A 72,089-nucleotide genomic window follows, 5' to 3' on the forward strand; every position below is an offset into this window, starting at 1 on the left:
CTTTCTTCTTGTCTGGCGGGGTTGAATATTTTCAGGGCATACTCGGATTCAGGTAAGAGTTCTTGTTTCCCCTGTGCTATCATTCTCTCCAGCTGGTCAACATTTTCTTTTAGCTCTTGATAGAGAGTGGCTTGTCTTTCTTTTTCCTTCCTTTCTTTAGCACATTCTCTCAGGATATCATTGATAAGTTGTGCTTGCTCCTTCAGTTCAAGCTTCTTCTTTTTGCTCTCTTGTTTGTACTCTTCCATGAGTATCTCCTGGTATTCCATTTTCTCTTGAAGCTTGCCATTCTGTATTTCTGCTTCTTTTATTGTGGCTTGGAGAGAGATCTTTTCCTTTTTCCACCGCATTTCTTGTTCCTCAAACTCTGTCTTTTCAGCCATTGCTTCTTCCCTTAAATGGTTTTACTTCTCTTCTGAGGATGTGCTGTTGGTCCTCCAACTGTCTTATTCATTCTTATAATTGCCGATTTTGGGCACCAGCTTTTGTAGAGAGTCGGCCAAACGAGCACTAGCTTCTTCTGAAAGGATGTTTTGACGGGGGTCGCTACCTTCAAATTTGGTTGGATCTGCAGTTAGGTGTCCTTACTCCCTGCCAGCCCTCCATTTAAGATAATCGCTCGTGGCACTCAGACCTTTAGGTGACCTTTCCATCATAGTGACGTTTTCCCATGATTTGCGAGCTATTTTCAATTCTTCTTCATTATCGAGCTCATGATAGAAATGACCTCGGTGGTATTCTTCAATACTGATTGCAGATTAGGTTGAGCCGAACTGTCTCATTACCAATGCTGGGATGTAACTCGTGTGTTCGGTCACTCCAATTAGAGACACTGAACAGTTACCCCCGGTGCTGAACAAAATGGGTTGACTCGACGTCCACAATTTCTTCCAACAGTAGTTATGGCTGTCGAAGCTCAGAATCCGTTCTTGCCACTGCAGCTTGTCCTTTGGGTTAATTACTAATCTGGTCATCTTCTAGATAAGAGGCTGGTCAAGATACCAAGTTAACCTCTTTGTCTCTACAGGACACATGTGACTGATGATCCAGAGGTGCAACAATTGAGAACAGCACTTAATGGATCCCCTGCCTTGTTGTCTGTAGTAAGTAAGAGTCAATAAAGTTTCTGCAAGAATTGCCGGTATTGGGTTGACCTTCTGTTTCGCTACTGCCTAGAACATTTCTGCTACACTGCAGGTTATAATTCCCGAAGGTCCAGGGAACAAGATCAGGCCATAGATCCCCAAAGCAAGCGCCAATGAAGCTTGCTCCCATTGTTCATCCTGGATGTATCGATCCAACCACTTCTTGAGGTAAGTCCAATACCATTCATACGTGTTTCCTTTGACAGTTTCTCTCGCCTTTACTTCTTTCGGGGGAATCCCCAACATATGTGCGAACCGTTTCCAAGTCTGCCTATGCTCAAGGTGTAGGTAGATCCGATTCTGCACCGCATAAGGAATTTCTAGCAATGCCTGATATTCTTCCATAGTGGGGGTAGTATCGATATCGTTGAAGGAGAACAACACATACTTGGGATTCCAAACCGACAGCATGGCCTGTAACACTGGGACTTGGACTTTGACCCGTATCAAGGTCGCAATCCTTCCATATTTTTCCTCAAATTGTGCCTTGACGTGATCGGGAAGTGACCTCCAACTATTGGATAAACCCTCAAGGTCGGTCATTCTGACCTCAACTTTGCTTAGGTCCAATGGAGGTAACAAGCTGGTATGTGCCCTGGTGACATCACTTCGTGGGGGCACTGAATTATGAGGTGGTTTGGACCACGGTTTAGCATCCTGTTCCGATCTAAGAACTTCTTCTGCCGACTGATTCGAGGATGCCATGTTAAAAATGATGCTTATTCTTTTACAGAGCTTAATTCGGTGATGCCTGTAGGGAAAACTTGTTAGCAGGATAAATTCAGGTAATTTTGAATTACACTATTGGCAGGGTGACACCTACACATTTATCAAAGTAGGAAAGTGTATAGGTCCTCCTAACAGTATGATCCAAGATTACCCTAAAAAATAAGAACATAAGAAAACACAAACAGAATAGGGTGAGAGCAAGTATGTCCCTTTTGTCCTATAACAGGGAGAATCCTAGTACCGGATAGGTGCTACCTAATTGGATAGTTCTATCTTATGAGGTAGCTTGCTACGGCTTCCAGCTATCATGATAGTTTAGCTCAAGGTCTAATTTTCTAAAAGCCACAGGTTCCCAAATTGCCTCTACTGTAAACAGTAGAGCCCCATTCCATCACCACGATACTAACGAGAGAATTCCACGGGTATCACAGTAAATAGAACGAGTTTCAATTTAAGCAGAAGCCTTCACGGATACTGACGGGGTAAAACCCATGGGTACCGCTACATGACTCCCTCCTACCTTCCTAGAGGGTGAGAAAGCCCGGGTATAGGGCTGAAGTGTGTGAGGACATTGTGTGAGTGTTCAGTGTGTGAAGGGACACCTTTACCTCTTCCTAGTACGGGGGAATTTTTCTTCCCTTTTTTTTAGATGAAAAGTGCTGTGGGGAAATAAGACAAAAATAAACAAAGCGGTCAGCGGAAATAACAATAATCAATAGATTAAGGTTTTCGAATTTTGTAAATTGAACCCACCTAACTACAGTTCTAGTTTATAGGAGCATAAAATTAAATCTGCTTTTAGACCTCTAAACCGGGGTTAAGGTGAAGTCAAGTCCCCAGCAGAGTCGCCAAGCTGTCACAAGGTATATTGCGGTCGCCTGGACGAACACTCACCGAAGTGGGAAAGAGTGAGGAGTCGCCACTTTAATTTTGAGGGAAATTAAAGAAAACTATTTGTGAAAATAAATTAAAATGAAACCACTTCGAAAACAGAGATTCTAGGTTCGGGGTCCATATACGGGCAGGGAAAGTGTTAGGCACCCCGCCTCGTCCCTCTATGAGGGCAAACAGATTAATCATTATGCTCTTTATAAATTAAAGTCGATAGTTAGGGGGGGTTAGAATAAAGATGTTAATCCCTTTGATACAAGGGAATATTTAATTTTTCACTGTTTCAGGTTACCCAAATACATAAGTACGTGAGACGACCCTTAGTGAGTTGGCGTTATGCAGCGGTTTTTGGTTTAAGGGATTACTTTGCGTATCGTGTTGTTTGAATTTAAGAGAGTCCAGGTAAAAACCTCTCCCGATCTCTAGGGGTGATCTGTTTAAAGTTTGAGTAAGGGATCTCGGATAAGAGCTCTCCTCCTATCTCCACATATTTATTTTGGTTGAGAATCGGATAAGAACTCTCTTCCGATCTCTTTAAATAATTATTAAAATTTTTGATTGAGGACCGGATAAGAACTCTCCTCTGATCTCTCTAATTATTTATAATTTGATTGAGGACCGGATAAGAACTCTCCTCCGATCTCTTTAAATATTTATTGAAATTTTTTATTGAGAATCGGATAAGAACTCTCCTCCGACCTCTTTTAATATGCAATTTTAGAATTTTGATAAAGGATCTTGGATAAGAACTCTCCTCCGATCTCCTATTTTGTTTTTTTTTTGTTTGGATGAGGATCGGATAAGAACTCTCCTTCGACCTCTTTTAATATGCAATTTTAGAGTTTTAATAAAGGATCTCAGATAAGAACTCTCCTCCGATCTCCTATTTTTGTTTTTTTTTTTTTTTGTTTGGATGAGGATCGGATAAGAACTCTCTCCCGACCTCTTGGGATTTAATTACGATCGTATATCGTAAGGACCTTAGACTAAGGGTTCTGGCATCCGAAGACGCTGAGAACCCAAATAAGGCTTCTTTTAACTCATTGGTACCTTATAACTAGGTAGGGGATACCATACTGAATTTTTACGATCTCCTATGTGATCGCCTTACTAGTACCTTTCGGCAGGCAATATTCGATCTCTTTCATTTGCTAGTCTGGGATCCGATCTTACCCCGACCCCCCACTATACCCAGTTATCTTCTGAGCTGGCCTAGTGGTTCGACTTCATAATTTTCCTCCGATTTATTATCCAAACTTTATTATTTTAAAGAGACTCTAGTGTTAAGATGCAGCTACCAACGTTTTATCAAACTACCCATACCAAAACACCTACATCTGAAATTAATAAAGGCTAAAATAAATAACATAAACTGATGAACAAAAAGGTAAACTCAAGAGAATAACCACCCTCGTGGAACTCTTTAACATGACATAAGCTTGACAAAAATTACGAGCATGAAAACAAAGAAAAATAAAAAAAAACTTGATAAAACAACGGTTCAGACGATCACCTGTGGGGAACTGAATCTATTGAGCTAACTATGGAGTCACAAATATGGTAGAGCTGCACGCTAATAGTTTGGGGACTAATGCTTACCTTGAAACAAAGAATACCAAGTTAAAATGCAGTCCAACCAAAATGACAGTAACCGGGTTGGAATGAGACTGAGCTTGAGAAATAAAAAGTGGATATAGAGATGATGAAGATAAAACTGAAACTGAGAGATGGTATCATAGAGTAATGAACAAACTGAAAATTAAGAGTTTCAGTATCCAACACCCCTTCAATGGAAATACTTTAGAATACTAGTTTCTGAAGTTTTTCTATTTTGAAAACTTAAAAATAGCAGAGTAGCAAGACTGAATCAAGTTTCAGAGCCTTTCCACTATAATCACCACCCCCTTTTTTTTCTTTCTCTTCAATAGTTTTCATGCAGGTATTTATAGGGAACGGGTGCTCCCAATGAAGGGTCAGGATTTCTTTAAGGGAGATGGAAGGTTTGGATTTTAAAGGACATGATCTGATGCCTGAGAATTGAAGAGAATCAAAATGAATGGCAGAGATCTTATTCAGAATATTTGTCCTTTCTCTTTTCTAATCCAACGGCTCAAAATCTTCTTATCAAGGGAGATCTGAGGGCCAGGAATAAAAGGCGCCAGTCTTGTTGTCTTCTCATTGATCCAAGGGCTCTGGGCTTGTCCTTACAAGTAAGATCAACGGTGGAGATCGAGATGTACAGGACTGTCATGACATATCCTGGCACCTGTCAGCAATGTGGGCGGTGCCTACAAATGAGGCGTGCGGTAGAGATTTGATCTCATCTGCAACGCTTTAACTGCCTCGGCTCTGATTATGACGACAGTTATTGGAAGTTGTCTTATCCTCTCTTTGCTTTCCGATCTCCCATTCCTTCCGATCTTTCTAATACGATCCTTTTTCGATCCCTCATGCCGAGCCCCTCTCCCGATCTCTCCCATTCCATAATCTTCTCCTCTATCCGGGTTAATTCAGTCAAAGCATTTATTCCTTCGGTTACCGAGGCATCTGCTTCGTTTTCTGCTAGCAATAAATGCTCAGACCCTCCCCTATATATGTATCCCTCAATCGGGGAATTTCTCCCACATTTCATTCTTTCCTCCTTCCATTTCTCTCTTCTTCCGTTCAAATTTCTCCGGTAACATTCTGGCCATGGCGACTGCTTTTGACCTTTTTCTGACTATTCTCTTAACTCCTCGGCTGAAAATTTACAACCCGGGTGATCAGAAAATCATGATAACCGCATCTGATGACAGTGAGAGAACCAGACTAATTCACTAATCCAGATCAAGAACATCAATCGTATCAATCTCAAGTCGGTCAACCGACCTAATCCGCGAACCGATTTCGGGCGAGAACACTGCTAATTTCCCTCTTAACATTGGTGACTGCCCTTTGAAATTCACTTGGCTCCTCACCACATCGGGCGTCCCGACCGCGGCTCGATTCCGAGCGATAACATTGACGATGACCTCTCCTATCACCATGAGAGTCATAGTCACCCCATCTGAGCTGTAAAATCTATCCGATGTCGATGGCTAATTTCCTGATCAAACACATCTTTTGATTCAGCCACGAGACTAGGCTTTAACATAGGTCTTTACTAGGTAGGATGTACTACCGATCTCTAGAGATCGCCCAAATGATGTAATCTGACCTTTAATGTAATCCGACCTCTTGAGATCACCCAAATGATGTAATCTGACCTTTAATGTAATCCGATCTCTTGAGATCACCCAAATAATGTAATCTAACCTTTTGGAAATGAAATCTTATTTTGACAATTATCATTTTATTATTATTGCATTGGTTATTTTCCGATCTCTAATGTGTTTATCCGATCCGATTCCTAGCTGAATAGCCTTTAGCCGATCTGTAATTATAAAAATCTACCTTAATTTGTCGATCTTTAACCAGCCGATCTCCCCTTATTTATTTATGGAGTTTCTGGAATGTTCTTGCGACGTGTCAGAAAAGCCAACGAATCCCGCTAACCGATGCACCGCTTGGGACACTATGAGCATTAAATGCTCAGACGAGTATAAATAGGGGATGGGTCAGCCAGTTGCTCCCTTATGTCATTTTCAGCATCTCGCGAGCGATTTCAAAATTCTCTCGTTTTTCAAGTTCTTCCGACACCGATCACACTCCGGTAAGGGTTTTGATCTTTCTTTTAGTTAAATTTTCTCTTTTCTTTGAAAATGAGTGACGCCGAGGGTCAAAGAACGACGAGTCCCCCTTTCATTCATGTCTCGTGGTCGTCAGATGAAGTTGAAGTGGTCAGACCAAGCGGGCGATCTGAACCTCTTACGACCTTCGTTTCAGCTCGTGGTCAAGCGGCACCCTCAAGACGAACGCATTCCTCAGGGAGAGAAAGCCTTCCCGTGGATGAGCTGCTGTCAATCCTTCAAGAAACCAATCTACAGACGATTAGCCAAGAATACAACCTTCGGACTGACTCATACGAGCTTATCACATGCCATGGCGATCTCCGAGTCGATCATTTCTTCGGAAAAAAATGATATGATCATAATATACGAAGAGTAATTAAAAGACGGGCTGCGATTCCCTCTTGATGACTTCTTGAAGGACGTTCTGAAATTCCACTAAGTATGTATAGCTCAAGTACATCCAAACTCATGGCGGATCCTGGTAGCCTTCAGAGGCCTCTGCCGAGCTAAGAGACTCAGTCCTACAGCGAAGGTGTTCACTGAGCTACATAGGCTAACTCGTCGAAAGGATGACGAGTACTGGTTCTTTCAGGTGAAGCCGCATTGCGGGCTCTTTACCGATCTGCCCTCCTCACTGAAGAATTGGAAGAATCGCTTCTTTATTCTGAGGAGCAAGATTCCGAACGATTTTGAGGGTTTCCTACGTAGCTGGCTGCATCTGGGCCCATCACTTCAAAAGCACATCGCCCTGAGTAGGGAAGAGGCCGCAATGGTAATGGAGCTAAAGGATCAGGCGGCCAATCAGAAGTTCTCCTGTTTAGATGCGGTGACGGCCGAACTGCATCATTGGATAATGCGGCTGGTTACCGGCGAGGAACGCAGGCTTCAGCTCTCTGACCTCGGCCTCGGTACTTTCTATATCTCTGATATTTGGGCCTTAGCGAACTCACTGACTGTTTCTTTGTGCAGGTATGGCGAGCAGCGAGGCTTCCAAGGAGAGCCGAAAGCGGAAGAGAGAGGTCTCTGAGAAAGTGCGGGAGATGAAACGCACCGAGGCTTCACAGACGCCAAGGCATGCATCAGGAGAGATGCAAGGAGGCTCGTCCCGACCCTCGGGACCACCGATCCCTTAAACAGAAGTGGTTCGGTCTCCTCCTCAACATGAAGAGCCGCTACCACCTCTACCAGTTGCTTCGAGCGCGGAAGGGGGTCCTTCTCAACCCACTTTGAGGACCTTTTCTTGCTGCGCTCAGGTCCTGATTCACTCCCTAAAGAAGAACCGATCTGTTAAGGAGAATCCGGCTTTAGCAAAGGTTCTGGGAGCTTCCATATGTCTCCAGGAGGATCGGCACAGGCTGACCCAGGGCAACATCGACGATCTCCTGACCCAGACGATGAGCTTGAGCGTGGAGAGCTTAGTGAATCAGCACATCATCAGGGAAAAGGCTCATCATTTGAGGCAGGAGATCCAGAAGGTAGGTTAGGAAGCAGCTTCCACCCGAGCTCAACTTTCATCCGCCCAAGAATATATAGCTGAAATTGTGGGGCATATGAAATTCCATGAGGATAAATTGGCCGAGCAGGCTCATGCTCTTGAAGAAGCTCAAGCGCTCAGAGCTGCTAATGTCACTCGCCTCACTGAAGAACTTAGAGCGAAAGAAGAAGAGGCAGTGACGAGGGAGGCCGGTGCTTATGTGAACGCCCATGGGGACCTTTTGGCCGAGCTCAAGAAGCATTATCCCGAGGAGGATTTTTCCTGGATGGTAGACTTGGCTCCCCAAGATGAAGAGGATAGCGAGGAAGAGGCTAAGGGTGATAGAGAGGGTGAGCAAAATGTAGAACAGGCTGGGGGTGATCCTCCAGCCGAATGACTTGTATATATTTTTTACTTTGAAATGAAATGAAGTTCTTTCTTTTATTCAATGACTTGATGAGATCGGATAGTATCTAAGTTGTATAAGAGCCTAATTGTCTGAACATATTAGAACACCAACTTGAAAGCGATTATTAATCTATGTATGAGAGATCGGTAAAACACTGTAAGCATGAGATCGGCCTAAACCGAGAACAAACACCGAGCGAAACTTAAGATTATTAAAATTGGAAACCTGATTTGAACACTTAAGATCGGAAGCACCATTAAGCTGGATTGAAACCTTAACTTTATTAAATGATTACCCATAATGGAGATTGGACCGGATTGAAACCTTTACTTTATTTAACGATTATCCACAATATTTATAAAATGGAGGATGGGAATAAGACTGGATGGCATGAGGACTTAATGTCGGTTGGATTTCGTTTGACGGGAGATCAAAAATGTGATCGGCTGGCAAGGCAACTCGATAATCGGTTCGAGAGATCGGTAATGAAGACTTGGTGTTGGTTTGATTCCTATGAAGAAAGATCGGTAATGAATTGAATGACATGGAGACTTGGTGCTGGGGATCGATTTCAAATTCTATTGATTTCAGGGATTGGCTAAAATATGGTGTCGACATAGGAACTTGTACTTTGACCCATGTTAAAGTGGTAACTTTTCCATACTTTTCTTCAAACTTTGCTTGGGCATGGATGGGCAGCGATTTCCAACTATTCAACAGACCATCGAAACTGGCCATTCTAATTTCAATCTTGTCAGGATCGAATGGGGGCAATGGGTGGACCTCTACTTCTATATCCACTTCTCTCATCTGTAAAGATTCTGAGTTATGAATCAATCTAGACCACTGTTGAGCATTTTATTCTTGTTTTGAAATTTCTTCAGCCGACTGACTCGAAGATGCCATTTAGAGTTTTCGATGTTTACCCTCTGCAACACCCGATTTATGGCACCCGAAAGAAAACAGATCAGAAAAATAGATGCATAATTTAGGTAATTTTGAATTATACTATTAGGGGCAATAATGTCTATACACCTGTCAAAGTAGGAAGGTGTTTAGACTATCCTGATGGTATGATTCAAAATTACCCTCATATTATGAAAGAAAAACTAAAAGATATAGACAGAGTAAGGTGAAAGGAAATACATCCCTTTTGTCCTAAAATAGGGAAGCCTTAACACAGAGCAAGTGCTATCTAGTTGGATGGTTCTACCCTTAAGGATGGCCTACTATGGCTTTTGAATAAAGTGATGATTTAGCTCGAGGTCTAATTTTCTAAAGTTTAAAGGTCCCCAAATTGTCCCTACTATAAACAATAGAGCCTCATTCTATTATTATGATACTAACGGGAAAGATCCACAAGTATCACAATAAGTGGAACAAGTTCCAATCTAAGTAGAAGCCTTCACGGATACTAACAGGGTAGGACCATGGGTACCGCTACATGACTCCCTCTTACTTCCTAAGTGTAAGAAAGCCTGGATATATGGCTGAAGTGTGTGAGGACATTGTGTAAGTGTCCAGTGTGTGAAGGGACATATCTACCTCTTCCTTATTTAGGAGAATTTAAATGATGCTTACTGCAACACATAACAAGTCAAATAATTAAAACAATCAAAAGTTAAAAGGAATAGTAATAATCTAAATGTTAAGGCCTTCAATTTCGCAAATTAAACCCCATAACTATCGATTTTAATTTACAAGAGCACAAGATTAAATATGCTTTTGGACCTCTAAACCAGGGTTAATATAGTATTCCTAGTGGAGTCGCCAAGCTATCGCAAGGATTTTGTGGTCACCAGATAATTCTTACCGAAGTGGAAAAGTGAGGAGTTGCCACTTTAATTTTGAGAGAAATTAAAGAAAACCATTTGTAAAAATAAAGATTTATAAGGACCACTTCTAAAAAAGAGATTCTAGGTTCGGGGTCCATGTACGGGTGAGGAAGGTGTTAGGCACCCCACCTCGTCCCTCAATGAGGGTAAGCAGATTTAGTGATGTGTTTTTCATAATTTAAGATTGATAACTTTGGGGTTAGAATGATGTTAGTCGCTATTATTGATAAAGGAATGTTTAATATTTTACTATTTTGGGTTTCCCAAGAACACGAGTATATGAGATAACCTTACAGTGAATTGATATTGTGTATGTTTAATTTATTAAGTGTTTGTTAAGTTCCTCCCCCCCCTCAAATTAGGACTCTAATTCTGAAGGGGTGTTGTTCGGTCCCTAAAGATTCATAACGAGTGAGGAGGACTCTTGGCTCACACATTATGTACCTCGTCAGTGGCATTCGAACAACTGAGGGTGCAGTGTGTGTAACGGATATACAAGAGCAATGTGGGTATAGATTTTCATTCCTTTTAATTAGGATTATAATTCAAAAGGGTTGTGTTAATTAAAGCCTAGAGAATTCCCTTCATTAATGAGGACTCTCAATTAATGAAGGGGGTCTCATCATCGGTATAATTACCGGTAAAACCTTGACCTGTATCATTTCATCTTAAAATGATTTAATGTTTTGGAACTACAATATTTGTTGATTAAGCCAAACTGAAGGAAATGCTCTCCCTTAATAATATAAGTATGAGGACCTCAAAAGGGACTCTCCATTGGGTCCCAATATAAAATTCGGGGTTCTTGGACGGACTCTCCCACGAATCGATTACTGGAATGTGTGATAAATTTTGTTTGTAATATTCTATAGAAAAAAAAAAAAAAGTGTCAGGGTTATCAAGGAAAGGACTCTCTCCTGCTCTCCCTATTTTATGCCGAACAGGTTTATAAAATTCCAGACTATAGGAGTTCAAGAAAAGGACTCTCTTTCGATCTCCCAATTCAATACCGAACAATTTTATAAAATATAAAACTATGAGAATTCCAAGAAAAGACTCTCTTCCAATCCTTCTATTTTACATAGAATAACTTTATAAAATGTATAACTATGGGAATCCAAGAAATGATTCTCTCCCAATCCCTCTAATTTAATAACGAATAATTTTTATAAAATATAAAACTATGGAATTCCAGGAAAGGACTCTCTCCTGATCCCTTTTATTTTGAAAAGTGAGTTTTAAATATCACGGATGTTGAGCCGAACTCTTTATCGATCCCCTTATAGAAGATCGAATAACATAAAGAATGTGATTACACGTGTCATTCCCCGATCTCTGTATTAGCCAAACTTTCTTGGTTTTCGATCTCATAACTTATTGTCCGAGCTCTTCTCGGTTTCCAATCTCATAACTTATTGTTCGAGCTCATCTCGGTTTCCAATCTCATAACTTATTGTCCGAGCTCGTCTCAGTTTCTAATCTCCTGTTAATTACCCGAACCTTTTTACATCTACTCAAACTACATCTCTTTGTCCTAATTATTTTCCCTTTAATAAGATCAGAACTCTCCATGTCATTAACTTATTTCCATCTGAACTCTTTATAGAACTTTCTAGATTCTAGTAACTTTTATATCACCTGAACTTTTATTCTCGTACTAATAAAAATAAGAATAAAAATAAAATTCTTTTGAGATGACGTAGACGTCACAATAAAAAGCCAAAGGTAATATTTGTGAGATAAGTCAATCTGATATTTTCCTATCCTAAAAGTTCGGTATGACATGATATCTTAAGAGTTCTTACATCATGAACACAGATTAGTAATATTCAATTAAAGAGTGATAGGTTAAAAATGCTTAGCTGTGGAAAGCTGAAGTGATGGAAAAGCTGATACCGATATCCCACAAAGCTGGAATTGCTAATGCTAAGGTGACAATGTGACTTGAGCTCCCACAGGTGACTAGAATAAGATTTTGGAGACGAATTGAGATTGGACCACCGAGCTAGTGTGCGAGTCTACCGAAGATATGGATTGCTGTATTAGTAGCTCTGGTAATAAGGTCCTTTAGAAAACTTGTTTCTAGAGTCCCTTAGAAATTTAAAGAAACTCATAATGAGAACGATGAAGCTACAACAAGATTAAAATTCAGAGACTAGTGTTTTTCCTCCCTTTTTACAGTATTGCGTGCAGGTATTTATAGGAAACAGGGGCTCCAAATGGAGGGTTAGGATTTTAGTAGGAAGAGATGAAGAGTCTGGATTTAAAAGGACACGATCCGACGTCTTGGAATTAAAGAGAATCAAATTTGAAGGTTGGGATTTAGTTTAGAATTTTTATCCTTCATCCTTTAATCCAATGTTCAAGGGTCTTGCCTTACAGAATAGATCCTAGGGTTGGGAATGAAAAGTGCTAAATTAGTTATATACTTTTAGTTTGAAGGTCCCAAAACCATCCTTACAATTGAGATCAACGGTGTGAATTGAGGTGTACTGGGATGCTTTAACCACTTGAGATCCGATGGTTTAGGTTCATCCTTACAAATGGGATGGATGGTGGGGATTAGATCGTACCCCAAATGCTTTAACCAACTCAAATACGATGGTGGGGGAATTAATCTTTATGGATTAAGGGTCATGATTGAAAGTGACTCGATTCCCTAAGCCTTCCAATCTTTATTGGTCATTTCTCGATCTACCTGATCTCTTTTTATGGTTTGTGGATCTAAGACTTCTTATTCCGATTCCTTAATCTGACCCTTTCAGTGTCTGATCTCTTATTGCTTCCTGATCTCTTTCCTATCTCTTCTCTATATCTGACCTATATCGACAAACCTTGAATAACGATGAAGCATTAAATTCTTCAATTATTGATGAGCTGCTTCGAGTTCTGCAAGCATTAAATGCCAAGGCCTATATATACGAGGGAGGTAACCCTATCATTTTCACATTCCACCTTTCCTTTTTCGATAAATTTATGATGTGCTTTCTTTCTAAACCTTTTTTTTCCAATGCAAATTCTCATCAAGACAGTCGTCTAGATCTTTTTCCGGTAGCCTTCTTTGCCGATCACCTGAAAATGGACGATTCCGATGATCATAGAATTATGAGAATGTCATCCGATGACGACGAGGGAACTAGACTAATTGGCCCATTAGGGTCCAAAATGACTACCCAGTCGATCTCTAATCGGCTTACTGGTCTGACCCACGGACCGATCTTGGGCAAAGAGACTGCTAATTTCAATTTTGATGTCAGTGACTGCCTCTTGAAGTTCATGTGGCTCCTAACCATCTCAGGGGTCCCGATTATAGCTCAGTTCTGATTGATGACATCGACAATGACACTGAGCTTTCCATAGTCTTTACCATAGTTAATGAGAGTTACCTTTTCGATCTCTATGTATCTCTCAAACGACATCTTGGGATAGGGAGAAGTCCGAACTGTGGGAGCAAGATAGGTAGAATGTAGGGTAGAGTAAGGGATATTTGTAATTACTGATCTGGAAAGATTGCCCAAATGATGTAATCTGATCTTTTGGAAATGAAATGGACTTTTATTTATTTAAAATTGATTTTATTTATTTTGTTTTTTTATTTTATCTTATTTTTGCATTACATTAGTCGTCTTTCCGATCTAATAATCTTGTCCGATCTGATCCCTAATTGAACACTTATTCAATCGATCTCTTCAGTCCGAAACTAATTGCTATCTGATTTATGGTCAATGCCCATAACCGATCTCACTCATCCAATCTCCTCCCCATTCTTCTGGAAATTTTCTCTTAAATACAGAACTAAAATGACTGGATTTCTCGCTTACCGATGCGGCAACTAGGGCCTCTCAAGCATTTAATGCTCGGACGAGTATACATAGGAGGGCGAGGGTAGTCATTCTCACACTTTCGTTTTCTCAGTTTCTCCAAGCAACCCGCCGCTCTCTCTCTATTTCTAAATTTTTTGGTGCTGATTTACACTTTGGTAAGGGTTTTAATCTTTTTTCAAGTCAAATTTATCTTTGTTCTTCGAAAATGAGCAATATCGAAAGTCAGAGAGTTGCAAGCCCTCCTTCCGTTCACATTTCATGGACCTCGGAAGAAAGTGATGCAACTAGGTTGAGTGGGCGATCTGAACCTACTATAGCCATCATTTCGATCTCTAGTCAGCCAGCTAGGTTAAAACAAGTACAATCTTCGGCCACAAGGAAAGAGAATCTACTCATGGACAAACTGCCATCGGTCTTCGAGGAAGCCGAACTCCAATCTATTAGCCAAGAATATAATCTCTCGATCAACTCTTTCAAGCTTATTAGATGCCATGGAGATCTTCGAGCCGATCACTTCTTTGACGAAACCGACTTGATCATGGTATATGAAGAACAATTAAAAGCTGGGCTACGGTTCCCTTTGGATGAATTTTATAGAGAAGTTCTAAAATATCATCGAGTCAACATAGCTCAAGTGCATTCGAACTCTTGGCGGACTCTGGTGGCCTTCAGAGGTCTTTGCTGAGCTAAAGGACTCAAGCCCACAGTGAAGGTTTTTGCCAAACTACATCGGCTTGCTGGACGAAAAGATGATGAATATTGATTTTTCCAAGTAAAGCCGAACTGTGGGCTCTTCACTGATCTCCCTTCCTCGCTAAAGAATTGGAAAGATTGGTTTTTTATACTAAGTAGTAAAGATCCTAATGGTTTCGTGGGCATTCCATGTAGCTAGAATAATTTGGTCCCCAAACCAAACCAGAGAAGAAGATCACTTTGAATGCAGTCGAGGATGCCATGGTGAAGGAATTGAAAAACTAGGCGATCACTCATAGATATTCATGTTCAGACGTGATTATGGCTGAACTAAAATGGTGGATGATGAGAGTGATGGCCCACGAAAACTACGAACTGCAACTTTCTGACCTCGGTCCCAGGACCCGTGAAATCTGAACCTTAAGTCTTCTGGCCTTAGCGAACTCACTAACTTGCTTTTGTGCAGGTATGGCAAGGGGAGGTTGCTCGAAAAGTGTTAGAGATGAAAGAAGCTGCTGCTGCTGCCCAAGCACAGAGACAGGCTTTGGTGGAGGTACCAAGCTCTCCATTCTGACCTCAAGAGCAGCCGGCCTCGGAAGTGGAGGTCATCACCTCGAAGCCTCCCATTGGACATGTTGAACCTCCTTCTCCACCTCCGGTCTACTTGGGTGCCGAGTGTGGCTCTTCTGGACTAGCCGTGCCAGTCGACCGCTTTCCCGAGGCTCTCAGGTTCTACTTTAATTATATGAGAGGAACCACTCAGTTTGGGGAAATCTCGATCTAGCTAAAGTCTTGGGCACTTCAATCTATTTTCTAGAAGATCGAACTCAGATGGCCTAGGAGAGCATCAAAGATCTACTGACTCAGACAATGAGTTTGGGCTTAGAGGCTGTTGCGAACCAGTACTTGATCAGAAAGAAGGCCCATCTCTTAAGGAGGGAGATCCTCAAAGTGGTCTAGGATACAGTAGCTGCAAAGACCCAACTCTCGGCTGCTAATGATCGGATCGCTGACTTAGAGGGCCAGGTGAGGTCTTATGAGGAAAGAACGACTCAGCTGGAGAGGGAGCTTGAAGATGCTCGGGCCAGCTGGGCTGCCTATTTGGCCCAATTCTCTAAAGAAATAAGGGCTAAGGAGGATGAAGCTCTAGTGAAAGAGGCCAGTGCTTATGTGAACGCCCATAGCGATCTTCTAGCCGAGCTAGTGAAGCGCTACCCTGAAGAAGACTTCACCTGGTTGGAGAAGCTCGCCTTGGGTGTTGAGGCTGAGAGTGAAGAGGAGAAAGAGAGAGAGGAGGGAGAGAATATCAAAAATGTACTTAAAGAGCAGGCTAGGGAAGACCCTCCTACTGAATGATTTCGTATTTTTCTCTTAAAATGAATTAAGTTTTTTTTTTGTGATCAATTCTTTATAAGATCGGAAAATATCAAATAAAGTTTGCATGAGTATTGAATTAACTCTTAATTGGTTGAATAAAATCGTACATAGAACCTGAGATCGATTATTGATCATAGCACATAAGACTGCTTAAAGAGACCGGAAAAACATTACTCGTGAACATGAGATCGAAGACCTTGTGACCGAATATCGATTGAAACTTTGAAACATTTGAGGAATGAATTGTAAAATTGTAAAGACAAGAAATGACTTGAGATTGGGTCCAAGTCCAAATTTGTTAGGATCGAGACCACTATTTTAGAGATCGGATAAAACATTAACTTGGTTAAGAAATATTTGACCAATTCGAGTGAGATACCTGTTTAAAAAATTATCATCAATTTGAAATTTTGAACATAGAGAGATCGAAAAACAACAAAATATAAGATTAGGTGATTCGAAGATCCAACATCAATCTGAACAGGTTGAGAAGAGACGGAGAGATCAGAATACATGAGGTCGAATAAACTTGGATTTTATTATTTATCTGGGAGATAACTTATATTATTACCAGTTCAGAGAAAATGACCTGTGGTCAGATAACTGGTTGAGATCGGATAAAACATTAAGATGGAAGATCTATTGAAACCCTCTCTAGAAAAAAAAGAAAATTTGAATATTAATTACACAAGCTTTGTATTTGAGAATTGACCAAAATATGATGGCTACAAGCAACATACAACAAGATCAAATGCAAAGATAACAAAAATCCAAAATCAGCCCCAAAAATAAACCCAAAAGCCCTTTACATTAACCCAAACCCATAGGAACTAAGCCTTAGGAAAACTACCCGTAAACCAACAAAAGCGTCAGCAACCCTTAAGCATTCAGAAACCAAACCCGTTAGCGACGTTCAACAGCTTTGCTGGACCATTCAAGGCCAGAGCTGGACGAAGATTGAGCATGCAAAACGAAGCATAAAAGCAAAGGCAAATGATCCCCTGACCCTCCAATGCCTAGAAAAGACCATCTAGTCATCATCGAACCCAAGTCACCAGAGCCAACCAACCATGGCAATCATGGAGGGAAAGTGGGTAGAAAATGCATAGATCCAAAGCGTTTCATTTTAGCTTGGTTTTAGGTCAGCCATTGCATATCTAATTGGCTAATTCAGTGGTTAGATTACCATTTAATAATTGAATTACTAAATTTTAGATGCCTAGTAAGTTAATTTTAAAAGTAACGTTTCAATCAAGAGTGAGTATTTAGTTAACCAAACCAAACTAAATCGAATTGAATTAAATTTTCAATTAAACGAATTGTTAACCGATTCTAAAATTATTAACCAAATTGAAATGAAATTGAGAGTAAATTGAAATTAATTAAAGTCGAAAATATTTGATCTGTTATCAGTTATAACCGAATTAATATAAAAAATAAAATATATATTTTATATTATTAATTAATTAATTAATTATTAATAAAAATATATTTATCATTTTTTTATTTATAGAAAAAATAAATATGATTTAATATTAATAAGAGAATAATTATGAGTTAAATATTATTATAAAATCATAAAATAATAATTATAAATAATATATTATTAATAAAATTATAATTAATATATTAATTAATATAAATTCAATTATTTCGATTATAAATCAAAGATAACTGAATAGAAAATCGAAAATTTTTATTATTATTAATCGAATACTAAATCAAATTGAACTTATTTTTACTAAAATAATTAAATTTTATCAATTCGATTCGATTATTTGATTATAATCAAATAATATAAATCTCTAATTTCAATATTTAATTATTGACAACTCTTGTGGAACTTAAATAGTCTTAAGATCATCGAAGTCAGAATAGTGGTGACAATGCTTAAGTCAATACAAGTCCCACAACAAAAGTCAGCTAAGAGCCGACAATGCATAAGGCTCTTAAACATAGGGGTGTTCGGTTTTAGTTCGGTTTTAGTTCAGTTCGGGATTTGCCTAGAAACTGGAACCGAATCAGAATTTTTAAATTTTGGTATGATTCTGGTTCGGTTCTTCATTATTTCGGTTTTAGTTCGGTACAATTCTTGGTTCTTTGGTTTTGGTTTGGTTCGGTACGATTCTCGTTCGGTTCTCATTCTTAAAATAATTTTATGTAATTATTTCCTTAAAAAGTCATACTTAAATTAGCATTTAAATTTTGAATTGAGTTATTAATATATATTATATCTTTTAGTTATACCTAAATTATATAATCTTTAATTATAAGGTACATATATAACTTAGAATTAAATATATTATATAATATAATAGTTTATCATATAATATACATTTTAACTATTTATTAATCATATAATATTTAACTATAAGACACAAATAGAATTAAAAATTAATATATATATATATATATATAATTAAGAATGATAAAATAATTTAATGTATTTATAACTAAAATTATTAAGAAAATATAAAAAAATAAAATGTAATATTAAGTTACATTAATTCATAATTATATATACATACATAAGTATATATAAATATATTAAAAATATATAATATATTTAAAAAAAATAAAAAAACATATATATATATATATATATATATATATATATATAAATTCAGTTCTTGATACGATTATAATTTAATTTTGATATAATTTTAATTCAATTTTTAATAAAAAATTAAAATCAAAATAAAATATTTAAAAAAATCCAATTCTATACAATTCTTCAACTCGATTCAGTTTCTCCAATAGCCGTGCACGCCCTACTTAAACATTAAATGGTGAAAAAGCTCAAACCACTTTTATTTTCACAACTCTTTTACACGCTTAACAGGAAAAATACTTGCGTGATATCTACGGAGAATCTATCAGTGCATTTTACGCTTACTTCAATTTAGTTAGTTTGTTTAATGGACCCAAACCTTCTGGCCCGTGGGGCGGTCAGCTCCGCCCATTAACTAAAAACACAAACAAGAAACGCCCCAAATCTAAAACCCTACACAAAATCAAGTGCCATCATGAGACGATCTCTGCTAAAAAATCTCTCTGTTTACACTCGAAATGTTCTTCATTCCTCTTCAAATGCCGGCCCCAAAATCCCTAATCCTTCTCTCCCCAATTTTACTCGGTCCGCGCTCAGGCTTTACTCGTCCGGTGAAAACCCGACATCACCATCCCCTGAATCAACGCTGCTAGCACAACTCAAAAAGAAGGATGATTCTGTCGAGGTTGAGGATGTCAGTAACAAAGGTAAGAAAATTGATGGATTTTTTTTTCTTTTTCCTCAATTTAGTTGTTATATGTTTGCTTGCTGAGAAAAATGCAAGAAATGATCAGAAAATGAGGAAAAGTTTTTAGTATTTTTCTATTAGTTTTTGGATTTTAGCTAGTTGGGAACTTAAATAAGAGACGTTCTTGGTCGTTTCAAAATGGTGAAAATCGAATTTTAGTTTTAAAAGTTAACCTCTTTTATTTTATTGCTCGTTTTCTGATGAGCCAAATGAGTTGCTTTTGTTTTTTACTAGTTAATGTGTAATGATACTACTGCTGGATTAAGAGAGAAATTCTTCTAGTATTGGCAAACTTTTGACACCGTTCTGAATTTATTTTATTCATGGGTTTCTGCTTCTGAATCATCTGTATTTAAATCTGCAGTTTTTATCGTATGATTTTGGTAAAATCTGATTTGGTTTCATGTGAAGGTGATAATTAAGCTAGTATTGGGAGCAAACAAAATAATTTTTGAACATGCTTGAACCATGTGCAATTTACTTGGTTGCTTGCTTGGTGGCAGAGCTGAAAGAGCTAATGGATAAGTACTTCAAGGGGGATGAGGAGGTGCTTCCTTCAATTATGGAAAAAATTTTACACAGGAGGTTGTCCGGAAAGCATGAGGAGACAGATGATGAGTTGATGGAAGAATTTCGTATGAAGCCACTGGATGATGTGAAGGACAAAGAGTTTGAGTCAGATTTTGAGGAGCTGTATCAGACGGATGAGGAGATTGATGATTTGTATAATGCCAAGGAACATGTGACGAAGAAAATGGTGAAGGATGAGTACTTTAACATGGATGACAAGAAATGGGACGAGATGATTAAGGAGGCAATGCAACATGGATTTTTAAAGAACACAAGGAAATGTGAGGAAATTCTGCAGGATATGCTTAGCTGGGATAAGCTTCTTCCAGGTATAATGGTGTGACCTCTCTCTCTCTCTCTCTCTCTCTCTCTCTCTCTCACACACACACACACACACACACACACACACACACATACGCACACACATGCGCGCGCGCGCTCACATGCTTAGTTGGGATAAGCTTCTTTAAGGTATAATGGTGTAACCTTTTTATGACACATACACACATATTCTTTTTGCTATGTCTTGTTATTTCTCTATTGGACTTTTCATGTTTCAAGTATAATGTAGTTTTTTGCTAACATGTTCTTTATAAATTTGTTTTTAACTTGTTATAGTGGTTTCTAGATCTGACATTAATTTCTTTGTTTGTTGAATGGAATAAAAATCTGTACTATAATGATCTTTAGATTATCGGAAGTGCTGTGGATGTGTCGTGTAGAATTGGTGTACCATTAAATTTTCTCTTCTTTAGCAAGCTTCAAGAATTTTTAAGTTTTGCTTAGTGTTTTTACTTTTTGCAACTACAACCTGATTGATAATCCCATAGCTGACAAAATGGCATGGTGAAGTTTTTGTTGATCTAGTTGATTATTTCTCTTGCGAACTATCTTAGCTGTGCATGCTAATACTTTGTACAAATAAAATGCACAGCCGCACACACATAAAGAAAAAAGAGAAGGCATGATCAAGCATTAATTTCACTGTATTTTTCAATTATTCTCGTTGATCATGCCTTCTTTTTCTGAATATGAATGCGAAATTTGTTTTAACTGGGCTAAATGGTGAAAAAAGACCCATATAATTGACCCCAACTAATTTGGAATTCAGGCTTAATTTTTAACTTGTTATCGTTGCTATTGTTTTAATTATTCAAGAAGCTGTAGGAATGGGAATTTCTCTTAACTATGGTAATAGTGGTCTAATTTCTCGAGTAGATGGGAAACTTATAAGAATTTGGTAAATCTACTCAACCAATATTGTTATAAGTTAGAGAAATTAAACTTTTTATGTTTTACTGCCTTGTTTGGTGAGTATAGATCACTCACTCATCTGCTTTACCATTGAAAATTATTGTCATTGAAGGGTTACACTTATGGGTCCTTTAGTGCTACTCTTGAACAGTTGAACCAATGTATCTTTTGCCCTTCCTGACATAGATTCCTTTCCAGTCCCACAACTGTCATTTCACCCTTTTGACTAACCCCCCATCAGAAGGGGTGAATCTGTCCTTTTACTAACCTAATCTTTCATCTCAGGATGTTTCAAGAGCTGAGCTTATTAAGAAAAATAATCCTATGTTCTGCTGATCAATGAATGCATATTGTTTGTGTCCCAAGGTGTACCTTAAAAAATTCTTTTGAGCATTTCATCCTAACATGTGAAGTGAACTTGGACTCAAGAAAAATTTCCCAATCTTGTATCATAATGAATGACATGTGGTGGATTTTTCTTCTAGGAACAATTCTTTTGTAGTATGTGCATGGTGGCCTTTTCTTCTAGGAACAATTCTCTTGTAGTATGTGAACCGTATGATATGCTTTCAAGTTTCAAGTGATATTTCCGAACTTAGATGTTGTAAGGCTAATGGCATAGAGTTATATTAATGTACCAGGGATAACAAATATTTGCAATATTGGTGTTTATAAAGTTTCATTGAACATATGGTTTTTGCTATAGAGTGTCTTCTTCTTGGTTGCTATTACTAAAACTGATTTGTTAAAGGTCTGTTTCCCAAAATTTTCTAATATACCAGTGGAAACATGAAGAATATGCCCATCCTTTTTTTTTTTGTTATGAGTATGTGGCTTTCAAGTAGAAAACTAGCTAGTCTACTATGGTTTTATGAATGGTTTTCGTATGAGGGATGATAAGATCATGGCTTTGCATTCTGAAATTGCCAGGCATTACCTTGCTTCTCTTTACTGGCAAATAATTTGCTTTTACAATCATTGAGATGTTTTATTATAAAATCATATTTTGGTGAAAGTGCTAGTCAATGCGGGTTCTAAGATTGTTGTGGAGATTCCTTTTCTGGGTGATGATTCTCGTAGCCCTCATATGCCTTCAATCTCCAACTTAATGCAAATGCTTGATCTGGAGTGGCATATCCAGCTTGCCCATTTCTACTGGGAGTTGAGTGTTTATGTGAGTGGCCGGTGAACTATGCCATTCTTCTTAATATGGAAGCCTGTTTCTTCCTGTGTACCCCAAGTGATCTCCTTAGTTTGATTTTGGATGATGCTTGTGGTGATATTACTTCTCATATGTGCAGCTTGTAGTTTTTATTCCTGGGCTTAGGCTCCATTATGTAACCAAAGAGAATTAATGCTTCTTAAGTAGTTGAGAGTATGGATAAGGATGGGTTTTGGAGGGAAATATTGTTAAAGAAGCTGTTATCATAACTGAATTAGTAAGTAGTTGGCATCAGCTTAGGATCAATCTCTGGATGCAGGGATTGAGACAGAATTCCGAGTATAAGAATTAGATGAGAAGAAAAGGAAGACTTGGATGAGAAGAGAAGAGAATAGAATCTTAAGGAAGAAGAATATTTTTTATTGATAGATCAACAGAATCAGTTGATACAAGCAGTATTCCTACTTATAACAGAGTAGTTTACCAACTACTTACTAATTCAGTTATGATAACTGTTTCCTTAACAATATTTTCCTCCAAAACCCATCCTTGTCCACACTCTCAACTACTTATTCCTCCTCCTCCTATAATGTGTAACAGTTGCATGTTTTGCAGATTGGCTGTCAGTATCTCTGCCTACAGCTTTATAATATGTTCCATAGCCTATATGAAAATGGTGTTTGCATTGAGCTTTTTATCAATTTAAATGATTATTAGAATCATGAACTTATAGTGGCCATACATTTGTTTTTTTCTAACACAAGGGTTCCTGAGATATAATTCAGGGCTTGCTAACTGTTTTGTATATCCTTGGCATGGTAGTTGTGTAGTTTGAATTTTGTTGGTAGCTGTGGATGTTTATCTAATTTCATTATTTTCATCAGATGGCATCAAGGAAAAGGTGGAAAAGAAGTACAATGAGCTGGGGGATATGTGTGAAAGAGGCGAGGTTGAAGCTGGAGAAGCATATAAGCTGTTCAAGCAATTTGAGGATGAGATAGTCATGGAATATGAAAAGAGAATGGAAGCCAAGGGCCCCCCACAATTTGATGAAACTATGATGCCAGACAAGAAAGAAGACTTGGATGACCCACAAGCTGAGGGACCAATTCTTAGGTGGCAAACACGAGTAGTCTTAGCTCCAGGAGGTGATGCATGGCATCCCAAAAACAGAAAAGTGAAAATGGCCATTACTGTCAAAGAGCTTGGTCTTTCAAAACATCAATTTAGACGGTTGAGGGAACTGGTTGGTAAACGATACCATCCAGGTAGAGATGAACTTACAATCACAAGTGAGAGGTAAGTCCGGCAAGCAATTACCTGTCTCAGTTTTCTATATATATGAAGATGCTTAATATTATAGTGTCAAATGTCCTGTTAACTCAATGCTTTCTATGGGTCAAGTATAACTGTTAGTTATTAAAAAAAAAGTTGTTTAAGTGGTGAAATTTTGGTGCTTCATTAAATGAACAGAGAAAGTTTGGTCCTAGGTAGAGCTGAATGGAATAAAAGGATCGATATAGCCTTAGCCCAATCCGTTTGGGTAAATATGTAGTTGAGCTTGGGTTTCAATAATCATGTGACCGCACTCTTTCCTGCTATGGTCATTCCTCCCAGTAGCGTTGAGAGGCAGATTCTTTCAGTTGTGTTACCTAAGCCTGGCCACAGTCCAGTTCGGGCCCGGAACTGGACCAAAATTGTCCTGACAGAAACCATCCTTGAACCAGACCAGAACTGGCTGGTCTGGTCGTGAGTCAAAACCAGGTTGTTTCCTTTTAAAAAACTATAATTTTTTTTTTTCAATTCTTAGATTTGATCAAAACCGACCGGCGCTGGGGGACCCTGCGGTCCGGTCCTGGTCCCTTTGAATCAATGAACCAGAACTGGCTCAGATCAAACCGACGCCCAGGCCTAGTGTTACCTCTCTCCAGTTGTAATTTACTAAGGTTCGCATATTTTTCATTAACTGGTGCTGCAAGTTTGTGAATAACCAAATTATGTTTGCTAACATCTTCATGCATGTTAAGATTATATTATACTTCATTATGTGCACTGTATATGACAAGAAAATTTGCAATATTTTTTTTTTAAAGGTTTGAACATAGGGAGGAAAACAGAAAAGATTGCCTTAGGACTCTGTTTTCGCTCATTGAGGAAGCTGGGAAAGCTAACAAGTTGGCAGAGGACGCTCGAGCCTCATATGTGAAGCAAAGACTTAAAGCTAATCCAGCTTTTATGGAGAGGTTGCAGGCAAAGATAAGGAAACAAGTATCTAACACCATCTCTGCATGAGCAATTTAGATTCAGGAGATTCCTGATATTCATCTGATCTAGTTGTTGGTATTTTGCATTATTGTCCCTTATCAAAATTTTGGTGGCAAAACTATTATTATTTTTGCATGCTGTTGATGTAGTTAATCAATTGACAAATGCTTGCTGGGAGAATTCACTCGTTGGCCTTTCTTTTCCCTTTTTTAATTAAACTTTTTATTTTCTTTATTTCTTGGAAGGCAATCTCTCGACATATATATATATATATATATATATATATATATATATATATATATATATATATATATATATATAAACTTTTTGAATAGGTTATTCGTTATACCTTAGCGTACTATAACCTGTGCAATTTTTTTTTAATTATCTGATAACCTGTGCCGTTTCGTTTCAATGGGTAATGATCCGGTTCATATAATTAATTTTATTGCGCTGGTTCTGTAAATATCATTTAAATTTAAAGTTTTTAACTTTCATGGAGTAAATATCACACGAGGGTATCTAACTTTTCAAGTTTTTTTTTTTTTTTTTATAAAAGTAATTAAATTTTAATTTTTTTAATAAAATTAATTAAATTTTAGTTTAATTTTATATAAATTATTGTGATAAAAAATTAAAAATCTTTAAGTTAATTTATTGGTCTGATAAATATTATATAAATAAAATTATTTATTTTATTAACTTAAAAAAAATTATGCGGAAAATGTATTCAATTGCCTTCTTGTTATCAAATTTTTTATTTCTCTATTTTTTTCTTTATTAATAATGGTTAATTAAGTAATTATTAATTTTATTTAATTAATAATTTTATTTATAAAATAATTAAAAAATTAATATATTAATATAAAACTTTTTAATTTTTGATTATAGTGAATAATAATTTAATGAGTTTTATAAAAAAAATTAAAATTTAATAATTTTATAAAAATATTTTATAAATTTAAATAATTGTGTGTGATAATTATCTAACTTTTATATATTCTTAACAATTTATTAATTTTAATAATCTATAAATTTATTTATAAATAAAATTTTAATTTAGTTTGAGATTTCATAAAAACTTATCTATAATAAAAAAAATATCAATTTATAAACCTTTAAAATAGAAGATAATATCTTTTTAATTTAAGAAAATTCTTATAAACTCTAAAGAATAAATATATTCTTAATTATTATGATTACACAAGTGACTTTTATATTTCAAATTTTCATAACTCATAATGATTATAATGGATTTTTCATAATTTTTTTAATAAATTATCAATGCTAATATTTACCATTAGATTGAACCTAATTAATGTTGATAATATATCAAGTAGAAAAAAAAATCCAGATGTTAGAGAGGAGAGGGTGAGAGACAAGAAAAAAGAAAGGGGATGATATTTAGATTATTTTATTTTATTTTATTTCATTTTTTTAGCAACGTAAAGTCAGTACGGTACTAAAAATTCTAGCAGAAGACTTCCAAGGCATATTCCTTCTCAGGTTCCAAGTTGATGAAAAGTCGTCGGAAAGAGGTCCAAAAGGAGAGTAAAGATGAAAGCTAGTTGCTAAGGTCTACAAAACTAATCCTTCAAAGTTTTCTCAGGAAGATGGATCTGCAGTGTTCATCGCCATAACTACAGCATCCTGAATTTGTTAATATTGAAACCTTGTAATTTCTTGAAAAAGACACAGCCCGTCAAATCCCCTTTTGAAGTTATCCCAGCATTAATACTGGAGAGCAGAAGGTTTCAACTCTTAATCCTTTGAGATGAAACAAAGATAAATTTCTTCGACAAGAGATATGACAGAATGGATGCAAGGCCTTGCTCCAATTCCTGTTCTTCCTCTTTGTCTAAGGAGCAAGACACACACTGCTACTATAAAACTGTAGAGTATACTTGCAGTGCTTGTTTATTCTGTGTTTCTTGTCCTTTTTGCATTGTTTTGTGCTGCATCAAACTACCGTGCAAGATCTGTTGGAAAGCAGCGAAGCATGCTTGCAGGAACTACAGGACTTGTTTTGGATCGCAGAAGAAAGTATATGCATCATATTCATCCTTTTCGGATATGGATTCTGATAGTTTGCCAAAGCATAGGGCTAATGATTTGCAACGTAGAAGATCTGCTGCAAGCTGAAATTTAAGCAATAATTTTGCATTTCTGTGACTGTCACCTTCATAAACATCATCTGCTGTTTAAATTCTAGTTCTGTTGTATCTTTTATCATAAATAGACATCAAATGGGATCATTGGATGGCTAATTTGTGCATTACTTCAATGGGAAGATGGTTTTTATTTGTTTGTTTATTTATTTTTTAATACAATTGGGAGGTCAAATTTGAGACCTCCGACTACACTACTCATCAATAGCATTTTCTATTCTCGATTAGTTAGCTTTCCCTACTCGTCGCTCGTCCCAATCTAGAGTGTGAGTCGCTCGCCCCCATCTAGGTTTGGGAGTAAATAGGGTTTTGCTTGGTTTTGGTTTCTGCAGCAGATCTGGAGCAAAGAGAGAGAACTTTTAATTGATCTATGCAGTGACATTGGTTTGTCGGAGTTGTACCACTTGTGGATGGTGGCCTTGATCCTCTTGGAGGATTATTTGCATGTGTGTTGGTAGGTATTTGTGGTTGTTAAGCTAGGCTCATTCAATGGATGCTGCCCTCCTACTCAAGGCTATATGGGATTGAGAGGTCATGATCTCTACTCCCACCCGTTGGGATGGCTGCAGTTGATGTTGGTATCGTAAGGTTCAGCGATTTGTTGGGTTCGATGTTTATAGGCAGTGATTTTTTTGGTTTGCAGGCAAGTTTCTTATTTGCTGAGGAAACTTTAGTTTTACGCCTTTCAGTGAGTGTCGGCTGCCAAAAGTCAAGGCTCCTAGTCGTTTGATCTTTTGTTCTCTTAGGGTTTGGGCTTCTTATATGTGCTAGGCTTGGGCTTCATTTCCTTCTAAGCTTGTTAATGTAATGCTGCAATTAAAAAAAGTGTTTACTTTGTAATACTATTTCTTAAGTTCTCTCTTTTTCATACACAATTTGATTTTTTAATATTTTTAAAATTTAAATAAATTATTAATTCATTTTATTACATTTCTTAATTTATATTATATTATAAGCTTTAACTTTGTAATATTATAATTTCCTAAGTTCTGTAAAGTCTTCAGTTTGAATCCAATTAAAATTAAAAAAATTAAAAAAATAAAATTTTATTGATAAAAAGTATGTTAATTAATTTGAATTTTTTAAGTTATTTAAACTTTTATATATATTAAATAGATACATTGATTCATATATTTATGTATACGAAAGTAAAAATAAAAAAAAATAATACAAAATTAAAATAAATAAATGATATTTTATTATCATATCATTATTTTGATTGAGTATATTAAAATAACATTTTAAAATATAATTAATTTTAAATTTATTTTCTTTAATAGGTGAATATAATTAAACAAAAATGCTGAACAAAATGAGTTACCATGTCAAGAATGGGATTCGAACCCATGCCCTTCCGGACCAGTACCTGAAACTGGCGCCTTAGACCAACTCGGCCATTTTGACTTTTGCGTGCAAGCTTCCTATTACATTTATTTGTGCAAGGAAGAAAATTGCAGAATTACACAATCAAGCTCGAGGCAAATTATAGCAGCAGACAGCAGTATGCATAGCTCAGTGGTAATTGTATATGTGTTAAATCTTGGAGATTCAAGTTTGAATCCACTCTCCTACATATTTAATTAAAAAAAAAAAAAAAAACTCATAGCAAATTACATATGAGAAGTTCAAAATTCTCTTCCATGATTTGGTTAGGACAACACCATTGCCTTAGCTTCTCAAAACTGATTCTACAAATACTCCAAACAACAATCACACAAAGCAAAATGGGAAGTTCCTGGTGTGTGAAACTAATCATCCACCGCAGGCTGCACCACATCCAGCGCCGCATCCACCACCGCATCCACCACCGTAAAGGGTTGCATCAACTTCTGCAGACTTGTTCTCTTTAGGCACGCCTTCAGCACAAGAAAAGATCATGGCTGAAAGTATGGAAAGAGTTAACAAACCCAACCACAACACTAACACTACACAACCGCTGCTGATACCATCGCTTCCTCCGCCCAAGGTGGTTGCCTCTTTCAATAGCCTCACCATTTTTGTGTTAGTGTGGGTGTGAAGTGAGCCCCAGCAGGCTCCAAGAGGGCTTTTATATATATGTATATATTCACTGAAAGGTCAACGTGTTACACGAATACACATGCATTATTTTTAGCTTTATGTGATTCTCTTTTGTTGCTCTCGAATTGGCAGGCAATTCCATCAGAACTTTGACATATGGTAATAGTGGTGCCAAAGCCACCACTATAAAAAATTCAAAGTGCATAACGATTATTTTTTCCCCCTGACCCATCTAACCATCGAAAATACAAACCCCAGGCAATCGTGAGACCCTCCAAAAGACCTTTCAACTCTGCATTTAACATCGACAGTACTCCCAGAGACCCAGCAAAATCACCACACCAATTCCTTGCACTGTCGAAATAGGCCACCATAGAAAGCCAAACCAGTTCCCCTCTTCCAGCTACGTACCATCTACGTTTAATTTGTAGTAGGAAGAAGATGGCATCCTCCAACTAACTATTACTTCAGATCTCTGCGCTTAGTTCACTAAAATCAAGGACTGCTAGAATAAATTTTCATAGCTTCATGTGCCAGTGTCAGAATAGAAGACACGAGATAAACTACTTATTGTAATAAGTTTATTTATTCAATTTTATCAAAGATAAATGATCTAATGATTCGCCCATGAAAAAGAATTCAGATCATAATTAATAAAATGAGTAAACTAACTTTATTAACAGAGCAAATTAATTTTAGAAATTATATTCATAAAATATAATGTAATTAGGGAATGCGTACAGTATAATATTAATCATATTAAAATACTCCAACGTTTGTGTTGCCATAAAATTTGGAAAGGGAGAAAGATATTAGTGCAGCCAGATTGCGATATGTGTGGTGGTGGTGGTGTGGTGTGCTGGTGGTGGCAGAGTGTGGATGCCACTTGCTACTCAGATAAAAATTTCACTAGTTAATAAATATTTTAGGAATTGGCTTTCACAAATGTTTGTCTTGGGGGAGGCTAGAGCCAGTCCAATCTTATCCTCAACTTGGTACATATCCATATAGGTATGAGTTTAGAATGCAATTATTGGGCAACAGTGGAAGGGCTTCTTTACTCCTTTTACCCATCAAGCTTTACTATGCCATAAAAAAAAAATGAAACATTGTGGAAACTTTAACAAGAATTCCACAATATATATATATGTTGTAGATTGTGGAGGCCAATTAGGAAATGGGTAGTTAGATGCCTTTTCTGAGTGGAAAATCCAAAAGAAGATATGTTTTATTAATTGAAATATGTTGCTGTTCCACCACAATCCACTCTCTCCAAGTTTAATTAATTTATATGTGAATCTAAATGGTAATATAATGGTAAAGATGCAAATTAATAAGTGCAAACAGCAATTTCCGACACATGATAGTGGCTGTGTTTATATGTAGGGGGTGTAAACAACTGTGCAGAGTTTGAGTTTTGGAATTATTTAGATTTGGCTCGTTAACATTAATTCAGGTTGAAATTCAGTTTAAGCTTGATTTGAATTTTAATATTAAGACTTGAGCTTGGCTCGTTTGAAATAAATTAAATTTAAATTCAACTCGTTTTAAGTTCGTTTATTATATTTATAGATCAAATTAGAGTTTGATTCATGTAGAACTCGATAAACTGAGTGTGAATTTGATAAACTCAAGTTCAAGTTCAAGCTTGAGTTCGATAAAGACGATCTCGAATTAAAGTTTAATAAGTTCAAGATCAACTTTTATCGTATATGTTTTAACTCATAATTATTTTCATGACTTTTATTGTACATGTTTTAACTCATAATTATTTTCATAATACATTATTATATGAGTTTATAGTCATTAATAATAGAAAATAATGAGAAAAAAATTATTAATATATTATAATTAATTTTAAAATAACATTAATTACAATAACATTATAATCGAAATAAAATTAATTATTCTTTATTCTTTCAATTTAAAACTATATAGTTTTAAAATTAATTATAAATTTTATGTAAATATAATTAAATTTATTATTTTATTTTTTTAATAAAATATATTACTTTTAATATTATTAATTAGTTAATTTATACTATTAATAAAGAAATAAATAAATTTTAATATAAATATGTTATAATTTGAGTGTTTTTACATATCGTAAAATGCTGAAAACGCCAAAATACAATATTCTAAAATGGACTTTTTTTCAAAAAATTTTAAGCCCTCTACGGGTGCTTTTGAAGATACACCAATCTCTTCTTTCTTTGCTGGGATTTACAAAACTGCAGTTCCTGATCTTGCTGTAATAACATGCGAGCTTGTCTAAGATAGTGCTTCCACATCTCAGGCTTTCACTTTGCTTTGCTACACTGTGATTTTATGATAAATTGAATATTGATGTAGCCATGATTTTGAAATTACATGACAATGAATTAAGTCTGTTACGCTCTTCAGTAACCATTAAAGACTTCAAGAAACAATGTAACAGAGAATAACTCAAGAGTTTTGATGAAAAATCTAACTTTTTTTTTTTTTTTAATGTGCAGCATTGCATTAAACATGATCCACTGGGTAAAAATATAATTGATACAGCAAAGGCTAAAACAAAATTAAACAAGCCAAGCCCAACAAGTGCAAGGAACCCAAACCCCTTATCCAACCAAACCACAATACTAAACCCAACCCAAAAAAGAAACCCTAGTTCTGTTCATACAAAACACCCAACCCATACAGAGCCGCTTGAAGTGTTAAAACTTTAAAACATGTATAGTAGAACATTTATGATTTTTTTTTTTTAAACCAAGAATCCCTTTAATCAATATGTGTTAGAAAGCAAGGAATGTAATGGTCAGGTTTTTACGGGTTATCAATCTGATTGAATCCTAATAGGACAGGTATGAATATTATATATAATGAGGTTTGAAATTGATTCTGATTTGAAAAATAATACATGTGACGGGTTTAGATCGAATTTAAATTTTACGTATTAGATTTCTGTTACCCGAACTCATTTTATATATACTTAATTAAATATAAAAAATATATATATTTTAATAATATTTATAAATTTTTATATATTTGAAAATTAAAAAAAAAGCCACAAATTCATTTTTTTTTAACTTTTTAACCTTATCTTAAAATTAAAAATTAAAATCAACAAATTTAATAAACATTCAACAAATCCAATATCAAAAATATATTTTACGAAATTCTTAAAAAAGTCAGAAATCCTAGGACTATATGATAGATAATTATTAAATTGAATTATATTAATTTTAAATTAATAATTATTAATTCATTTTTAATTTTTAAATATAAAATTTTAAATAATTAATTTTTATTAAATTTTCATACTCGTGATAATTAAGTTATTTAAATTTAAATTTAAATTATAATGAATAAATTATAAATTATTAAGAGGTGAGACCAATAAAAAAATTGAGATGTCAATTAAAAGAATAAAATTTAATACACTTATTTAAAAAAAATTTAAATGTTTAGGAGGGCAAGGCTCTCTTTTTCCTCTCTCTGAGCCCTTGTTTTCAACTCTTATATATGTTGGAATGGCATAGTTCTCCGAATATGATTATTTTGTCTAAACTTAGTTTATTATGAATTCAAAACATAAAATATATGATGAATCACTTATTAAATATATATTTTTATATATTTATATCTTAAATTTATGATGAATCGAGTCTAAATAATAATTTATCCTCTAAACATATACTTGTATTAGTCAGCTACAGGTATAATTTGCTTGCACATAGACTGCAATATAGATGTACATAATTAGATATGGAGATCGATGAATGTGTTAAAATTTAAGATCATTAGAATGAACAAAGCTTTTCATACATATATACACACACACACATGTGGCCATATGCTTCCATTTCAATAGGAGAACTAGTTCATTTTTTATTATATATGCGGGGAGGGGAAGTCGAAGCTGAGTATTCAAGATTTAATATATATACAGCTACCACACAGCTATGGCCACTGCTGTGGAGGAACCAGTTATTTATGTGACTTTATCCTTCACCGTTCCCCTTGGTATCATTTTAAGGACCCTCGAATCAAATCTCCTATACGTTTTTTTGGCTTGTCGAAACAATCTACCAACATATTCATCAACTTCTTCTTCGTATCGATCGTACAGAAATGGCAGTGTTTGCGAGCAAACAAAAACTATATAATATCAAATACAGAATCTATCAGCTTAGCCAAAAGCTCAAAGTCATGGACAATATATATTCATTCATAGATAGAATAAAGGGTGACAATTTCTTACCCAAATAAAGAAAATTCAAGAAAGTGAAGTAGCTTCCGATCACCGATAATATATAGAGAGAAACAACTGTCTGATAATTTGGAAGATGGAATTAATTAATGTAATAAATAATTTTTTGTTTCAATTAAGCTCAGGAGATTCAAGTATGCAGTTAAAGGCAATACCAGAATGAAGAGTCGTGGATCTTTTCCGCATGCAATGTCAAGAAGCTTTGATAGGGCTTGATTGAATCTTTCATGGAAGGCTGAAGCAACTTCATGGAATGCTTGTCCATCTAAAATACTTTTGGGAATCTTTGGGGAATTCCTGAAGAATTTTCTTGTTTAATTACACATTTATAAAATTACTGAGCTTCTAGTGTCGGGATTAAAATTAAGAAATAATAATAAATGAATTGAACTAAAGTAATAATTAAATCGAATCGAATCAAATACAAAATTTTTAGTTTGGTTCAATTTATTAAGTTATATCTATTTTATTAAATTTTTTTAATTTTTGTATTTTTAATACCTATTACAAATTTCATAAATTACATATTATATTACATCAAAGTTTATAAAATAAAAAAAAATAAAATTTTTTTTTTATAAAAGTAATTGAACCGAACTAAACTGAGCTTTCTAAAATATACTAATCTAATGAAATTGAACCAACTGAAAAACTAATAAAACTAAAATATTTTGATTGAATTTTTCCAGTTATAACTTTTTTTTTTTTACCGTTAATTAAAATGTAAAAGAAAAATAATAAAGAAGTACCAATTGAAAAAGTCAGCTCCAGTGCACCATATGAAGACCATGAGCATTGCGGTGATGGAGAAGTGACAGAAAAGAGTGACAAAATTGTACTCAACCACCTCAAAGAGAAACCATATCACAGTCATACCAATGCTAAGCGAACCTGATACATTTTTCTTTTTCCATAATAACACATCTGCAACTGCAAAATCCCAAAACAGAATTTTAATTACAAGAGATATACAAAACTAATTAATTCATTTATTTAGACTTGAAATTAAAGGATTAATCAAGTTTAAGAATAAACTAAGGAAATATAATTCCCATATCAAATTTAAAACATTGCTCACATTAAAAGTTTGAACTGTGGAACTTCTATTTTGTAAATTTATTTTACAACCCATATAGTGATTTAATGCCTAGCACAAATTTAGTTCTGTTGGCTAATGGTATAATGTAAACCTGACTGGTGTCAGATTCAAGACTCCTAACAAATGATCTTCAAAGGATCAAAATATAACAGGAAAGAACTTGCATAAATATATAGGCTTGTTTTAATATATAGTACCTTTTCCTCCTCCAAGAACATCATGTATTGATCTTTGCCTTCCAAATAGCTTCCCTCTTGGAATTGTTTCATCCTCAGAATCTGACATAGCTGCAGCTATACTATAGAATGACTTCTTTCTCTCTTTCTAAATTTAGCAGGTAAATTGAATATGTGAATATGAAATTTGCTCCATGCAACTTAAGTAATTTATATATATGAATAGAGAGAGAGGGTTCTAAGCTTCGTGATAAAGTAAGCTGCAATCAAGAAAGGAATTTGGGTTTTTTTTGCAGGAATTGCTTTACATATGGAATCCACTACACCATCAACAATTTTTCCAAGCATCAATTAAGGATTTTGGATTTATTATTGAAAGATGAAGCCTGAAATTTAATTAGGACTATATATATATATGTTAGATTTGTAATTCATGTGACATAATTGTAAATGATACATTAGTAGTATTTTCCATCTGAAATCTTATCTTACTATTGAAGATTTGGAATTTCTAATAGGAATTTTTCTTTTTGACCTCCACTAAGAAGAGAATGGAATATTGTAAGTTGAAGCATGATTTGTTTGGCTTCCTTGCCAATTAAGCATAAGCCTTTTTGATGATTAAATTGTTTGAAAAATGGCTGGTTTATAATTTTTTTATTTGATATTTATTATAATAGGCACAATGCATCATATGACCCTAATATTTTTCCAAAATGTCATTTGACACCCATCTTTAGTTGCAATTCATTTTTATCAAAATTTTATAAAAATGTAACTATTTAACTCCTAACTTTTATATGAAAAATCTTTTATCACCTTCACTTATAATTGTATCTCATTTGACATCTAAACTTTATAAAGTGTAACTATTTTATTCATGTGATTTGTAACTTACACGAGCTTTAACATGAATATTACTAAGATTTGAGGGGTTTAATAGTTTTACTTTTATAATGTCAAGACGTAAATGAGATGTAACTAAAGGTGAAGGTATCAAATAACTTTTCATATAAATATGAGGAGTTAAATAGCTATAATTTTATAAAATTTAAATGTAAAATAGAATGTAGGTAAAGATAGGGGTGTTAAGTGACTTTCAAGTAAAAAAATAATATACAAATAATACAAATGACTCTCTCCCTTCTATTCCCCTTTTTTTTTTTCACTTTCTATAAAACACAAAAGTTTAAAGGCATATACAATTAATTAACTAGTTAATTAATAATAGGCTAAATAAAATTTTGGGTTAATTTTTAATTTCACTAGTATACTTATTGGAAATATTTAATTTAGTTTATTTTTAATTTTTTTATCTGAATTAATTTAAAATTTTCAATTTAAACTCAATTTAATTAAAAAATAAAACTTTTTGGACTAAATTTCTTAATTTTTTAATTTAGATAAAATTAAAAATTTAATTTCTTTATTTTTTATAATTACACACTTTATGAATTTTTTAATAATTTAAATGAGTTGTTAATAAATTTTAAAAATATTAAATTTTATATATATACACACGCGTGGACGAAGCAGTAATTAACGTTTGAAATGACGCCAAAAAACTATGAAAAATATTATGTTCTCTCCAATAAAGTATGCAAGAGAAGCAAATTGACTATTTGCTTTTTTTTTTTTTTTACTTAAAATATTTTGAAAAATTAAGTTATGCATTCGATTTTATGTGAAATAGTGACTTAAAAATGTTACATGATGTTTCAACACTAATATATAATGGAAATTAAAGAGCTAAATGTTTAAATAAGTTTATTTTTAAGTTTTTGCTCAAATTAATTCATATTTATTGATTTCAGTCCAATTCAATCCAATTTTTAACTAAAAAATATAAAATAATAATTTTCAAAATTTTAATAATAAAATATTAATTGCATATTTTAAAACATTAAAAATTATTAAAAAAATAAGAAACCACATTACAACAAAAACCCAAATTGCAATAGACACTCAGAAGTCAATACATTCCACGAGGTAATATCCCTCTTTACCATATCATCAAACACCATCTTTGCATTATCAATTTCGCCAATTTTTGCATACAAGTCTAACAGTGTAGCACCTAACACAGAATCAGCCAAGAACCCAATTTGCACATAATATGGGAATGCAACTGCATAAACTTAGAAAAATCTAAAGGTTTTAAAACAAAAGAGCAAGTCGGGGCATTAGCCGTAAGATTCATGAATCATGATTTTGTACTAAGGAAAGGCATTTGTGGGTAGGCCACGGAGGATGGCGTTCTAATAGTTGGTGGAAGGGGTAAGGACCTAGCAAAAGGTATAGATGGCAAATGAGAGGTTATCGAGAGATAAGAGTATATATTTCGAGGAGCTTGGAGCGAGAAGACAGATTTGAAACTAAAATTGGCTAGTGGTGAAGAACAACGGTGACAATGAAGATGAGAAGATCTTTGCTACTGATTTGGATATGTGTTTTTGGTGTTGGAGATCTTGTGTTATATTCTCTTTTTTTTTTTTTTTAAGTTTTCTTATTTTAATTAAAATTGTAAATAATTTTAATTTTTACAAATATAAAATTAATATATTATTGTTATTATTTTGGCAAAAAATTAGGTTGATTTGGGCTTAAATCAAAAGGTATGGGCTAATTTGAGCAAAAACTTAAAAATGAGATTATTTGAACATGGATTAAAAATTTAGGGGGCAAAATTGAGCTCTCAGCCAATATGAAACTAAGAAAAGAGCTAAATCAAGAAAAAAGATTTGTTTTTAAAGATCAAAACTAGTCTACACAAAAGCGTAGACCTAACAAGTCAACATTACTAAATATTATACTTTAATTAAAATGAATTGATGTGCCAAAACAAAGAGGAAACAATTAAGAAAATCAAACACTAAGATTTATAGTAGTTTGACTCTCTTTAGTCTACATACACTCCTTAAAGAACTTTTTTGAGAGTCTCTCAATATTAGCAATCTCTTTTCAAGTGTCAGAAAAAAGTCTTGTGCTTAAAGCAAGCTTCACCAAGGTGCTTGTGAACTTTACAAGTGTTTCTCCACACTCAAGGTTTCCTCAAGTTTCAAGGGTGCTTGACAAACTTAAATAGGTTTGGGTTTGATCTTGAAGTCAATCTCAATCAAACAAATTGCAAAATTTAATAGCTATTAAGTGATGTGGAACCCTTAAACTTGGTTTAGAATCATTCTCCCATAAAGCAACTACAATGCAGGATATTTACACCACTAAGGTGAACGAAAGGAGTCATTACTAGGTAATAATTGAGACAAATATTCAAAAGGGATGCTGGTGATGACTTACCCCTTGCAAAGGTCCACTACCTTTCTTTTACCATATGATCAATAAATCTAGGTTCGGGATAACTGTTGGACTATTTCATAAGTGCACGAAATCGCTCAAGTAATATAGTACTGAGAAGAGTGTCGAACCCATGATAACTAGGTTTAAGACCAAAAATATAAGCTAATTCTAATAATATCTAAACTATCAAAATTGGATGAGAGCAGAAAATTAAATTTAATTAAAGACTAAAATTAATTCTAAAAATCAGAATAAAAATTGGGTAAAATCCAATTAATAAAGCACTAGGGTACTGTAACATCCTCATTTTAGCTAATCCGTACGTTCTACTGTTCCGGTGACCAATGTCAGTCCGGACAGCTAGAATATTTGGAATCATAATTAGACTAGAGTGAGGAGTTATAAATAAACCAAATAATGATAAGAAAAATTAAAGAAAATTTTTTAGAAATGAAATACACTAAGGTTAAATGAGCCGTAGCCCCAGTGATGAGTGACCTAACGGGAAGTGACGGCGAAGGCCGTTAGCAACCCTAGACTCGGGAGTAAACTGCATGAAATAATTTTTGGGATTTCAAGGAAGGATTATTGGGGTTTCAATGACAATGAAATGCTAAGAAAACACAAAGAAAATTTAATCAATCGGTACATACAATTTTAGCTCGTTAAGCCAAACGGAGGGCATTTTGATCATTTCGTCTTTAGAGATTATTTTTTACCAGGCTTTCCAATTAAGTACATAATTATATGATATTAAATATGAATAAACATTGCTAAAATGAAATTAAAAGTGAGTAGTAAACAAAAGAAATGAAATGAAGATAATATTGAATTATTAAGTAAGCATGAGGTCATTTAAAAATTTTTGGCCAATCAAAATTCAATAAATACATTTATAATACATTAAAAAGAATGAGAAGTCAAAAATCTGGAACAAACCATCAGCCATCTTCCTCCTCTCTTGGCCGAACCATATTCTTCTCTCTCTCCTCCATTTTCATGTTAACCAAAGCTTAAGTTCCTTGGTTTTTCTTCAACCAAACCCTAAGTTTCCAACATAAAACCTTAATATTTTATCTTAGTGAAGATTTTGGGAGCAAAAAGAAGTAGAAAAGAAGAGTTTTTGCAAGTTGAAAATTGACTCCATTCAAGGTTAGTGTCTAATTTCTTCTCTCTCTCACTCAATTCATGTTTAAGGACATGAGATAAGTTGAAATTGTAAGAAAAATAGAATAAAATTTATGTGTATGTATCCCTACAATTTTGGCAGCTTAGGGATGGTTAGGGTTTGATGAATTTCTTTGAAACAAAGTGGTATGTGAGCTGCCCTTAACACGAGTTGAGTAATTGAACATTTAAGTGCAAGTTTAATGCATGAATGGAACTTGAAAACTTGGAGACTTGAGCAAAATTAGGGTTTGCTCATGTAATGGTATATGAACATTGTAATGGTCAATTAGTGACTATTTGGCTATATTTAATAAGGAATTGAAGTGATTTATGACAATGGAGTTGAGGTTAGGTATGCTGCCCTAGGTGACCTGCAGGGCTGGGTGGGAGTCCAGCAAGTTTGGGCAACTGTAACTTGAAAGGTGTAGGTTCAATTGGTGCAAGGCCAATTGAACATGAAACTAGACACATAATGGCACAAATTTAGTGAAGAAATCCTGCCCAGAAAGCCAATCCAAGTTAACCTAAAAACTACCATAATTCGGGTGACCAACATGCTATCCCTGGAAAATGACTAAATGAATAGTATTTGTTCAAATAGTCATAACTCAGTGTAGAAATGTCCAATTGACCTAAAATTTATATCAATGAAAATCTTAGACAATTTAGAACAACTGTCATGAAGAACACCAAATCAAATTCTGAACATAACCCATCTGAATTGCTAACCAAAGTTAGAGTATCAAAACTGCCAGAACCATTTCTGCCCAGAAATTCTGGGTAGATACAATTCAGCCAACCTTAAAGAAATTAGCATAACTTGAGCTAGAAAACTCCAAATTGAGTGATTCAAAAAGGGAATTAAAGAAGACACATAAAAGAATAACTTTGATTAAGAACATTTGACAAAATTCTCATTGTAGAACTGCCTAATGGAACAGTGAACTCTAACACTCAAAACTAAAATTTTTTATTTATTTCCTATTGGTTTTAAGTATTGATTGGCAACCATTGCCAACACTTTTGTAGACCAAAATATGGTAATTTCATGTGGTTAGAACTCATGTAACTATTATATATGAAAAAGTCAATATTTTGACTCAAATAGTAAAATGAATAGTAACCTTACATGTTAAACACAAATATTCACTTAAGAGTTTTGTAATATGCCCTGGTAGACCTAGTAAGTTTGGTTTGGATAGGTTGGCATGCCAATAGGGTTCTGTTAGCAGTACTGCATGTGGCTTCATGCTATTCTGTGTTTTATGGCCTTTTATGTCATTCTGTGATATAATAGCCTTTGGCTATTTTGATTGAGATTTCTATACTTGGTTTCATGCCTAATAATTATTACAGCTTATTAGTTGTTATGTTGCATACCGAAAGACACATTGTGACCGATGGTATGACGGCCCGAGATACTTGGTACTCAGTACCAGTTTACCCGTTTATCCAGTCCAGTCGACTAGTATAGGTTACTTGGGCAATCAAAATAAATCTTATCAAATTTTAATCAAATGATTAACATAAAAAGTATCAGATTACTGCAAATAATTGCCAGAAACTCGGTCTGCATAAAATGTCAGCATACACTCTGCATGTTTATTTCATTTTAGTTTTTTTGTTTTATTATTGGCACCACTAAGCAGTATTACTTAGTGCGTTGTTTTTGTCTCACGTAGGTACAGGAGATACGAAGCGTGGGCCCATTAGACCACAGACTGGGTGAGAGTCAGATTTGCCAGTGTTCTGTGTCACCTCTCATCTGCAGTGTATTTTGGTAGGGCACTAGGATTCTTTTTTGTATTTTTGTCTCTTTTGTATTTTTGTAAATTATATTTTGTATTTAGGTCTTTATATTATCGTGTAAATTATAATCACTTGTATCATTTTGTATTGTAAATTAATGAAATTAAGTATTGCCTTCATAAACTTGAGTTCAAATTAAATTATATATGATATGGATTGAATGAATGAAAATTGTTGAGAAATGTTGAGATGATAGTGATTATTTGGAGTTAAGTATGATTGGAAAAATATTTTGGAAGTGTTTTTCACAGGTTTCGAAGAACTGTTTTCTCCATTTTTATCCGGCACTCTGTTGGATTTTCTGAAAAATCTTCGGAACCTCAAATAAATTTAAAATTTCAATAAATGATGTTATTGATATCAATTTCATAAGTTTCACTTAGTGACCTATAAATAAATAAATTTTGAAATGATAAATATCAATGAGTTAAAATCTGGTGTTCCGGCACACTGTGTGACATATTTTGCTTGGCTACACTGTAGACGGGTAAGAGGTGTCACAGGTATACCTAATTTTACTTGGTCTATTTATCAATTCTAGTTATTCTGCTTAGCAATCCAAATTTAATTATCAATGCAAATATTAATAATCGTAATTTATTTAATAATCCCTCCTGAGACTTATTAAAAATATTAATTGAAACATATAATCTATCTCTCAATAATAAAATAAATCTTAATTAATTCGCTAATTACTATGATTATTCCCAAAATCTTACAGGTCAAACCTTCTGCTCTCGTTTCAATCAGTATTCATATGACGTTTATTATTATTCACAAATGCACAACTTTTCTTTCCAGTACTAATTATGAATTGAGATCAATCAAATACTACAAAGGTTGATACCAAAAGCATTAAGTGCAAATAATAAAAATTGCACTAATAAAGAAAAGTAATACAAAATCTCTGAAATAAAAATTAAATCCAAGCTACATCAAGTACCCTAGAAACAAATTTAATTCAACATTACTAAATAATCAAATCTAAGTTTAATTGAATAAAAGTCTAGAATCATCCTAACAATGATTTCTAAAATTAAATCCAAAATAAACAGAGGAGGAGATAAAAACTCTAGATAATTGTAGATTAGGTAGTCTTCACTTCCATCTCCCTTGCTCCATGCTTGAAAAATCCCTAGCTTCAGTCGATATTCTTAGAGTTTTTCTGCAGCCTCCCACAAATCCTCTCCAGATAAAAATATGTTTTATATCATAATAGGGTTCGACAAAAGGACGTAGCTAACCCGAACACACCATTAGCACATGGCTTAAATCCCAATTTTCGGCTAGTTGTGATTGCTTTAGAGTGAATTTGATCCTCAACTCCTTATTGGTCATACCTCTTTGCACCAATACATGGCCCGTAGTTGCAATCTTCTCCTGCATAATCTAAAAGGACTTCACATGCCTAATAACAATTCAACATTAATTAAATTTTTGCAAATGTTCTTCAATTGGCCAAAATAAATTTAATTTATTCTAATAAACTAAAAATTAATTCTTTAAGCATAAAATTAATAAGAATAACTAAATTAAACCAAAACATTAATAAATAAAATAAAGACATGCTAAAATCAATAAAATAATAACAAAATGTCTTTAATATTTTATATAAATTAACACCACATCAATAATGGGTGCGAGAGAGGGAAGGTGTTAGGCATCCTCTTTGCCTAGGCTTACCTTAGAACTAGAGCCGGCTTCTACTAATTGTTTCCTAAAGCCTGTCTTGTCATCTTTTATTTAATTCCTTGAACACACATTTATGCAAACAAAAGATTACACATATAAATTATTCAAAACAATCAACCATAATCATGCACAAGAATTTCCCTAGCATTGCCATGTTTCTATTTTAAATGATTTACCAAAGTTACCTAGTTGCCCTAATTAGCATGTTCCTAAAATGATTACATGCTAGGTTCATTTACATGTCATACAACACATATTAGAACAAAGAAATAAACACAATGAGATTGTTGAACAACGATGGAGCAAGCAGGGAGGTCCTAAATATGCACTATCTATATAGATCCTAGGGTTTCTATCATACTTATTATGTCATAATTAATGTTTTATACTAAGTCACATTCCATGCATAAAGTTAATTAAACATACATAAAACAACTGTAAAAATAATTAAACCAATACTAAAGAAAGGAGGGAGGAGGAAAATTAGAATCTCCAAAATAATTATAAAGGCCTTTCGCATAATGAAAATAAAATAAAATTTATCCTATTACAAGGCCATTGGCCTATTAACCTCATACAAGAGACCTTGGGGTTCTATCTTGGGCTTTATTGAGCTTAAATCCTCCATTTGCTAGTGAAAATAGTCTTCTAGGTCTCTAGAATTAATGCTTTAGTATGTACCATTAGTCCTTAATGGGATTGGGCTTTAAATAATTTAATTAATCATTTATAAACTAAAAAAAATGAAAATTAAAAATTAAAAATTAATTATTAAATCACTATGAATTTTGGCCAAAAGTGGTTTCCTAGGCCAACTACACTTTTCAATCCATATCCACCTGATTTTAGGATTTTGATTAACACAGGCAAAAAGAGTTAGAAACAAATTAAAACACAAAAGAAACCTAATTTAATCAAAACACATCAACTTAGCTGAATTTCATAGATCTGAGTAGTAAAAAGAAAAAATTTGGAAAAAAATAGAAAATTAAATAGAAAAACCTAGAAAAATATGTACATGACCCTAATACCATGTGCTAAAACATAGAGAAAAGAAACGCACCATTCATATTCATATGAAGCATGCAAAAATGAATTAATCAGACCTAAATGCAATTAACTTGATTCTAGATAATAAAATTGTAAAAAGCATGAAAAATAGTCAATCAATGTGTAATTTTGTGAAAAAACATGGAGAAAAGAAACCAAACAAACCATGCATGGATTGGTATGCAAATACAAATTAATGCACAAAACCTGAAATTGTGACAGATCTAACCACTTTTCTAAAATAAATTGTGCATATAAATCTATAATGAGTTTGGAAAATAGAAAAGTATGGAATCAAACATAACATCTTAAAACACAAATATAGGAAAAGAATCAATTAAAAAGAGAAGAATCAAACTAGATACAATTTTTTAAAGTTCAGGTACATGCAAAATCGGGTGTCATTGAATAAGAACTTTGAAAAATCATAATTAATTATAAAAAATAGCTTTTGGAGTGATTCAAAAAACTATTTCATGTGGAAAACATCCAATGAATCCATTGAAAATATTTTTTGAAGGAAAGTAGGTCGTTTACATGCTGAAAAGTAAATTCAAAAATTAACTATGAGAATCCATGTAATGGAGTATTTCAGTATCCATTTAGATCTTACCTCAATTGATTACTTTCCCTTAAAATGTGAGAACTCCATTGGCACTTGAAGAACTTAGGAATGGTAGTGAGCAATGAAATAAAGTAATTTGGTGGTGGATTCATTAATTAAACCTAACATCTATGTGAAATCTAGTCGAAAAGTGTGTGTGATAACTATAGAAATCAATTATGAATTTGAAAATTGGGAAAAAAATTCAATTCTTAATAGCTCTTCCCACACCAATTTGATAGAATTTCCCCTAATATTTTCACCATACTAGTGTTAGTTGTATGTGCCTTAGAGCATACACTAATCTTGTACCTTGTAAATGACATTATAAATATTTTAATGGCAATTAACATTTCATTTAAATATTATGTGTATCATATCATATTTATTTGAAATTGTCTATTAGTAATATGTTATATATTCTATTCTTATGAGATAAGAATATGAATGACAGAATATATGGGACATTTGCTATAAATCAAAGTTCGTAGATAAAGGATATTTTGGTGGGCACATTATATCCAAAGAGCTGACACCTCTATTTATCTCCATTTACCAGTATAGGATGCTGATGTATATGAGATGGTCAGTCTCATACCATCTGATATAAGATATCGGGATAAACACAGTGGGCACTTATGAGATAAGTAGGCCAAACTTGTGGCGTACAGATAACATGAACATGACGTTTACTTGATTTGGTAAAATGTTATCTGTGTCATACTAGTGCATATAATCCTTAGAGCTGAGATAACACGGTTGTCTCTTATATAGGTGGTTTGAGTTTAATACCACTTACATATTTGTACTATGTATGGATATTTTAGTGTGTGTTGGCTCATATCAGTTATATATTGGGACAGATATTCAGTCAAGAAGGGATCCGTAGCCTTGAGTAAATAGGATTAAAAGTCCTATGTGGATTTGAGCTGTTCTTGACAAGATTAAGTTCCTGGCCTGCACAGATGACTTTGTCAGGAAAGATGTTTCCTAATGGTAAAGTCTTATATGTCAAGAATTAGATTTCAAATGAGTGCATAAGATTCCATGATAAGGAGTTTGACTCTACCATGACCCTTAATGGGATTGGGACATAATACGGAGGGATTTTAATGTACGGTGACGTATGATTAAAGGTTCATATTTTAAGGTATTCTTTATTACTAATTGGGTGGCCGTGGCATGCTATGCTAGATGTCAATCATGGTCTATGAGATGCCTAAAATGATATAGAGAAATCATTTACGGTAAGGAAGAGTTTCAATAATATTAAGAGTTAATATCATTTCTCATTGCCAATTAGTAATGAGCTTAGTAAGTCACACACCTACACAAGTTAACTACCAAGTAAATTATGATTTAATTAATTAATTAATTAGATTTGGTTTGCAATAATATTACAAAGTCCCTAGCATGACTTGAAATCAAATCTTGGATATGGATGTATTATATAAATTGGATTTATATTTAGAGAGTTTAAATATAAATTGGATTTATATTTAAAGAGTTTAAATATAAATTTAATTGTGAAATTAATTGATGGAGATTAATTAATTAATTAATTTATATGTGATATGAATTAATTTGAGGAAAAAATTACAATTTTGAGTTGACAACTCAAAAATGTGTGCAAGGGCATTTTGGTATTTTCACATAGTGACATGTGGCACCATGAGATAGTGATACATGGTACTCATAAAAGTGTGTCACTTGTCTTCCATTGATGGAAGATGACTTTTGAAGTTTTAATCTTGGCTTGACAAGTGGCTTAATGTGATTAAGACAACTAAAAGCTAGATTAAATAAGAAAATGACAAGTGGCAATACCATTAATATATTTTGTTTTGCATATTTTATGAGATAAGATGAAGACAAGTTTTATGAATAATTCTTCTTCTTCTTCCCTCAACTTGGATGGCAACAACCTCTCATTTCCCTCTCTTCATTTCTTCCATTGATTCATAAAGAGAAACTTGTTTTCTTTTGAATCAAAAGTGCTAGGAAGAGTTTCTAGCTTACATACATCCTAAAGAACCTCACCTAAAGCAAAAGCCCCTGCATCTTGTGGTTGGCTAATCACCAAAAGGAGAGACTTAGACTGCCATTGGTGAACTTGGTGAAGCTTATGGTGGATAAGCTAGAGGAGTTTCAATTGGCACTCTTAAGACTTCCAAAGGAAGTAAGAAGTTGATTCTGTGCCCCAAGAGGTTAGAGTCCTCAAATTCTCTTTTAGTTAGGATTTTAATTTATTTAATTGTTAAACAACAATGCTTGATGGCAAATGAATGTTTAATTCGTGTTAAAAGTGTGTTTTAACAAGCTTTAGGTGTTAAAGATTGGTTATGAGCATAACACACTTGGTATGTATATATGAAACTCTAGAAAAAATTTTGAAATCCAATCCTTAGACCCCTAATTCACGCTTCCCAATGCCTTCAACTAGCTCTAAAAATAAGTAATGCATTTATGGGCACTAAGTGATAAGGTAAATTAATTGTAACCCCTCTAGAATTTGAAGTTAAAAAATAAGATAAATATATAAACAAATAAAATAAATGAGGCATAATTATCCCTTATAAATTTCAGCCAACTAGGGATAGTTATCCCTTATTTATCTTTTTATTTTTATTTTATTAATTTAAATGACATAGGTTCTATACATTTTAAAGTCTAATTTAGCATTAAAACCTTTTAATTTCCTAAAATTAATTCCTAATTTCGTAAAATGCACTTCTAATTTCCTAAAATGAATTATTAATTTATTTTATTACTTTTTGGCCATTCCATTAGCCTTTGGGGTATTTTAGGATTTCTTGTCCTCTACAAAGCATGCATTTAAGGGATAGGAAAAAAATTAGGTGTCCACAGGTGAGGGAGGATTTGGCAAATAGGAATAAGAATATGTTTAAGGCTCAAGATTGAAAACTCTTAAATAAACTCAAGAATTCTACAACGATTGATATGCTTTTGTTCTTTTGGCTAGAGAAAAGAGCCAAGATGGTCAAAGACAAACACTAAGGAACAGAACTCCTAAAGTAACCAACACCACAAAGATCATGAGCTAACCAAGGTTGAATCCCATTTGGTGCCCTGTCAAAGTGGAGGACACCCAAAGAAAAACTGGCAATCCAATTAGCTGAGAAATTAGCTTCTCTGAATAATGAGCAAACTGAATATCCCAATCACCAATAGCATGCATTCTCGCCCAATTAACCAAAGAACGCAGCATCAGGGGACACTCAATTTGCCCATGAAGGATAGCAATAGCTACTTTATCATCACCTCCAATAAACAACTTCCGAAGGTCCATGTGCCCAGCCAATTTAATCCCTTCCAAGATGGCCCATAACTTAGCTGCTTGCTAAGATAGAGCATAGCCCAAGATTAACAACAAAACCATTGCACAACTGGCTATTCGAATATCTTATCAATCCTCCTGCGAAAGCTTCACAAGTATATGATCTTCGAGAACAATCTGCGTGATTTTAAATAAATCTCCTGCGAGAGGTTTCCAACTCATCAAAGAATTAACTCTCAAAGAATCATTTCCACTACTAGCTTAGACTCGCTTCATCAATTCTTCAAATTTTTTAGCATGGCTGATAACACTCTTAACATTCACAAATTTGGCATTCACATCTGCTGCAAAAATTCTTCTATTTTGTTTGTTTCAAAGATACCAACAAGCCACTCCAAATACAATATCCCTATCAATTCTATACGTCATAGCATGCTTCCTTCGCTTTCGTTAAGTGAAAATAGTTGAATATATATATATATATATATATATATATACTTTTTGAAAACTAAGAGTCTATTTACTTGCAGGAGACAATTTTTCACTTTCCATTTTCATTTTTTAAGAGAATTTCAGTTTTTCCTGTGGAAAATAAAAGAAAATATGAAAAACAAGTTCACTTGCAAATAATAAAAAATAATTTTTAATGCAAATAAATAAAAAAACTTATTCATATCTTTAACAATTAAAAAAAAATCATTATAAAATATATTTTATGAGATCTATTTAGACACAACCAATCCAATTTGCACAAAAACAAAATTAGCAAACTAGTTTTGAAATTAGCTAACTAATTTTATTTCTATCAAAATTAAACACAGCATTAGCAAACTAATTTTCAAAAAGCAGCAAATTAAGTTCATAACTATTTATCTTTCGCTTTTGGAAACTTGAATTTTTGTAAATCAATCAGGAATTTTTTTTATATATATAATTTAAAAACCTTACAAATATGTTATAAACCTTGCTCAAATATTTGAATTTGAAAGGTAAAGCTTTGGCAGTTAGATTTTATATAAGTTTTCTATCATCAAAATCAAATTCGTATAAATTAAGAGGCTAGTATAATTTACATAAAATTCTAAGCGGCCTTCAACTGAATATGATGGACTCAAAACAAAATTATATTCTTCTTCTTTCTCCTTTTCTTTTCTTTTTTAATATAAATTTAAACAAAAAAAATATATTGTTTTTAATTTAAGGTGTATCATTAAATTCATGAATTTCTCATTTTTATTATAAATATTAATTTTTTCAAACTATTTAACAAAAATAATTTAAACCTATACAAAAATTCACATATGTAAATTAAAATTTTGCTATTTTTAAAAAACAATGAAAAACACATATGTAAATTAAAAATTTGCTATTTTTAAAAAACAATTAAAAAATTAATACTACAAAATATTTTTTAATTCTTCCAATACAATAAGCGTCTATTTGACTTTAAGGATTAAGAATCAAAATTATTTTTCTGAATAAAAAATAAATATTGTTAAAAAAATAGTTTAAAAAACTGTTTTAATTGTTTAGAGTTATTGTAATAAAAACTTGTCAAATTTAATTTATTTATTTTTTAATACTCTCCAATTAATGTATTTAAGAAGTGGTTTTATCAATAACGGTTTCAACAAAATGCCAAATAAGCTATAATACAAGCACACACAACCATAGAGAATGGATTCATATTACTAATTTTGTAAAATAAAATTTATATTTTTAATTTGTATATTATTATTATTATTATTAGGAAAAATTATAAAAAAACTTCAGGGTTTGTGATTTATTTTGTGACAAAGTGTTATCCTAAGGTTCGCACCGTTAGCAAAATATGACTTTTCATCTTTTCTTTATTAAAAGGTGTTGACATGAAACAAAAAGGTACTAATGTGGAACAGAAATCTGTTGACATAAAATAAAAAAGTGAAAATTATAAAAAAGTACCAATTTCATTTATTTTCACTTCAAGATCTGTAGTTCATTTTGTGATAAAGTGGTACCATGAAGTTTGCATCATTAGTAAATCAAGTGAATTATTTAACTTTTAGGAAATAATTTGAATTTGAGATCCTTCACTTTTGGAATACTATGAAAAAGTTTATGCATATTTTCTTTAAAAAACTCAAATTTTCAATTCTAGTATTTTATGATGCCTAAGTTTCTAGGACAAAAGAATTTGACACGGTGTCTAGAAGTGCTATGGAGTTCAATGAGTAGCTTCAGCCACAAACTCCTCAAGGCAATGTTGATGAAAGTTGTGCTCAAAGTGAAGAAAAATATCGACCATCTCATAAAAATGAAGAATAGGTGGTTAGCCAACCAAAGACATCGGTTCAATTTAGTCGCTCCAATGACGAAACTATTACTTTTATCTAAATTCTCAGTAATACTAATCCAATAACTCACCCAGGACTTTATGCTGAATCAATCATCATTGATAGTGATTTTGAAAGTGAAAGTACAAACTCCAGATTCAAAAATCTATTCATAATGATTCTAAAAGTCAGGTCTTCATGCAAAACTCCATATCAGCGTAACTCACTTACAGAATTACCATGCCTAAAATCAATAAAATATCTTTCTTATATAAAATATTTTAGTAGTGTGTGAATTATTTTTTCATTAATAAAAATAATTAAAAATATTATTTTAATACTACATCAGTAAAAATTAATAGTGTCAGATAAAATATTGTGTTTGCTAATAAAATGTTATCATATGATACTATTTTATCACAAAATAAATCTCAGACTCTGAAATAAAAATAAACTAAACCATAAGATACCTTTTTATTATTTTTACTTTTTTTTTTATTTCACACCAATAAATTTCTTTTCCATATCAACATCTTGCACCTTTCTGTTTTATATTAGCATACAAACACATGCACCACCCTCCGAAGGAAAAAAGAAATATTGACCGTTGAATATAAAAAAAAAAAGGGGCCAACCTAACCTAATGGCCTTCGATCCAATAATATGGACACCATCAAGGGCAGTTCCTAACGTTACTGACTTTCTGTCATTCACAATTCAATCGAAACCTCTCCAAAACAACTCACCTGAATCGAAAACTCCAATTCGAACAGATGCTTTCAATTGGGTCGTTCCATCTTTCCCTTTAAACCCATCTAAAACTTTTCAAGATTCCAAAAACTTCGAAACAAACTAGACCCATTTGTAAGCTCTATGCTACCAAATCAATGGCTGCAGTAACACCCAAAACATTTGGGTTTAGAGGCCTGATGGAAACTTTGACAGTGGATGTGGAGAGAGCAGAAAATAGGCTGCTAAACGTGCCTTTGATAGCTCCATTTACAATAGCCTCGTCTAGGCTGGATAAAGTAGAGAATGTGGCTATTAGGATTGAATTGAGTAATGGGTCTGTGGGGTGGGGTGAGGCCCAGATATTGCCGTTTGTTACTGCAGAGGATCAGCCTACAGCTATGGTTAAGGCTGCGGAGGCCTGTGAGTTGCTAAGGAGCTGTCCGCCAATGACGTTAGGCTTGCTTTTGGAGAAGATTGGCGGGATTCTTCCTGGGCATGAGTTTGCTTCTGTATGTAGAATTGAAATTTTTTTTACTGCTTTTTGTGTTTTGGGTGGTGTAGTTATGGTTTTTCTTGTCAGTTACTATGGTTTTGTTGGTTTGGTGATTGTTTGTCTTATTCATTTCTTGAATTTTGAAGTGATGAACTTTTTGGTTTATTGATTGGTTGGATAAGGATTATTCCTGGTTGAGAAACAATGAAATTCCATGCTATGGAATCCAAAGTAGAAGTGAACTATGAGATTTAAAATTTATATCCACCCTACCCCATTACCTCCACAAACACAATTTGAGTGATTGAATGAATGAGTACGTTCATTTTATTATGGCTGTGATGAGAAGAAACCGATAGATGTGCAAATTCTTCGGTGACAATGAAATTTAAATTTTTTAATTAGAAAAGTTAGTCCTAGTCTTCTGACATTGGTAGCCAGTGTGATTTTAATTGAACTTAATGGTCAACTAATTCTGGGAAGATAGCGGTGGCACACATTATGAATGTATAATCATATATTCTTGATCTACATATCTGTACTTCTGGTGATATATTGTGCTCCTCTTGCTAATGGAGAACAAGTTCTATTGTAGCTGAAAGCGCTGTATACTGATTAGGTTTGAATAGACATCTTGGATATGTGAAGCTTGTGTGCTACTATATACAATAATCTTCTGATGGACTTTTATTTTCTTAATTTATTGTTTATTTTCATTCTCATTTTTGTACTTATAAGGGAGTTTTATTTCTTAATACTAAGTAATTTGTTTTTGCACCAAAAGGTTAGGGCTGGAGTTGAGATGGCGTTGATTGACGCAGCAGCTAATAGCATTAGCATACCATTATAGAGACTATTTGGTGGAGTTTCAGATAGCATAACTGCTGATATAACAGTTCAGTGCCGTTGGTAGTAATTCTGCAGTTATTCTTTTTGGTTTATAATGCATTTACGTGAAAACCACTAGGTGCCACTGGTGGCCCTTTTTTTTTTTGTTTCGGCATTTAACAATTTGCTTCACAAATGAGAAACGTATACTCAAGGTAAAATAAGCAAAAGCTTCATCCTTGAAAAGTAGTCTTATCCACATTATACATGCAGATTCCCATTGTTTCACCAGCTGAAGCTGCTGAATTGGCTTCAAAGTACTGCAAACAAGGGTTCAAAACTTTGAAACTCAAGGTGGGAAAGAACCTAAAGGCAGACATTGAAGTTCTTCAGGCCATACGTGTAGCCTACCCTGATTGCTTCTTTATCTTGGATGCTAATGAGGGATACAAACCCAAGGAAGCTATTGAAGTTGTGGAAAAATTACATGGTAGAGGATAACCTAAGTTAACTATCAGAATATAGAGAGAGTAGTTATTGACATGCACATTATTTGGGTTTCTCTTTCTTGATTTATAAACACATGGGGAGCATTTTAGACATGCCCTAGTGCAGATTTTGCTACATCACAATGTTTGGGAAAAGCAGCACAGAGTCGAAGAAATGCTACTTTTCCTGCAGTCTAGGTCCAATTGCAAGTTCTTCCTATTACCAAACTTGCATAGCTGCTATGTTCATGCAATTCTAGCGAAATGCATATGATCTAAGTTTAGAGAGAACTCTTCACTTATGCAAATGATCTATCTTTCCCTCTGCCTCACCATAGTTGTATTTAACCAATTTAAAGAAGTATTTAGGCTTTTACTTGTGAAACTAACTTGAACTAGTATACTCTTCTTGCAGAAATGCAAGTTACTCCTATTCTCTTTGAACAGCCAGTTCATAGAGATGATTGGGAAGGCCTTGGTCATGTTACTAATATTGCGAAAAGCAAGTATGGGGTATCTGTTGCAGCTGATGAAAGATGTCAAGGTTTAGCTGATGTAAAGAGAATAGTTGAAGGAAATCTTGCAGATGTAATTAACATCAAGCTTGCCAAAGTGGGAGTAGTTGGGGCACTTGAAATTATTGAGGTAGCTAGGGCATCAGGATTGGATTTAATGATTGGTGGTATGGTTGAGACTAGGCTGGCCATGGGCTTTGCAGGTTACCTTGCTGCTGGCCTTGGATGTTTCAAGTAAGGGCAGTGAATTTATAATTTTATGGTGATGCAAATGGCAATCATACATAATTAGCTCTTTATTTTATGAGTTGACATTTATTGCATTCACAAAAATTTGTTATTTACATTTTTAGTATAAATACTCTCCTTTTTTATTGTTCAGTTACAAATTTTCCTTGTAGGTTTGTTGACCTGGATACACCCCTTTTGTTATCAGAAGATCCCGTTCTTGGAAGTTATGAAGGTATTAAACCTCACTCTTCAACTATATTTTTACAGTTTCTATGGCTCAAGCAGTTTGGTATTGTTGAGTTTGAGGCTCATATTTGTTAGAGAAAACTGCTGTCCACTAGAGGACCCTGGTAAAGTGGAGGCGGTTCCATAAGGAGGGGCTGGAGCACCTTTAGGTGGTTATTTTGTAATATAAGTCTTCCTCATCCTACTTGTATAATAACTCTTGAATCTCTATAAATAGGGTTGAACTATTCTCCTCTTAGTACTAATAGGCAACTGTCCATGGACGTAAACACACTTTCCAAACCACATTGATCTCTGCATTCCTTTTTTTTTTATTTTACTGACCTCTGTGTGTGTTATTGACTTATTGTGGGTTTTCACTAATAGGTTTCTCTACATTTAATGGTTTTAAATTGGACATATTGATGGTTCTTTTCTTTTCCTCTGTCACTAGTATTGGGTGCTGTATACAAATTTACAAATGCTAGAGGCCATGCTGGTTTCCTTCACTGGGACAATATTATATGGTGAGTTTGAACACACAATTTTCCAATTCAATTCACTGGCACGATGTTTAGAATATTATTATTTTTTTGCAGCTTTAAGTGCAAGCACAATGATAATTATTATGTCAATATAATGGATAGTTTCTATGCCTATTACTTATTTTACCTTAGAAGCAAGTTCTGTTTATCATCCAAATCTCACACCTCGAGTTAAAATTTTCCCCCAGTTCTCAAAGGGAATGGTTCCTAGATAATTCCCCAAACTTCAAAAACTTACAAGAATTTAAAATGAAATGACAAGGAAAATGGTAATGCAAATTAAGCAGAATCCCTAATGGGTATAACATCATAATTGGATCACATATCTTTTTCCTCTGTTTTTTAAGACTGCTTTCTGTTGAAGTGTTGTTGACTTCAAATTTCCCTCATAGACGACTGTCAATCACTGAAGAGCATGTGCTGTATGGCATTTACAATGAAAATTTGCACAAGCATGTTAGGAGGTAGAATTTCCAAAGAATTTGATTTCTTTAGGCAAATGTACAAATTAAATGACAATTTCTTTGTTTCAAAATTTCTAGCACATTATGTTACAAGATGGTGTGAACAATTATAAGTCAGTAATGAAAATAATGAGTCAAGGATACAGAGGCTAAACTAAGCTAAGGATCAAATAAAATTAGACAACTTAAGAGCGTTTTATTATTGCTGCACAAATTCAATATTTTGTGTTGTGGAGATAGCAGTCCTATGACAGTGGAGAAGTACTTGTCCGAGTAACACTTGACTGTTTGTGATCAGCTCTTAGACATTTTGATTTAATTTCTTTGGTGATCACCTCGTTAAGGTGATCCTTTAATAACTTATTAGATACTTGATGACCTCCTGGCAATTGCTTTCTTCAGTGATTGCCAGTCTCTACTCTCCATAGGATAGTTTGCTGTTTGAATCACAAGTTTTTGCTGCCTAATCTCATTTGCTGACTTCTTGGTGACCCTAAAGCTGATTGATGTGATGTCTACATGACATATTCATGTTGTGGCTTCATAACAGAAAACTAGCCTCTCTGAAAGAATGGCACAACATTTCATCTTAGCTAATTCCAAATAAGTTACAAATAAAACTAGGGCAAACAATATGCTTTTGTTCTGCATATACGAATTTGAATGTGAAGAGATGATCGTGCTTTATGCCAGTCTTGAATTATACCTCCCTGTTAATCTGGCCCCCAAAGCACAATGTTATCAATTTATTATAACTCTTCCTTACTGGTTCATTGTTATTTTCACTCATGAAGTGGCATATATTTTTAAAAGCAAGTACAGTTTTCATAAGCCTTGTAGAGTTGTTATCAGCACCTATATTCTCCTATAAGATTGAAATAATCCTTAATATCCCTGCTGCCTTTGTTGCTGTCAAAATTTTAGTTAATACTTATAGCATTTCATCCTGAAAAGTAGTAATTGGATATAGCTGTATTTAGTAATTATGAGAAAGAAATAAGAAAATAATTTCGAAATATATGATTCCAGGCGTTTTAGAAGTTTCTCTGTTGCCATTTTTTTTTCAAGGATGCTCCAAATTTCTGAGTGTGCTTTTGGCTTAGCAAAATACTGAAAATCGAAACAGTCAAGATTAGTTTCTCAAATTGTGCTTTATACATAACTCAAATGCTCGAGTAAGAAATTTGGAACTAGATATTATTTCCAGGATGTGTTTTACTGTTGAATTTTCTTGCTAAACTTTCCACAAAAAGAGAAAAAGTGTTTAACATTGTACTTACTGATATATCTTTATCCGTGAATCATGCTGAATTATTGGCAGAGATTATTATTTCCATTGCTGAGGAGTCTAAGAGCTTCTTCCCACATTTGGTTTTTGTGAGCAATACTTGCATTCGATAACACCGGCTCGCCCTCGATTTTTCAAAGGCTTGCTAATAAATGGAGAAATCAGCGGAAGGGGTCTGCAAGCACAAGGATTTGCTGGTGAGATGAGTAGAACTAGTTTTAGTAATTTTAGTTTAGGATATTTCCTTGCACCCATGGATGCAGCCATTGCGTATGTAATTCCAAATGCTGCAATCAACACAGGTCTTGTTTGTGCTGTGAATTCATTTATAAATGTTGTCTCCTCATACCATGGATTTTCTTAATAATGCCTTTCATTTATATGAAAAAAAAAAAATCCGAGTTACAAACTGTTGGTTTTGCTATACACCGTCAATTCATAATCTTCTCAATGGCTGGAAAGGTGAGAATCTTTATACCTTCTTTATGTAAGAAAAGACATGGTCAACTTCAATGCAGAAAGTGCTTTCAGGAAGTAGAGAAAGGGGGGGTTGTGGGGGGAAGAGAGAGAGAGAGATTGGAATCCAAGGTAGATCAACTAAGGCACTGCTTTTGTGCAATGCTGGTATTTGAGCAAGTTGAAGGACCTTTCTTGATAAGCAAAAAAGCAATTGTGGAAGCCATTGTTTGGAGGAAAAGTAGAGCTCTGTATTGTCCTGATTCGATCGGATATCCCTGAAGAGACTCAAGAGAGAGCTTCGTCACATGAAGAATTAGCATATTTCCCTGCTTGATGAAAAGAATTTATAGTTAGTGCAATCAACATCAACCCCTCAATTAAAACTAAAGTGGTACTCAGAATTACAGTAGTATTCAGAATTTTAATTGTATAAAAAAAAATTCCATAATAAGGTTGTTGAACAGTACACAATGTTAATCATTGAAATATATCTTTATCGTAAGTTGGTAGAAAATTTTGACTTATAAAAATGAGAGAAATTGAAACACTATGCAAAGCATGAGGATGAAAAGGTGAATGCCTCATGATTTTTAAGGACCCACATAATGATTTCAAGCACAATGATCTTTTAAATTCTGTTTTTATTGCAAGGGGGAATCAATGACCGAGGGCTGGAGAGTATCATAACCCTTAATTTTGTGAAAATTATAGTTTTATTATGGTGTTGTAGACTTAAAATTAAATTAATTTTTAATTTTATAAAAAAATATAATTTTATATGATATTGTAAAAAATTAAAAAATTTTATATTTTATTAGACTACTTATTTATTTAAATTTTTAATATTTTGATTTAAAATATTAAATTTATATTGTATATTTTAGATATGCATTTTATAAATAAAAAAATATTATAAATATAGATAGTGTTATATTGGCTTTCTTAAAAAAATAAATTCTAACTAGGGTCTAATATTGAGTAAAGATCCTATTAAAAAGATTAAGTACAACCTTTTTACTGTGTAGTCATAGTCTAATGTGGATTTGGAATGCCTTTTAGCAATAGCATGCTCAGGTAAATCATCACATGAATAATTATGAGTCTTTGTTGGTTTACAGATTAGCCTTTTCCCCCTTTTAGTATTAATATCCTTTTTTCTAGCTGTTATGACTATCCATCATTTTTCCATCACAAAAGCTTTATATATTATCATATTTGATTTAATTTATAAATTGATCAAATTTATTATAAATAAAAAAATATTAAACTATTTAAAAATTAATTTTAAATAGTTTTATTAAATTGTATCTGATCTTACAAATATAATAAAGAGTATATAAGGAGTAGTTAACCACGAGTGTCTCCTAGAACTATTTGGGGGTAAAGCACTCACAATGGAAATTTTTCAGGAATTTTCTCTATTAACGATGATCTAATATTCGATCTTGTTTAAGAAATACAGAGTTCTTTACCACTTATGCCAACCCATTAATAAAAATAGACATACTTAAATTTATTTTAAATTCATAATTATCTAAACGAATAAAAAAATATTATTATATATTTAAAACATCATATTTTATTGCTAAAAATAAATCAAAACGTTTAAAATATATGATTATTTGAAAATTTCTTATCACTTCTTGAAGGTTTGGTATGATTGTTTGTTACATCTTATTACTTAATAATCTGAGATTTTACTTGTAATAAAATTAATTTAAATACGTACAATTTTATTATTATCAAAATCATACTCTTTAAATTATGAGACTAACGATAATTAAATTAACTATGTAAAGCTTGTAGCTACTAATTATAAATGTGTGCCTGCAATTTGTGAGAAAAGCCACGAAATGTTACGCAAAACCTGTCCATTGGAGTCTTAAGAAGAAATTATATGATGGGATTCAAATCACACCAAGCTAGGACCAACAACAATAGCAAGAGTTAAGAAGCTACGAGGGTTGATTCAAGAGGTGTTAGACCATGGAAGTAAGGTTGACAACTTTGAAATGCAAGAAGAGTGCAAAATAGATCACTCTGGTTTAAGTTGAAAAACATATCAAGAATTGCATGAGACATGACAAGAAGTAAATCTCGACAAACTTGAAGAGAATTGTGTATGCGCTTCTTAGTTATCTCATGCGCCTGTGTTACCTGTACATAGCTATTGTGGTCTTCTAGTACTATTATCAGCCACATGTGTGTCTACATTGTAGTCCCCTATTGCTTTATTACTTTATACTTTTATACCTTTCTAGTAGATAAATAATTAGGGTTTTATGATGTAAAAGAGGCTGATTATTCTCTAGGATTTATTTTTTAATGTGATTGCTTGCAAGATTTATACCTTTAACATTCTTAATTTTTTAATCTTTATATGAAATGGATTAAGAATTCTCTATTTTGCATTTTATATTTGCTTGATTAACAAAATAAGTTGTTTGGCTGGTCAAATAATCTTGGGGGTGTTGAATATAGAGGTGAGCAATCGGTTCAAACCGAACCGAATAGAACCGAATTAAATTATAAAAATCGAACCGTTAATTTTAGAAACCGAATCGAACTAAAATTGGTGAAAAACCGAATCGAACCTAATCACTTTATTTTGATTCAGTTCGGTTTAAACCGATCGGTTTGATTTTTGATTGATTTTTTAATTTAGACTTGATTTTTAAGTTATTTGGTCTAATTTTAACTTTAGTTTGAACCTAATAACCATTAATCAATGAAATTAAACAATTAATATATATAAAATTAAATATAATTTATAAATTTTCCATAAAAATAAATTAATTTAAAAATTAATTCAATTCGATTTGACTATATAAATCACTATTTAGTTCGGTTCGATTTAATTAATTTTTTTTTCTTTAAAATTAAACTGAATCAAAATAACTAAAATTATTATAAATTAAAATCAAATCAAATTAATTAAATTTTAAAATTAAATTAATTGAATCAAATTAATTCGATTTAATTTAATTTTTTAATTTAAACTGAATTCTGCTCCGACCTAGTTGAATATGATTTTGGGCTTTTATGGGCTATGGATAAAAATTTGTTTGTGGGGGGATAAATGATAATGGGTTAGTTAAAATGGAAAAATGAAGTCAGAGTAATGATGAGGAACGTCACATGTGGCTGCACAGGAGGCAATAGACAATCGACAGTACAGTTGTGTGTCAAAACAAAAATGGGAACGGCGATTTCTTCAATGGAGCTGGAATTATGTCATGATTAGTGGGGTTTTGATTCACTCCCATGCTTATGCGGGGCCCACGTTCACGCCTACATCATTTCTAATTATAATTAATTGAAAGTTTAGCTTAATAAGATTTAAGAGATAAATTTTCTCAAATTATTTTATTTTAATAATTCAGTAAAATCATTTTTTTATTTTTTATTAATAGTCATTTAAATTAAAATTTGATAGAATCTAAAATGAAACTCTTATATAATATATTTTATGTGACTTTAAATAATAAAAAATTAACCTTTTTGCTAGATCAAATTGAAAAATAAAAAATTATTTCATGTTTCTTATTATATTTATTAATATCTATTTTTAAATAAAAAAATAAAAAAAATAAATCTCAAACAGTTCTAGTAAATATATAATTTTTTAATCATTTAAAACTACATAAGATATGACCATATAAGAATTTTATTAAAAATTTTATCCAATTCTAGTTCAAGTGATTGTTAATGAATAAAAAATGAAAAATAAGTGATTTTATATATATATATATATATAATATTTTTTATTATTTAATTAAAATATTAAATAAATAATATATATTTATATTATATATATTTTATATTTTAATAAAATTATTAAAATTTAAAAAATAATTTAATTTTTTTCTTTAATGAGAAAAATATTTTCCTTTCGCTAATACTCTAAATACAAAAAATATATATATTTTTTGAAAATAAACTAAACCTAAAAGGAATAGTAATTTCATATTTGATAAGAAATATAATATTATGCAAATTAAAATTCTTTTAATTGTATAGGATTAAGATTGTGAGATTTAAAATGGTATGAGGTTAGTTGTAATCCACCCATATTTTAATTATTTTTTTTTATAATAATAAAAGGAAAGAGAGAAAAATTAGCATAATCGGACGCATGATTGATCATTGATGATCCCCCATGCCATTTTTAATTGCCAAGTTCCAATCCAAGCATGCCTAGCCGTTTGCCCACCCTACCCTACCATCACGCTTATTGCTTTTCCAATTGCCAACTCCAATTTAATTTGTTAGGTTACTAGTTTTTTTTTTTAATTTAAAAAGAAAAAAAATAAATCACAATATATATATATATATATATATATATATATATATATATATATATATATATTCAAACTCTGAATTTTAGATATCGAAGACGTGTCATTGATTTATATAAAATTTAAAATTAATTTTAAATAATAAAATTATAAATTATAATTAATTTTAAAAATAAAATATAATTTAAATAAAATTAATATTTTATCTTTCATAAATTTATATATAATATAGATTAAGCGAACTAAAAAATCAGCTATCAATATAGCAAAAGTAAATAATAAAATAAAATTAAATAAAAATTTTAATAAAAATATAGAAATTAAAATAAATATTAAAAGATTAAAATTAAATAATAAAAAAATAATGAAATTTATAAAGAAGTTCAGATATTGAAATAAAAATATTAGAGGGATAAATAATAATTTTTTGAAAATACACTAAAATTTATATATAAAATTTTAATTTTAAAAATTTTAGGAAAAAAAACCAAAAAATTAAAATTGAAGGGAAAATTTTAATTTTAAAAACTTGACCCCCGCAAAGCTCAAAATAGTTCTGCCTCTGAATAGGGCTGAGTAAAATTCGGTTCAAATTAAAAAATCGAATCGAATCGAGTTAATTCGGTTCAATTGATTTAATTTTAAAATTTAATCGGTTTGATTCGATTTTACATTATAAAAATTTCTGTTATTTCGATTTGATTCGATTCAATTCAGTTTTGAAGAGAAAAATCGATTAAACCGAACCAAATTAAATAGTAATTTATATAGTCAAATCAAATTAAATCGAACCGAATCGATTTTTGAATTGATTTATTTTTATAAAAAATTTATGAATTATATTTAATTTTATATATATTAATTGTTTAATTTTATTGATTAATGGTTATTAGGTTCAAACCAAAGTTAAATTAGAACAAATAACTTGAAAATCAAGTTTAAATTAAAAAATTAATCAAAAATCAAATTGATCGGTTTAAACCGAACTAAAACGAACTGAAATAGAGTGGTTCGGGATTTGGTTTCCAATATTTATGGTTTAATTTTTATAATTTAATTCGGTTTGATTCAATTTAAATCAAATGCTCACCCCTACCTCTGAATAGAATAGATCTCCGTACATTCATATTTATTTAAAAATATTAATTTAATAATTTAAAAAAGTCATATAAACAATGTTAATATTGCATAAATGGTTAGCATTAGAAGGAAGTAATTTTCAATTCATCTTTCTTTCTTTATTTCCTTTTCATCATTAACTTCGATTTTGTTGTATTAGTATTTCTTGAAAATATTGGTGGAAGAAAGGACTAACTTATATCAGGCGCAACTTTTTATTTATATGACACGTTTCCAGAGATCATGGGGTGCCTTCTTCGATAGATTAAAAATAGCTTATTTATTATTAAAAAAATTATTTTTTAAATTTAAGAGTGTGAAACTTATCATTTTGTAAATAAAAGTACATATATTAGAAATATTTAATAATTTTTCGCTAGATTGACTCTCTTTTGTCGGTTGCTTTCATAAATTCAAATAGAGGTGTGCAAATGGTTGGTTCGGTTCAGAATCGAATCGATAAAATTGAAAATTGAAAATAAGAAAATTTAAAAATCGAACCAAACTGATTATTAAGAGAAAATCAAACTAAATTAAATTAATAAATATCGGTTCGATTTGATTTTAAACCGATAAAATCAAATTTTATAAAATTTCATATTTTTAACATTAAATCTCAATAACAAAAATATAAAAAAAAACTTAGAAATCAAAACTAAAAAATCTTAAGGTTTAATATATATATATTAGTAATTTTGGTTCGGTTCGGTTTTTTTTTACTTTTTATGAAAATAACTGAACCAAATCGATTAATTGAAATTATCAAAATTTATAAATTGAACCGAACCGATTGAACCGAATTAACTCAATTTGATTCGGTTTTTCGATTTAAACTAAAATCTGCTCTCCCCTAAAATCAAATATAGGAGATACTTTAAATCATTGGTTTTAATTAAGGGTAAATTGAAGAATTATATTAAATTGATTAAAATTATATTAAGTTAAACTTATTTTATTATTTTGATTCGATTTTAGTTTTTTTTTATTAAGAATCGAATTAAAATAATATTAAATTTGTATGAAATTAAAATTGACTTGAGAATAGACTTTGTATATATATTTTTTATAATTTTTTTATATGTTATATATTTTTAATATTATTATATATTTATATATAATTAAAATTAATATATATATATATATTAATTATGAATTATATACAACATCATTTTAATTATAGACATATTAAATCATTTTATAATATTTAATTATAAGTATACTTCTATATGTTTAATCAGGGATGGAATTAAAAAACTAAACGATATCTTGATAAAAATATAAAAATAAAAATATAAAATATTAAGATATCAAAATTAAATAACATAGAAGATATCAAAATTAAATAACATAAAATATGAATGAAATTTATATAGAATTGCAAAGGCTAAAAAAAAAATGTTTAAGGGCAAAGAGAGTTTTAAAATATATATATATATATATATATATATATATATATATATATATATATATATTTATATTTACATATATATAATTTTACAGGTAAAATTTTAAATTTAAAAATTTTAGGAGGTAACAATAATTTTTTTTTTTAAAAATTAAAATTTATGGATAACATTATAATTTTTAAAATTTTTGGAGAGTTGTTTACCACATAGTTTTATGTTTATGTTTAATCCTTAATTATATTTATACTTAAAATTAAAAATTTTATAATTAAAAATATATAAAAAATATATTATATGATATATTGTTATTAACAATTAACTTAAATAGTAATTAGGTGTAACTTTTTCTATGAAAATAATTATATAAAATTGGAGGTTATGTGCTCTCTTTCCTAGTCATTATTACTAGCCTACCAAGTCTTTCTTATTAGTACTTGATGCATCCAAGATGGGTTTTTTTTTTTTTTTTTTTTTTTTTTTTTTTTTTTTATGAGCAGTCGTTAATTTTGTGTGAACATAAATTATTTTTTTTTAAGTGTTGTAATTTTCAGATGATTTTAAAAAATAAAAATATAACAAGAAAAAGTTCCTTCTTACCTTTCCTCCTATAAATAGGGAGACTACCATGGCCTAAAGCAGCACAGCACCTCCAACATCTCTCTCTCTCTCTCTCTCTAAGAAGAGTTCTTCTGTGAGTTTTCTCCATTTCTTTCTCATTTTCAAATTGTTGAAAATGAAGACATCATGTGTAGCAATTTGCAGTCTAATGGTGCTTCTCCTGGCAGAGGCACAAGTGACACTGGCAGTGACATGTATCCCAACAGAGCTGAGCTCATGTGTGAGTGCAATCACATCATCTTCTCCACCATCGAAACAGTGTTGTGACAAGATCAAGCAACAGAAGCCTTGCCTTTGCCAGTACCTCAAGAACCCAAACCTGAAGAAGTTCATCAACACACCAAATGCCAGGAAAGTTGCTAGCACTTGTGGAACTCCATTCCCCAAGTGCTAGATAAAGATAGCTAGCTAGTCAGATGAGTCTCAAATTTCTCATTCCTGCTGTGCATGGAAAGATTAATTAGAGAGTCATTTTATGTATGATTAAATTTGGTGTGGGTATGATCATCAATATATCTTAGTAGTGGAGCACTAGTTGTTAATGGAAATAATATGTTGGGTCGCATGTGAATGTGACCCGGCTTCGTTCTTTGGTGTGGTTTAATCATGTACTAGTTGGAAAGGCTCTACCTGTGTAATGAATGTCAGTAGTTGGATCATCAAAATTATTATAATGGTAATCTAATTATTTGCAGTTAAAATCAACTACTTTTTTTTTGTTAAAAAAAAAATTATTTGGCAAACTAATAAGTGGACATCAATAATCAGGAATGAAAAGTAATAAATAAAATGGAAAGAAAATTAATAAATTCTTCTGTTATTAAAATGTGAAGATCATATCCGAAGCAATTTTCATGCAGAGTGTGCACAATCAGTCACACCATAATTTAACCAAGAATAATATAGAATGCTCGGAGAAAAACTCCAAAAATTCATTTACATGTACAGGAAAAGGGATTACTTGCAAAGAAAATGTATTTCTCACAAATGTAAAAGGTTTGAAATTGGGTTCCAGCCCATGACCCATGGTCTCCTATCCATTGGTAAGGCAAAATTGAGCTCAAACATCTCCTTTGACATATTTCCTCCTCCGCAAAAACCAACAACCTTTGCCACTATCTCTGCACTTTCCTGAACATGCCTTGCATCATGGGGATTCGTCCACAATTTGTTCACAAACTGCAGCTTCCTCTGCTTCCCCTCAAGCGGAACATCCCATTTCATGTACAGTGCATCTCTTTCTTCCACCGTTAAACGTGAGGTCAGCCTCTTTGCCAGGAATTCCCTTTCGCGTTTCAATGCTCTAATACTGCAAAATCAACAAGAGATTTGAAAAAAAAAATTTCAATTTCATATTCATCTTGAAATAATATGTCATTTCTTATAAGGCAATAAACTAAAGTGAGAGATAGAGAACCTTGATGATAAGGAAATTGTAGGCTCATCTCCTACTCGAGCTGGGCTTGCATTGCCAATTTCTGTCAAATGCTGCTGCAACCAAGTCAAGCGCCTGAGCTCAACTTCCATGTATATTTGATCAGCAAGATCCCCCTTGAATAACAAATAAAACTGTGTCCTATGGATGATGGATACATAGCACACATCCCATAACTCAATGATCAGCTGCCTTTGCTCCTTAAAAGTTACTTGCCATGAAACTTGAGTTTCTGTTTCATTTATGTTCTCCTCATCCTCAAGATTATAACCAGCTGCTTCATTTGCTTCCAGCTCAAGGACCTGAAGGGATGAGAAATGCAGATGAAATGAATTTCCCAACTAATGGAACACTAATGAAGATAGAAGATAAAGTTACAATATAAATGACAATGAAACAAACTAAACGTTGAAATAAACTCAAATATTATACCTGGCAAACAAGCAACTGCTTTTGGTATTGCAGTTTGGCAACACGTTCCTTCAGTTCTGTCACATATGCTCTTATGCTTCTTACATTTTCTTCTGCTGCATTCTGAAACATCTTCTGCATTTTCTTCATATTAACTGAACCAGAACGTTGATATCCTGAAGTGCCTTCCTTTGATAATACATCTCCACCTTCTTCGCTCTTTGTAGGAGTCCCTTTCTCAGACTCTGGCTGGGTCTCAGAGGATAATATTTCTTCATTCCCTGGAGCTTTATTTTCAGTGTCATTTTCCAAAATTTGCCAAGAAGTTGATAGTGGTGAGCAAGGAGACCTTATAAAGTTTTGCCTGTTGGCACCATTACTTGATGCCAAAGGAAGTATCTTTTTCTTCTTTGGTTGATTCTTAGCTTTGGAAGTTGCTTCACAGTTTGATTGTGGATTGTTGCTTGGAAGAGACATTACTAATTTGTCTATAGACTTCTGAACATTTTCCAATTGCTCTTCGAGATCTGCAATAGTACTTCCCTGTGAATGAAGTCTTGTTATCTCTTCCTTGAGGTTGGCACTGACACTTTTGTTAGGAGCTACAACACTGCCAATTTCTACTTCCTTAGGTACTGGTTGAATGGATCGCATTTCTCTTATTTCTGCTTGCAATTTAGCAATTGTCTCAGCTGCATCTTGGTTACCTAGTCTATGACAAGCAACCTCCTTCTGTAGTACTTCTAGAGCTCGACTAGCTTCTTCTCCAAGTTGCTCCTGAAGATGTTCTAGTTTGCGAATTTCATGCATTAGCGCGAAAGGTGCAGTTGATGATTGCCTCATAGACTGCCTTAAAATAGTTTTTCTTGTTCCATCGCAGCCGCTCAACTCCTTGCCGTCCAGTTTTGGCAACAATGCATCAGAATAAAAGAGACACTTCTTCACTGATGGACGTGGTGATTCCAAGGTGCTTGAAGCCTGCATTCCAATGGTTGTGAGAATAATCCAAAAAGAAAGAAAGAGAGACAGAGAGAGAGAGAAAGGGAGGGAGGGAGGGAAGACCTGTTGGTCCTCTTGAATTTTTTTCCGTAGCTCATCCACTTGAGATTGTGCAAGATCTCTCTGGCGTCTTAATTCTTCAATTTCCATCTCCATCTAGCCACAATAAGATAATATGTAAATATGACACATTCATTAGCATCGTTATAAAATTCAACAAACTGAAACTTTTATGGAAATTCACCTGTTGAATTTTGAAGTCTTTCTCGTTTGAAGGGTCAGGAGTGCGCAGCTCTGCTTCCAGCCTGGCCACTTCCTTCTGTAGATGCTTCACCAGCTGCTTATCTGAAACAACCTAATAAAAAAAAATTGAAAAGAAAAGATATCAGAATTTATGTTACCTAAAGTCAGAATAATCTCAAACAAATCAGCTATAAGAAACAAAGGATCAGTACCATGTTGACATGGGCATTGTTAGTAACTTCTTTTGCTCGTGTGGCAAAGAAGAGAGTGTTTCGAGATTGTTCAACATGGCTAAGTGCTGGACTTAAAGTACATATGATGGCAGTACGAGCATTCCCACCAAGTGAATGCTGCAACATGCGAGTAAGCTTCGAGTCGCGGTAGGGTATATGACCACTTCTTTTCCCAACACTGCAAAAGGGCCAAAAACAAATTTGCAAATGCAGACAAGGAAAATAACTATTGGTGGAGTATTTTGCACAATGAAGTTTGATGATTGTGACATTATTTCTCAATTCCGGATCCCATTCTCTTGTTTCATAGTACACATGCATTATCTTGGAATCAAATCAAACGTGTAAGAGTCAATATGAAGAAGGAACTGTTATAATTGTCCACATCAATGCAGGTTGCAGAGGAAAGCAGAAGTATGCTGACAGTGGATTCTGACCTGAGCTTTCTTATCACCGTTGTCAGAGTCATCAAACTAAGATTAATATGGCAGCCTTCCCTGAGCCTGGCTCCATCTGCATGTGTCTGTGAGGCTCTTTCACTTCCAGCTAGGTCTACAAAATTCTGGAAGTCATGAAATGAAACATATGAGTTATAAGCAGTGAGAAAAGTAATTTTTCAAAACAAGGCAAGGGTTTTCAATTTTACCAGGCTTGCAACGAAAGATCTCACACAATCTGAATTTTCACGGAGGGTACTTTCTATCGTCTGCAGCCACAACAAAACGAAATCCAAATATTAGTTTTCACAGATAAACTGTTGTCAGAGTGTAGCAATAGAAAGTCATAACCTTTGAATCTTACCAGCCTTATAATTTGGTGTGACCGCGAGCTAGTATCATTAAGGGCAGTCTCACCAACTTGCCTTTGGGCTACAACACACCAGTAATAAGTTAATCAACTTGCATTGGCAAAGAAAGAAAAGCAAACACAAGTAAAGGGCTTCATTAGACTACCTTCACAAATACTGATCAGATGCCTCAAGTGCTGGTCATTACTTGCTGTTTCTTCCACCAACTTCTCAACCACAGTACCTTTCTGCATGTGTAAGAAATTTCATCAATGAGATAAGCCTTCAGAAAATCATAATTAAAAACATACTCTTAGTAGAATATACCTCTGGGTCATCTAGAAGCTTGAGATTTCTACCAGATTCTGAATTCAGCAGGTCCCTGACATTTTCATTATATATTTCTAGTCCAGAAATCTTAATCGTAAAATCTCTCTCAGGGGTCTGTAGCCAGGCCAATTAAAACATGCGAAAGAATCAAAAATAAAGTTGACACTCAAATCCACAAAAGAATTATAGGAAACAAACAATATCATATTCTGATAAAGCTTACATTCACTATATGCTTATAGATGTCATTGACAGCTTTCTCAGTTATTCCTCTCATCGTATATGTCTTCCCACTGCTAGTTTGCCCATATGCAAATATGGTTGCTGTAATATAAATACGAATTAATTGTTTGGCATATATAGCAGATTAAACGTAAACATTTAAATGGCATAACCAGATATACACATAAAAAACTTATGCTTACCATTTATTCCCATCAAAGCAGACAAAGCAACATTCTTTACTCCTTCCTCATATACAGTTTCAGTTAAACAAGTGGGGCCAAAAACTTTATCTGAAAGAAGAAAAACCTCAACAGCTTTATTAAAATGAGAGCAGAAACATAGAAGGCTACGAATGCTATAATTCAACAACAAAACTTCAAATTTAAAGGGGCAATATTTTCAGATAATTTACCAAATGTGAAAGGGGTCTGTTGAGCTGTGCGTTCCTGAGTAGGTGGCTTAAATACAATGGTGTTATCATCAAGACACTCCCATGCTACTTGGTCTTTAGCTAACTGCTCTTTTTTGTTTAGTGGTCTCAATCGTACGGTAACTACAATCTTCTCTTCCTTTGCTTTAGGACCTCCAGGAGTTGATGCTGGTGTCCTGTCAATGTTAGAAGCTGGTGTTCCTGGGGTTCTGACTGTCATCTTTATATTATAGTTTACACTGATCCTCTAATTGAATTTAGAAGTGACCAAACAGAAGCACAAGCTTATGCCTCTCACAGAAGAGGCTATGAAATTATTGTCTCGTCTCTCTTGGTGCGGAAATTGCTGAAATATATCAGTTGCCCAAATCCAGTATTATCCACAAACAAGATATCATAGGTCAGTCAAAAACAGGAAAAAATTATCTCAAGCATAAATAAGACATGGTGGACTTCCAAATTCAAATAGCTTCGAAATACAAGTAACTGCTATATTTGTTCTTTGAATGACAGACAACAACAGTTTAACTTGGTCAGCATTCTCAGAAAGTAGCAACAGTAGCTTTACATATGGTGCTTTTCCAACACACTTCAGTGTTTTTGTCTTTCTACCATGAAATGAATTCCTGAGACTCCGCTACCTAAGATGCTAAGAAGCACCTATTTCGGCCAAAGAACATGATAAGAAGAAGCAAGTTGATTTGCATATTAACATTTCTGAACTTTTCACATGCTCCAGTATCCCCAGCAAGAACTCAAAACAAAGCCATAGTTCAATTTCACAGAGGTCTGCAGCAATTAAGAATGTAACAACTAAATTTTGCGAACAAGGAAGCAACACAAAATTGCATCGTTAAATTCATATACTACTATAATTTTAATGACCAAACTGTTGCCCAAACTATTGCCGTGCAGCTCCTCCAAATGATTGCCCAATAAGAGACAAAGAGGTAGAATTGACTACATTTCATCATGAAAGGAATATCTATGCGCATTTTTTATTGCTCATGTATCCTTTCAAGTTTTGATTATTAAGCGTAACCTAACTTTATATGTGAAATTGCTTGCAAGCTGCATGACCTAACTTCATGAAGTTATAAAGAGAAACTTCACAATAATATATTTCAATTTATCCTGATCTTGAAATGCCCCAAAAAAATTAGGAAAAATGAAAAAGCAAAACGGAAAATGGCCTCCTCTTCTCCCATTATTCTGCTTCTTTTCAATTTTGATCCACATTTAGCAATCGATATAACTTCTCAGATAAAGCAATTGTATTAATCAAATTCTACTTAAACCACCAAACAAGCTTCAACAACAGTTGCACACAATGAATGTAACTGCACTTTTGAAACAAAGTTCCTGAACCTTCCAAGTTTGAAAGAAAACAAAAATTAAGCAAAAAGGGAAAGTTGAGGAAACCCTCCACAATTTACTCATCATCTACTAATGCAAAGACAAATTAGAGAGAAAAAAGTAATTAACTTGCCATTTTTATGGTAGTCTAATCCAATTATACAAGGAAGGCACACGAAGAGCAGAATTTCCTTCCATTTCTGACTATTATAAGCTCCAGTTACAAGGAAATAAAATAAATGAAAAGGAAAACTATACTTACAGAAATCTCAAGCCGAGATCTCTCAGGATAAACAAGCAGATCCGCACAGCAAGCTCGCGAAAGGGTCAATAAACTAGAAAGAAGTAGAAAGACCAAGGGATTGATTTGCAGGGCTCGAAGAACAGTAGCGTGCTTTGTTCGTCTTCACTTTATGAATTGGGCGTTTGCGACCAATGGCATTTGAATTCGAGTCTTAACGGCTAGTTTCTCTCTCTCTCTCTCTCTCTCTCTCTCTCTCCCTCTCATTAATCTGGAATTTTATTTATTTATTGAAATTTTTTTTAGCAGATTGATTATTATTTGTATTAAGGAAATTTATTATTGTCATCGTTAATATTTTTGTCTAGTTATTTTTTTTCATTTTTACGCATGGATGAAAAATTTTAAAATTATTAATAAAGGCTTAATTATTAATTTATTTTTAATTTCGTTATTATTAATATTTTATTTTTTTATTTTAAAGTTTGATTCTGTTTATAAAATAGTCATTTTTAGTCCAATTAACTATTAAGGCATATTTTCATATAATTTTAGATATAAAAATTGAATATAAAAATTTGATTATTGATCAAAAGATTTGTTTTTTGATTAAATAATAATAATAATAATAATACCTAAAGTTAAATACTAATTTTTTTTTTAATGTTATAAAACTTAAGTGAGGATGATAATGGGCTCGATTTTTATGGGTATCTGATCCGATTGAATACGAATTTAAATAATATATAATTAAATTTAAAATAAATTTGAGTTTAAAAAATAATATCTATAATAAATTTGGGTCGAATTTAGATTTTACATGTTCGGTATTAATTATTTGAATTTATTTATATAAATATTTAATTAGATATAAAATATATATATATTTTTAAAATAATATTTATATATTTTTTATTTTAAATAAAATAAAACTTAAATATTTTATGAAATTATTAAATTTTTAAAAAATAAATTATAAATAAAAAATAATTTTTCTGGATTATTAATTAAAATATATAAAAATAAATGAATTCAGATATATTTTTCGTAATAATAATTGAATTTAAAATAAGTGCAGATAGTTTAAAATAAATTATAATCAAATTGAAATGGATTTCAATTTTAAAAATATTAATTAGATTCAGATTAAGGTAGAAAGATTTTCACGAGTATTTACTTATTGTCATCCTTAAACTTAGGATAAATCAATAATTATTAAAAAAATTTTATCATTAGATTGGATTTTAGAGTTATGATTCAATGAATTTAAAGCAAATGAAAAAAATTAGACAGTGTCTATTTCTACAACTCAGTATATTAAAACCATAATCAAAATAATGAAATGACTAAAACATCCTCAATTATTAGTGAATTATAAATAAAGTAAAAAAAGTAATCTTATTTAAAATTATTTTGTATATATATCCTATATTTTATCCTATACTTATTATTAGTCAACTTTGAAAGAAAGTAAAATTTTAAAAATATTTAAGTTAAATAAAAAAAGTTATAACCTGTATAAAAATAAAAATTTTGCAACTTTATTCTGATAAACTAATGTTCCCCAAATAAATTATATCATACCAATAATTATTTAATATTTTAAATAATTATTATCATCAAGAAAAAATGTTAATAATACATTCATATCGAAGTATGCATTATTCACTTATTATTTTATATATAATTATTTTTTTAGTTTTAATAAATATTTAATTATATATATAATTCATTAAATTTCTTTATAAAATTTAAATATAAAATGATCACATTACTAAAATATTATTTTTAAATGATTATAATGTATGGATATTTTTCAAAAAATATAAATAAAAGAGAAGATTATTTAAAACATGAAAGAATAAATTAAATTTAAATATTTTTTATTTATAAAAAATTATTTGAAGATGTGTTATCTTTTTTAAAAATTATTTATTAAATTAATTGTGATCCCAACAGGTACGTTCAAAAATTATTTTATAGATGAAATTAAAATATTAATATTTTAACAATTTTGAAGAAGGAAATATCCCTTCGTTCTTATATTTTAGTTCTATTTTCTATTTATGGCATCTTATATATCAATTTTAATAAGGTTTTTTTA

The 72,089-nt window shown here is 32.8% G+C and overlaps 3 protein-coding genes, 1 non-coding gene and 1 pseudogene across 5 annotated transcripts; 2 read left to right on the forward strand and 3 right to left on the reverse strand.

Annotated features, from left to right (window-relative positions):
- The first annotated feature begins 19,003 nt into the window (after positions 1 to 19,003).
- LOC110672933 (uncharacterized) lies at positions 19,004 to 24,871 on the forward strand. Of its 2 annotated transcripts, XR_002498389.2 has the most exons (5): positions 19,004 to 19,345; positions 19,890 to 20,285; positions 23,257 to 23,671; positions 24,183 to 24,318; positions 24,466 to 24,611. XR_002498389.2 is itself a non-coding variant. In XM_021835867.2 (4 exons), exons 1-4 carry the CDS (start codon positions 19,114 to 19,116, stop codon positions 24,662 to 24,664), a joined length of 1,242 nt encoding a protein of 413 aa, XP_021691559.2. In that variant the 5' UTR covers positions 19,007 to 19,113; the 3' UTR covers positions 24,665 to 24,871. The 2 variants fall into 2 exon arrangements, 1 of the variants encoding a protein (XP_021691559.2); XM_021835867.2 differs by lacking the exon at positions 24,183 to 24,318 and having other exon boundaries at positions 19,007 to 19,345; positions 24,466 to 24,871.
- A 3,257-nt stretch (positions 24,872 to 28,128) lies between these two features.
- On the reverse strand, positions 28,129 to 28,209 carry TRNAL-CAG (transfer RNA leucine (anticodon CAG)). The gene has a single exon. It is a non-coding gene; the product is annotated as a tRNA-Leu (tRNA).
- A 4,379-nt stretch (positions 28,210 to 32,588) lies between these two features.
- On the reverse strand, positions 32,589 to 34,675 carry LOC110672934 (reticulon-like protein B9). The gene is made up of 5 exons (XM_021835868.2): positions 34,373 to 34,675; positions 33,826 to 34,006; positions 33,232 to 33,373; positions 33,068 to 33,137; positions 32,589 to 32,964 (listed from the first exon to the last, which is right to left on the reverse strand). Exons 1-5 carry the CDS (start codon positions 34,458 to 34,460, stop codon positions 32,798 to 32,800), a joined length of 648 nt encoding a protein of 215 aa, XP_021691560.2. The 5' UTR covers positions 34,461 to 34,675; the 3' UTR covers positions 32,589 to 32,797.
- A 15,554-nt stretch (positions 34,676 to 50,229) lies between these two features.
- LOC110672920 (L-Ala-D/L-amino acid epimerase-like) lies at positions 50,230 to 53,629 on the forward strand (annotated as a pseudogene).
- Positions 53,630 to 64,096: 10,467 nt separating this feature from the next.
- Positions 64,097 to 70,168, reverse strand: LOC110672918 (kinesin-like protein NACK1). The gene is made up of 15 exons (XM_021835855.2): positions 70,007 to 70,168; positions 68,371 to 68,734; positions 68,159 to 68,248; positions 67,957 to 68,057; positions 67,731 to 67,847; positions 67,570 to 67,651; positions 67,418 to 67,485; positions 67,263 to 67,322; positions 67,054 to 67,178; positions 66,596 to 66,794; positions 66,385 to 66,495; positions 66,204 to 66,296; positions 65,163 to 66,119; positions 64,713 to 65,032; positions 64,097 to 64,604 (listed from the first exon to the last, which is right to left on the reverse strand). Exons 2-15 carry the CDS (start codon positions 68,606 to 68,608, stop codon positions 64,277 to 64,279), a joined length of 2,889 nt encoding a protein of 962 aa, XP_021691547.2. The 5' UTR covers positions 68,609 to 68,734; positions 70,007 to 70,168; the 3' UTR covers positions 64,097 to 64,276.
- Between the last annotated feature and the right edge of the window lie 1,921 nt (positions 70,169 to 72,089).

The sequence above is a fragment of the Hevea brasiliensis genome, chromosome 2, assembly GCF_030052815.1.
Source record: "Hevea brasiliensis isolate MT/VB/25A 57/8 chromosome 2, ASM3005281v1, whole genome shotgun sequence".
Lineage (NCBI taxonomy): Eukaryota > Viridiplantae > Streptophyta > Magnoliopsida > Malpighiales > Euphorbiaceae > Hevea > Hevea brasiliensis.

Coding starts and splice junctions, on each gene's coding strand:
- LOC110672918 (XM_021835855.2), bottom strand. CDS start 68,608: ATGACAGTCAGAACCCCAGGAACACCAGCTTCTAACATTGACAGGACA. Junction 66,496..66,595: donor ACAATGCCCATGTCAACATG/GTACTGATCCTT, acceptor TTTTTTTATTAG/GTTGTTTCAGATAAGCAGCT. Junction 65,033..65,162: donor AGCAGTTGCTTGTTTGCCAG/GTATAATATTTG, acceptor TCATCCCTTCAG/GTCCTTGAGCTGGAAGCAAA.
- LOC110672933 (XM_021835867.2), top strand. CDS start 19,114: ATGAGACGATCTCTGCTAAAAAATCTCTCTGTTTACACTCGAAATGTT. Junction 19,346..19,889: donor TGAGGATGTCAGTAACAAAG/GTAAGAAAATTG, acceptor GCTTGGTGGCAG/AGCTGAAAGAGCTAATGGAT. Junction 20,286..23,256: donor CTGGGATAAGCTTCTTCCAG/GTATAATGGTGT, acceptor TATTTTCATCAG/ATGGCATCAAGGAAAAGGTG.
- LOC110672934 (XM_021835868.2), bottom strand. CDS start 34,460: ATGTCAGATTCTGAGGATGAAACAATTCCAAGAGGGAAGCTATTTGGA. Junction 34,007..34,372: donor TGTTCTTGGAGGAGGAAAAG/GTACTATATATT, acceptor GGGATTTTGCAG/TTGCAGATGTGTTATTATGG. Junction 32,965..33,067: donor CTTGAATTTTCTTTATTTGG/GTAAGAAATTGT, acceptor GATATTATATAG/TTTTTGTTTGCTCGCAAACA.